The following is a 72,089-nucleotide window of genomic DNA, read 5'->3' on the forward strand; positions in this document are numbered from 1 at the left end:
TTCTCTTTCTCTTCCGTTTTTCCCTTCGGTGCCATTCTAGATCTCGGGACGAGATCCTCTCGTAGTGGTGGAGTGTTGTAACGCCCCAAGACCGATGCTCGAGAAGACTTCCATAGGTTCCGGGTTTCTCCGTGTGTTTCATTTTGCTTGCTCCTTTTATTTTTGCATGTCATCATGTCATCATGTCATAAATCTTTTACATCTCAACTAAATAATTTGTGTGGATCTTCGATCTATTTAAATCGAGGGAAGAGTGACTTCTCTTTATAACATATCCTCCTAATATTTAGGGAGCTATTATAAAATATTTCTTCAAGTCGGAATCACCCATAACACAATTGCACTACACTTCAACTCTTCCCTTACCCGACTCATCCTCCTACCCTTCCGTTTCGACCTTTTAAGTTAAATTGCAAATTGGGTTTGCAATTTTACTTTCTCCATTAATGTTCCAAATCTGCCCATAAATCACATCTATTGTGTAGGGTCACCTCCTATAATTTCAACCCATTTGGAGTTCATTTGAATGGGTTTAGAAATTAAAATCTTGCCAAGCTAAATCCAACGCGTGTGGATTTTTCTTCCTCTAAAAATCCTTAGGCAATTTTTATCAAATTCCCCGTATTTTTGCGAGTCCGGGAAATTTATTCGCGTACTCAAATTCTTTCCCTAACCTCCCTTTTTCCTTTTCTTCTCCTTATTTTGTTTTCTGATAAAAATAAGAGAGAGAGAGAGAGAGAGGAGTTCAACCCAGGCCTCTGGCCTTTTTCCTTCCCACCAATTCGGCCTAAGGCCCAGCCGCCGGCCTCTCTAGGAGCAGCCCCTCCCCCCTCTACTGGGCCGGCCTCTAAGGCCCAACCTGCCTACCTAACCCTAGGCCCGAGCGAGCTACATCCCGATCGATCCCTCTCCCTTCCCTCGTTCCCTCGCGCAGCCACACAGGGTCGAGGAGCCCCGATCCCATCCTCATCCTCCCTTCGACTCTCCTCCTGGCGCCGCCACTCACAGGGAGAGCGAGTGCAGCGCCACACCCTCGTCCCGTTTCCCCTTTGCACCCCTCCTCGTCGCCGGAGTCCAGCCACTGGACGAGCCGCAGGCCGCCGTCGCCATGAACGCCCGCGCTCATCTCCTCCACCTCGCGCCACCCACCTCCCTCCGCGGTCAAGCACCAGCTCCAGGAGCCAACAGATGCGTCGCCGCCGCCCTGGAGCTCCACCGCCGCCAAGCGCCGCCTCCAGCAGCCTCCTCCCCTCGCGTTCCTGCCTTGCCCCGCCATGGACGCCGCAAGACCTCGCCGCTGCCTCCCCGTCTCCGGCCATGGCGCCCGCGCCGGCGACCCGACCTGCCAGGGCCGCCGCACTCCTTCATCGCGCCCTCGCCTCCCTCTTCCTCCATTCGGGCCAACACCGCCGCCACCGGATCAGTCTGCACGTTCGCCGGGGTCCTCCCCTGCCGCCGGACCGGCCCTGCAGGAGCTTCTTGTCCCTCGCCGTCCGATGTTGCTCCGCCCTGCCGCCTCTTGCCGAGCTACCTGTCACCTGCGTCGTCTACGTGCTGCTTCCCTGCTGCCTTTTTGTTGTCATTGCCAAGGCCACTGAATCCAGGGATGCAAGACCGCCTCCGTGGAATTTCGCCAAGTACACCACCGACAAGACCAAACGGATGCTTAAACGAGTACCGAACAAAATGCCAAGACCTACGAGAATGACTTCGTGGACCGACGAGTACCACGACGACCATTGTTCGCCAAGTACACCTTCGGATGGCCAAGTTCCTCTTCAAATGTACGACTACACGGTGTTGCGCCAAGTACCATGATGCCCGGAGCCCTCGGACCGTCAAGTTTCACTACCGCCGACTAGCATGACTACCGTCGCAAAAACGAGACCGTCAAGACCCGATCGACAAGTACCCCGACGACCCTGAACATCTACGATTGTGTACGACTACCGCCGCTGTGGTTTTAGACAAGACGTCGTGAGCCTCTACTTCCACTACCGCTCCGATGATCGCCGATGAACGATAGGACGACTACTTCGACTACCGTCGCCTGAACCACTACTTCCCTCTATGTCCGGAGAATGTCTACTTCCACTACACCGCATCAAACTCGAACCCCTCCGATAATGCACGCTTCGAAGGTATAACCCTGAGACGACCGCCCGTGAACGAATGCATGTGTGATGTATGAGATGCTCGTGTTTGCTCCGTGCTCGATTTGTCAGTGCACGTTGCCCTCTTTTACCTTGTCACCATCATGTGGGAACCCGGTAATCGGGAGCACCCCACCTTCTATCGCATGTCACGCTCCCGTCGCACTTTCTTTGCACCGGGATTTCAATCGAGTTACTGGAACCGGAATGTTGTCGTGGTACCGTTTTGTTATCATTGTCGTGGCTCCCCTTTTCATTTCTGCCACGTTGACAAATGCTTCTTAATATGCCCTTGTCAACTTTTCTTATATTTGCATAAAACTTGCTCATGTCATCCGCATCATGTTAACAACATTAAGATGGCTTAAATTGTTGTTGCATCAAATTACTAATGCATATGGGGATTTATCGGATTTGTTGTTTGCTATATCCGGCCCAATTTAAATTGTTTAGATAGATAATCCCTTTATGTTTCACCTCTTGCCATGCTAACAACATTTAATATTGTTGGGTACATAACCGAGATCAAACTAAATAAGTCATGTGGTGTTTCGTCAATATGCAACGGAGTTGCATATTGAGCTCCACTTAATTTGTAGGATTGCTTGTGCATATTGCCATGCCATGCTTCATTAAACGAACATGCATCATGCTTGGATGTGCATCATGCCATGTTGATGTCGTGGTTGTTTACTATGTTGTTTGCTTTCTTTCCGGTGTTGCTTCTTTGGGTTAGTTCTGATAACGTCGTGTCTGTGAGGATCCGTTCGTCTACGTCCGTTTGTCTTCTTCATGGACTCGTTCTTCTTCCTTGCGGTATTTCAGGCAAGATGACCATACCCTCTGGAGCCATTCAAGAACAAAGTATTTAAGCCACGAAGACAAGACCCCGGCAAGAGGAGCTTGCCGGGAAGGCCAACCAAGGCATCTCAAGGAACTTGCCGCGACGCGCCACGCGTCCCGGCAAGGCCCGGTGAGCGGCAAGCTCCCGGACGCGACAAGACAACGATCGCGGCAAGGCGCTTGCCGCGGTAAGTCACCACTCTGTACCTGCGCTCCGGCACATCCACCAACGTGTCGCGCTGGGACCCTTTCGGGCGTACGTGGCGGGAAGCTGTGCAGCCAGCGGTGAGCGGTGGCAAGCGGCGCTGACAAGATTGCCATCGTGGCAAGCAGTGGCGTCCCTGGCGGTCCCTTTTTGCACTATTTGGGCGACGCAGACGGGCATTTAATGCCCTTGTCCCCTGCCGTCGGGGTTAGGTATGATACACTGTACAAGTAGTTGTACCAACCACCACTTTTCCATTTTTGCACTTGTCTACATTGCCACCTGTCGGTGACCCCTTGAGCATATAAAAGGAGGCCCATGCGCAACGTAGAGGGGGAGGGGGACACTCATTCACGCTCGGTCTTGCTAGCTGCTGATGTGTACTGTAGCACTCCGCGCTCCCGAGCAAGAACTCAATACAAACCACAAAGCAGGAGTAGGGTTTTACACATCCGTGCGGCCCGAACCTGGGCAAACTGCTCGTGTGTTTCGCCTCGATCTGCTCTTGCGCGATATCCGCCCCCGCCGAACCGAAAGGGGCTCGGTCCGCCGGTCCCATAGGTGTTCATGGAGTCGGTTTCCCCAGCATCTTTGGCGCGCCAGGTAGGGGGCGTCGAGGTTGTGTGAACCAGATCCGGCGTTCACACGAGCTAGATCTTCATCATCTTCATCGACATGCCGCCGAAGAAGAAGGCTTCGGAGGCGGTTGTTCTGTCCGCGCCGAACCCACCACCGCCGGAGCAAACGACTGGTGGGGTAGACGCCGGCGGAAGAACGGGCATCGACGAGGGAGTTCACGGTGCTGCCAGGTCCAAAGACAAGGCTGCGCTACTCATCGGCGGCGTCCGGCTCCCACAACGACCGGGCGCACTCCAAGACTTCGGCGTCCATACATGCACCGCGCCCATCTCAGGAGGCGCGGGACCGGCAGCGTCATGGTACTCACGGTACCATGCGTTTGCTAGGCCAAGATCAAGCTGGTGGATTTCGGAGTGCTCAAGACCAGCATGCACGCCAACATGCTGGCACGAGTGAGGCGCGGTCGCCTGGACGGGATACTGCTCCTTCTAACATAGTTAGAAGTCCGAGCATATCCCGCTCCTCGCACCGTTCGCCACCGCCACCCGCCACTTCAGCAGAAGCTTTGGCGCGAGCTCAACTGCTCCTAGACTACCCTCCAAAGGCAGACAAGATCGACGACTGGAGGGCCACCATTCAGAGTCTCATCGGCTTCGCCAACGATGACAATCCACGGCAGCCGAGCACATCGCAGCCGCGACAAGTCAGCCAGGCGCGAGCCGGTGGCAACAAGACTGGTGGGGGTGCAACCACCATGCACTCTCTGCCCCGAAGGCCAAGATCGCCGACTCGCCGGATCCACCTCGACAGCTACTCCACCGCGTCATCAGATCCACGAGTTCGTCGCGATCAGCGCCAAGTTCTTCAGGAACGACAGCAAGAAGACGCTCGTACTCGCATCGAGCGCCGAAGAGAAGCGCGGCGTCAATCAGACCAGCGCGATGGGCCCTCTGTCGACATGCATGCGCCAGGGGAACCAGGCAACTTGCCGTATGCAGTAGGATGCCCTGCGTTTACTCATGAGCTGCGGCAAGTCCAGTGGCCCAGTACGAAGAATTTCAAGCCAGACGTACCAGAGAAGTACGACGGCAAGTCGCATCCGCCGGAGTTCCTCAGCGTCTACACCATCGCGGTGCAGGCTGCCGGGGGACGGGATGACAAGATCCTTGCCAACTACTTCCCGCTGGTGCTCAAACCCAACGTCAGGTCCTGGCTCATGCACTTGCCGGACAACTCCATATCCTCCTGGGCAGACCTATGCCATCAGTTTGTCGGCGCCTTTACAGGCGGCCACAAACCTCATGGCCAAGAGAGTGACCTTCATCTGCTCACCCAGAAGGAAGGAGAGCCCCTGCGCAAGTACATTTAGAGATTCAGCCGTGTACAGCACAACATCCCAAATATCCACCCTGCTGCGGTCATCAGCGTGTTCCATCAGAACGTGCGTAACCGCAGGATGCGGGAGGAGATGGCGATGTGCAAGATTAGGGACGTTAGTGAGCTATACGCCCTGGCCGACAAGTGTGCACGTGCTGAGGAAGGGAGGAAATTCCCCAGAGAGAATACAGGAGCAGGAGGATCTGACAGCGAGGATGCTGCCCCGATAAAGAAAAACCGGCGGCGGAACAACAAGAAGAAGAAAGGCAAAGATGTGCTAGTCGTTGAGCAGTCCGGCAACGAAGGTGGCGCCAAGAAAGCCAAAGTTGGTAGCTCCGGCAAGGAGATTGCCGCATGCACCAACTGCCAGGCTGTGGCGGTCGCCGACAAGCAGGACGGCACCGACAAGCAGTACTGCAAGATCCACCGCACCAAGGGCCATGACCTCCAGAGCTGCAAGAAGGTCGAGCAGCTTGTCCAGCAGCAAAAGGCTGAATACGAGCGACGCGACAAGGAGAGGGCCCAAGGAGGCGCTGGAGAATCCGGCAAGAAGCGCGTCGGCCGGGGAGGACGCCGCGGCAAGGCCAAGCAGCGGCAAGGAGACAGACCTCCCCGCGGCCGCGACAAGGATGAAGATGACGACGATGACGAAGACATGGATGATGTCGAGACTAGTGAGCAGGAGTTCCAGAAAGCCACAGAGGTCTTGTGCGTTGACGGCGGTGCTTCTCTGCATACTTCACGCCTCCAACTCAAGCAGTGGATGCGGGAAGTCAATGCAGCAGAACCACCTGTCGAGTCACGCAAGCTTCTGAAATGGTCCAGCACGCCTATCATCTTTGATATTGAGGACCACCCTGATCGCACAACTGCGGTTGGGTGCTTGCCGATGTTGGTTTCGCCAACTATCCGCAACCTCAAGGTCACTAAGATGCTAGTTGACGGCGGGGCCAGCTTGAACCTGATCTCCTCCGCTGTACTCCAGAAACTCCAGATCCCTGACAGCGAGCTTGAAGAGACCGGCACATTCCAAGGAATCAACCCGGGAAGGAGCAAGCCGAAGGGAAAGGTCACGCTGCCGGTGACATTTGGCAGTGAGTTGAACTTCAGGACTGAGAGGGTCACTTTTGACGTTGCCGATTTTCCATTGCCTTACAATGGGATACTCGGCCGTCCAGCACTCGCCAAGTTCATGGCAGCCTCTCACTACGCATACAACTTGCTGAAGATGCCAGGCCCGATAAGTGTCATTTCTGTCCCTGGCGACAAGAAGGATGCTCTTATCTGCGCCGACAAGATCTACCGGGAAGCGGCGGCCGCAGCAGATCGCAAGTCACTTGCCGCTGAAGCTCCCGGGGGGAAGAAGAAGACCAAGTCCGGTAAGAGTTCTGATGCCCACTCCGGCAAGCGCACCTCTTCGGAGTGCTGCGCTGCCGTCGAGGACGCACCATCGAGCTCCACCGGCAAGTGTAAGAAGAAAATGGCGGCTCCGCCAGAAACCAAGAAGGTGCCCGTCAAGGAGGACGGCACTGGTGGTACCTTCACCATCAGTGCCACTCTCGACCCTAAATAGGAAAGCGCGCTCATTGCTTTCCTGCGGGCGAACGTTGACGTGTTTGCGTGGCAACCGTCTGACATCCCCGGTGTTCCCAGGAAAGTAATTGAGCACCATCTTGCCGTTTGTCCTCATGCGCGGCCCGTCAAGCAGAAGGTCAGGAAGCAAGCAGTGGAGCGTCAAGAATTCATCGCAGAAGAGATCAAGAAGTTGGAAGCAGTAGGCCTTGTCAGAGGAGTGCTCCATCCTACGTGGTTGGCCAATCCTGTAGTCGTGCGCAAGGCAAACGGGAAATGGAGGCTTTGTATCGACTTTACCGATGTTAATAAAGCTTGTCCCAAAGACCCATTTCCCTTTCCGCGCATTAACCAGATTGTTGACTCCACGGCCGGATGTGACTTGCTTTCATTTCTTGACGCATACTCAGGATACCATCAGATCTTCATGGCAGAAAAGGATGAGGAGAAAACCGCATTCATTACTCCATGTGGCACGTACTGTTTCATACGGATGCCTTTCGGTTTAAAGAATGCTGGTTCAATATTTGCAAGGGTAGTCCATGTCGCTCTTGAGCCACAAATACACAGAAATGTGGAAGCCTACATGGATGACATAGTAGTCAAGAGCAAAGACAAGGCAACTATGATTCAAGATTTAGATGAGACCTTTGCAAATCTGCGCAAAATCAACCTCAAGCTAAACCCTGAAAAGTGTGTGTTTGGAGTCCCTTCTAGCAAGCTTCTCGGGTTCTTCGTGTCTCAGCGGGGAATTGAAGCGAATCCCGACAAGATCAAGGCCATTGAGCAGATTGAAGCACCAAAGCGCGTCAAGGATGTACGAAGACTTGCCGGTTGCGTGGCTGCTCTCAGCAGGTTTATCTCTAGGTCTGCTGAGCGCGCCCTGCCGTTTTTCAAAATATTGAAAAAGGCAGGTCCAATGAAATGGACTCAGGAAGCGGAGGCTGTGCTGCAGGACTTGAAGAGATACCTGTCCTCCGCTCCAACACTTGTCGCACCTAAGCCACAAGAGAAGTTGCTGTTGTATATAGCGGCAACCAATCAAGTGGTTAGTGATGCGTTAGTTGCGGAGAGGGAGGCAGATGATGAGCCAGCAACCACGGCAAGCACATCCAGCGACAAGCAGGGGGCTTCCCCGACAAGCTCTGGTCCCGACAAAGATGGATCTGCGCAGGTGCGCGAGGAGATACAGAAGAGAATGGTGCAGCACCCAGTTTACTTTGTCAGTTCCCTTCTGCAGGGGGCTAGGTCAAGGTACTCTGGTGTGCAGAAGTTGCTTTTTGGCCTTCTCATGGCCTCGAGAAAGCTGCGCCATTACTTCCAAGCACATGAGATCATAGTTGTCACTCACTTTCCGCTGAAGAGGATACTGCAGAATCCAGAAGCGACAGGCAGGATTGTTGAGTGGGCACTGGAACTGTCAAGCTTTGGCCTCAAGTTTGAAAGCACTTCAACTATCCAAAGCAGAGCATTGGCAGAATTCATAGCAGAGTGGACGCCAACACCAGATGAGGAAATTCCAAAAACGAGCATCCCCGTCGAGGAAGCAAGCAAAGAGTGGCTGATGTACTTTGATGGTGCCTTCTCGCTGCAAGGCGTCGGTGCTGGCGTGCTGCTTGTCGCACGCACCGGAGAGCACCTCAAGTATGTAGTCCAGATGCACTTTCCCAAGGAGCAAGCAACAAACAATACTGCAGAGTATGAAGGCTTGCTTTCCGGTCTCAGGATCAAGAAGCTCATCATCAGGGGTGACTCGCAGCTTGTCGTCCACCAAGTGAACAAGAATTATTAGAGTCCGTTGATGGAAGCCTACGTTGACGAAGTGAGAAAGCTAGAAGAGCGCTTTGACGGCCTGCAGATGAAGCATATTCCAAGAGCTCAGAACGACATTGCCGATGGCCTGTCAAAGTGCGCCGCACTTAAGTTACCTGTGGAACCAGGGATCTTTGTGCTCAAGCTGACTCAACCGTCTGTAATGCCATCAACTGGATAGAGCAAGAAGAGGAAGTTGGTTTCTGGTGACTATTTTCCGGCAGAGCTTCCCGAAGCCGCCGCCAAGAAGGTCCCCAAGATCAACACCAAAAGTGCTGAGGAGCAATCTGCTCCAACAAGCCCTAGGGTTTGTTCCGTTGAAGCAGACGCTCCCGACAAGTTTTGCTCCGGCAAGCTTGCCGGGGAACATCAAGCTTCGACAGAGCCGCAGGTTCTCGCTGTAGAAGCGGATGTTCCCGCAGCAGTCCCCAAGATCAACACCAAGAGTGCTGAGGAGCAGTCTGCTCCGGCAAACCCCAAGGTTTGTTACGTTGAAGCAGAGGCTCCCGACAAGTTTTGCTCCGGCAAGCTTGCCGGGGAACGTCAAGCTCCGGTAGAGCCGCATGTTCTCGCCGTAGAAGCGGATGTTCCCGCAGCAGCAGATATGCCTTTAGTCCTTGTTGTTGAGCCACAAGCTCCAGCATGGGCACAGTAGATTGTCCGTTTCCTTCAGATAGGAGAACTTCCTAAAGAGCAAGAAGAAGCAGAAAAAGTAGCCCGGCAGTCAAGTATGTACCAGTTTGTCGACAAGATATTGTACAGAAGAAGACTCAACGGCGTGAAATTGAAGTGTATTCCCCGGGAAGATGGACAGAAGCTGTTGGCAGAGATACATGGAGGCATATGTGGTCACCACATTGGCGCAAGAGCGCTTGCCGGCAAAGCATTCCGGCAAGGTTTCTTTTGGCCGACAGCCCTCCAGGATGCAACTGCACAAGTAACCAAGTGTGAAGCGTGCCAGTTCCATTCCAAGCAGATACACCAGCCAGCTCAAGCTCTCCAGACGATCCCTTTATCCTGGCCATTTTCGGTCTGGGGGCTCGACATCCTCGGCCCCTTTCCCCGAGCTGTCGGGGGCTTTGAGTACTTGTACGTTGTAATCGACAAGTTCACAAAATGGCCGGAAGTGGAACTAGTGAGGAAGGTGACAGCACAGTCAGGATCATCACCGACAACGGTACGCAATTCACGAGCCGCACCTTCATGCAGTACGTCCAAGATCTTGGCGCCAAGGTCTGCTTCGCTTCTGTTGCTCACCCGAGAAGCAACGGTCAAGCGGAGAGGGCAAATGCTGAAGTGCTGCGTGGGCTCAAGACCAGGACTTTCGACAGGCTGCACAAGTGCAGAAGAAACTGGATTGAGGAGCTGCCGGTGGCTCTTTGGTCGATCAGGACGACGCCAAATCGAGCCACTGGCCAGACACCTTTCGCTCTAGTCTATGGAGCAGAGGCAGTTCTCCTCACGGAACTTGTATATGGGTCACTTCGAGTGCTCGCTTATGATGAGCTTGAGCAAGAGCGGCTGTGGCAAGATGACGCGCTGCTCCTTGAGGAAGACCGTCTTCAGGCTGCTGTGCGAGCTGCTCGCTACCAGCAAGCTTTGCGCCGCTACCATAGCCGCAAAGTTAACGCCAGAAGTCTCGAGGAAGGAGACCTTGTTCTTCGGCGCGTTCAGTCCACCAAGAATTCCAACAAGTTGACGCCAAAGTGGGAAGGCCCTTACCGGGTGAAACGAGTCACTAGGCCTGGCGCTGTCCGCCTTGAGACCGAAGATGGCGTTCCGGTGAGCAACTCCTGGAACATAGAGCACCTTCGTAAGTTTTACCCGTAAGGCGCGGTTGCCGGAACCCGTTCCGGCAACCACCTTTTGTACAAGTCTTGCCGCTGTTGCATGTAAACCTTTGTACAACACCGGGTGCAGACCCCGTGCATAAAGCTCATGTGCTCCGCACATCTTGTCAATTCCATGATTTCTATTTTTTGCATGTGTTATCTGACACTTTGTGCAGCACCTATCCCCGGTAAGCAATAACGAGCCGTAAGGCTCCATATCTTTATTTTCTCTTCTTGTCAAGGAAAAGAAAGATCCCTCGCACACAAGTTTGCCAGGGGGGAAGGAGAAGATAATGGTATGGACCAGGCGTCGTTCAAGGATTTCGCCTTGCCGGGAAGCAAACAATAGAAAAGATAAGTTGCCAAAGCTTGAGCAATCAGATTTTTTTAATTTTTAAGTTATCTCCCTTGAATGACCGTGCTTTGTATGGAAAACCTGTGCGCGGAGGAACCAACTCGTAGCTAGTTGCGCCCTTACGTTGTTTCGAGTCCGCTCAACAACTTAAGTGAGCTGCGACTAGTTGCTTAGCTAGTCGCACCCTTACTTTGTTTCGAGTCCGCTCAACAACTTAAGTGAGCTGCAGCTAGTTGCGACAAGGTTTCTTGTCGGTAGCGGCACCGCCAGCAGGCTGCTGACGTCCCGCACTCAGCGCTCGCGGCAAGTGTGCCTGTGCCGGCAAGTTCCCTAAAAGCGTAGGGCAAAAACATACAAAGGAAGGAATCAAGTAAAGGAGATAACATAGCAATCACTACCCAAAATAGAATTATATCACAAAATAGCTTGTCGCGGCTCTAACAGATGGTTTTCATGACATGACCAGCAGCGGCAAGAAAAGAGGCAAACAGGCGGCCTAGTCTACGCGCCCGCCTTCAATCCTCTTGATCCCGCTCACCTTGTCCACAATGGGTGCGACAAGGGCCTTGAGCGCCTCCAGATCAGCATCCGGCAGCAAGGTCTTGAGGACGTTGGAGAAGTTGAGGCCTGGGTTGCGGAAGGCCACCTTCATCAGCACCTTTTGAAGAGCTCCCGCGCAGATCTTGCGCGACTCATCGGCCAGCTGCTTTGGGATCCTTTCCCGGAGTCGCTGGAGGGCCGTCGCCACGCCTTTGAAGAACAAAGTGAGCTTGGCGCTGGGTTGGAGGTTCTCGTCAGAGGGATACCCGAGATCCTCCATCCCCAGCTGCGCCAGCTCCCTGTCAATATCTGCGGCAGCATTCACAAGACTCTCCGTCTAGTGCTCCACCGTCTCCCTAAAAGCATTCTGGGTGGCGGCAGCACTCTCCAGCAGCGCCTTGTCGGCCTTGATCTCCTTCTTCAAGGCCGCCTCCTGCTCCTTGGCGCCGTCCAGCGTCTTGGTCAAAGCAGTCAGCTTCGACTCAAGATCTGCATTGGAGTCCTTGGCGGCGCTAAGCTCCTTGCCCTTCTCGGCGAGGCTGGCCTGCAGCTCTGACTGGCTCTGGGCGTCCTTCTCCCGCTCACGCCTGAGCACAGCAAGCTCCTCGCCACTCGCCTTGAGATCGGCCTCCAGCTGCGCCACCTTCGTCTCCAGCTCCCTCTTGGCGGCCTCGGCAGCTGCGGCAGCATCTTCCGCTTGCTTGAGGGCTCCGCCAAATGTTTACTCACGCGCGGCAAGCTCCTCCTCATGACTGTCGAGGTTAACTTTCTGCTGCGCCAGCTCGCTTTCCTGCGCAGACAGATTCTCAGCGGCAAGCCGCTGTTGCTCTTCAACTTCGGCCTTCTCGAGGAAGAAGGCTTGCTGCTCTTCGGCGAGCTGCTCCCGCTCCTTTGCCAGAGACCAAAGAGCTTCCTGGTGAAAACCCCCAAGCTCCTCCGCACGCTTCTCGATGTCCACTCCCGCCTTCGCGACAAGCGCCTCGCGGGACTCCAGCTTGGCTTGCCGCGCACGGTAGAGCGACAACAGCTTCCGCAGCAGCCGCTCCTCCTCAAGCTCGCTGCTGCTGCTGCTCGGCGCGTCAACCAGCGTCAGCCCAGCGGAGGTGAGCACTTCTCCGTCCAAGCTCTCTCCCTCGACCGAAGCCCTGGAGCTTGACGCCTAGGGGAGGTTGATGAAGACGCCATCGCCGGCCTTCAAGTAGACGCTTGGCTGGGGCTCTTCGGAGCCTGGCGCTGCGGCAGCGGCGAAAGGGTTGGCGGTCGGCGTAGCGCCTGGCGCTCCTGCGGCCTCAGGGCCATCAGTACGATCGCCAGACCCCTGGCCAGCTGCTGCAGCGGCAGGTTTGGCGGCCTCGTCGGCGGCGGCAACCTCGATCTCCATCGGCTCCGCAGCAGATGGGTCTGACAGCCGAAAAGGGGAGAAGAGTCAAGCAAATATCAAGAAAAGAAGATCAAAAGAAGAAGAACCCAAGGGAAGTTTTGAAGCAAGAGGATTACCGGCACCGGGTTCTACAGTCGTGGTCTCCGCCGTCGGGGGGCCGCTGGTGCTGTCCCTTGCCGGAGACCTCTCCCTTCCCGGAGACTTCTCCCTTGCCCGAGAACTCCCCCTTTGCCGGAGAGTCCCTTGCCGGAGAACTCTCCCTTGGCGGCGTAGTCGAAGCAGATGGCATGCCGGGGGCTGCCTCCGGGTGCTCCTGGTGGGGCTGCTCTCCTCCTACACAAATCAACAAATCAGATGTCAGCAAAGAAAGAGCATCCACGCGCGCCTAATAGCGGGAAGCGAACCATATGCTTACGCTGGGGGCTGCTCTGGAGAAAAGTTGCCGGGTCCGGCAAGGTGATTTCGGGTGCGCCCTCTTCCGCGGTGGGTTCGTCATCGATGTTGATCACCGGGATCTTGGCCCTCTTCGCCGCTCTCTGGGCCAGCGTCCTGAAAAGGAATGAGTTCGGAGCAAGGCAAATGAGATACAAGACAAAACAACGAGGACTGAAGAATTACAAATATAACAAGAGAATCTTACTCTTCTTCTTCTTCCTCGTCGGAGCTGAACGCGGAGAAGTCGAAGTCCGGCTCCCGTCCGGCGCGAGGAGGCAGAGGAGTAGATTCCCTTGGCCGCTTGGTGGGAACAATGGCGGTGGTCTAAGACGACCCCGCTCCGGCTGCCGCTGCGGCGTGAGAAGCGGCAGGAGCAGAAGCGGTGGTCTGGGAAGACCCAGCTCCAGTTGCCGCAGCAACGTGAGGCGCTCCCGCGGCAACAGTGCTTGCCGCGGTGGAGCGTGTCGCGCGGCGCGGCGGCTGTTGACTCGTCTGCCGCTCCGCTATGTCCCCGGCCTTGCGGAGACGCCTCCTTGGTGGAGCTGGGGGCTCTGCTTGCGGCGAGCTGCCCGAAGACGAGGAGGAAGAGGAGTTGATCTCCAACGAGCCGCTCGTGTCCTTGGCGGGCTCGCTCGACTCGGCGTCACGCCCGGCAAGCTCTTTCTTGCCGGCGAGCTCTTCTCGCTCTGCACGACTTGCCGCCTCGGCTGCATCTGCCTCCTCCAAGGTGAATCCGAACTCGCTCGCGGCTGCGGCTGCCGCCGCCTCTTCCAGCCTGGTGGCGATGCGTTGCAACTCTTGCTCGATGGTGTCGCGGGTGAGGCCATCCTTCTCGTCGGAGCGGATCGGCACTTCTACTAGGCCGTCAAAGAACTCCTGCACGACGACGTCTTCTGGCTCTTGCCAAGTTGGCACGATTCCATGCGAATCGCACAGCGGCATCATTGCACGGATGCGGTCGAGCGAGGAGTTGTTGCACAGCGGAACGACGCCCTGCGGCAACCTGAACACTTCGGGATGCTCAGGGTCGTACTTGAACAGCTCCTGGAGCATCGCGTTGAGCTCCAGAACAGTGAAGTTATAGTTGAGGCCCGGACGCAGCCTCATGATATCCGCCGCATTCTTGAATTCCCAGGCGGGTCTCCCCCGTTCCTGCAAGGGGGCGATGCGGCGGCGAAGAAAATCTGCGCCAACAGCGCCTACAGTGAGCCCGGCAAGCCTGAGGCGTTGGATCCTGGTGACGGCAATCTTCAGCCTAGCGTCTTCGGGGCCACGTCACTCCAATCGCTGCCGCGTGCTGCTGGGGTTTGGCGCCGGGCGGTAAACGGCTGCGGGTTCTCCTTGACAATCCAGCACCAGTCTGCTCTCCACTCCTCCCACTTGCCACGGAACTCTCCCTCCAGATAAGATTCCTTTTTGCCGGCCCTCGAGATCGAGGCGATCCCGCCGGATAAAGGCTCTCCTCTCTCAACTCGGGGCATAAAGAAGTGGCGAAAAAGAGCTACGTTGGGATGGACTCCGACAAAGTTTTCGCAGAGATGTGCGAAAACTGCCATGGTTAGAACGGCATTGGGGGTGAAGTCAAGGAGGTGGAACCCGTAGGTGTTCATGATATCACAGAAGAATTCAGAGAAGGGCGGGCAGAGCCCGCAGTAGAAGAACAAGGCGAAGAAGGGGTATCCATTTGGGGCCGTTTTCCAGGCGGCGGCTGGAAGTACCTTCGTGCGCGGGTGCGCCCGCGTCTCCGTCGACCAGAAGAGGTAGTAGTTCTCCCTCGGCTCCCTCGCGGCGAGCATGGGGGGGAAGATTGCCCGCTCCTTTCGCAGTGCCGCAAGCCGCTGCGCCTCGGTCGACTTCACAGCCTTCCCCTTGTCGGCTTTCGGAGCCATGGCGGAAGTGGTGGAGGAGGTCGACGGCGTTGGTGGTGCTAGTGGTGATGGGGGACGGAGCGCTGCTCTCTTTCGGCTTTGGGAAGACGAGGGAGCGGCGAAGATTTCCGAGATTGGAGTAGCAACCGGCGAATGGGCGCACTACCCCTGTTTCCCCTGCTTATAAAGAGGGAGGGGGCGGACGTTCCGCCTTTTCCGAATAAAGACACCACCCACGATCTCTCCCACGATGCCGCATTCGACGCGTGCCGTTCGGGGAGGGCGCAGTGATACGGAGAAAGATCCGGCGTAACCTAGGCCGCGTGTGCCCGTGCCCTGTTTTGGGCCTGGCCCAACAGCGCTCGGCACCATGTATGGCCCAGGCCCGGGGGCTCCTGTCGGTGTACTAGAGTAGGGGTACCCTAGTATCCCGAACTTGTGCACGGGCAGTCGCAGCATCCCGCGGCAAGGCTTGCCGGGCGACCGCCAAGGTCCTCCGTGGTTCCTCTGGAGCCATTCAAGAACAAAGTATTTAAGCCACGGAGACAAGACCCCGGCAAGAGGAGCTTGCCGGGAAGGCCAACCAAGGCATCTCAAGGAACTTGCCATGACGCGCCACGCGTCCCGGCAAGGCCCGGTGAGCGGCAAGCTCCCGGACGCGACAAGACAACGACCGCGGCAAGGCGCTTGCCGCGGCAAGTCACCACTCTGTACCTGTGCTCCAGCACATCCACCAACGTGTCGCGCTGGGACCCTTCCGGGCATACGTGGCGGGAAGCTGTGCAGCCAGCGGTGAGCGGTGGCAAGCGGCGCTGACAAGATTGCCATCGTGGCAAGCGGTGGCGTCCCTGGCGGTCCCTTTTTGCACTATTTGGGCGACGTGGATGGGCATTTAATGCCCTTGTCCCCTGCCATCAGGTTTAGGTATGATACATTGTACAAGTAGTTGTACCAACCACCACTTTTCCATTTTTGCCCTTGTCTATGTTGCCACCTGTCGGTGACCCCTTGAGCATATAAAAGGAGGCCCATGCGCAACGTAGAGGGGGAGGGGGACACTCATTCACGCTCGGTCTTGCTAGCTGCTGATGTGTACTGTAGCACTCCGCGCTCCCGAGCAAGAACTCAATACAAACCACAAAGCAGGAGTAGGGTTTTACGCATCCGTGCGGCCCGAACCTGGGTCAACTGCTCGTGTGTTTCGCCTCGATCTGCTCTTCGCGCGATCTCCGCCCCTGCCGAACCGAAAGGGGCTCGGTCCGCCGGTCCCATAGGTGTTCGTGGAGTCAGTTTCCCCGGCACCCTTGAAATCACTACTATCTTTGCTTTTCTAGTTGCTCGCTCTTTTGCTATGCTTATGCTGCGATACCTACCACTTGCTTATCATGCCTCCCATATTGTTGAACCAAGCCTCTAACCCACTTGTCCTAGCAAACCGTTGTGTGGCTATGTTACCGCTTTGCTCAGCCCCTCTTATAGCGTTGTTAGTTGCAGGTGAAGATTGAATTTTGTTCCTCGATGGAACATGGAGATGTTGTTCCTTGTTGGAACATGTTTACTTGTTGGGATATCACAATATATATCTTATTTAATTAATGCATCTATATACTTGGTAAAGGGTGGAAGGCTCGGCCTTATGCCTGGTGTTTTGTTCCACTCTTGCCGCCCTAGTTTCCGTCATATCGGTGTTATGTTCCTCGATTTTGCGTTACTTACGCGGTTGGGCTATAATGGGAACCCCTTGACAGTTCGCCTTAAGTAAAGCTTTTCCAGTAATGCCCAACATTGGTTTTACCATTTGCCACCTAGCCTTTTCTTTTCCCTTGGGGGTCGCGCGCCCAAGGGTCATCATTATTTTACCCCCCCCCCGGGCCAGTGCTCCTCTGAGTGTTGGTACAACTTGTCAGCCGCCGGTGACCACCAGGGGCAACTCTGGGCTGGCCTACCGGAAGTTTGGACAATCCGGTGTGCCCTGAGAAAGAGATATGTGCAGCTCCTATCGGGATTTGTCGGCACATTCGGGCGGTGTTGCTGGTTTAGTTTTACCCTGTCGAAATGTCTTGTTGTACCGGGATACCGAGTCTGATCGGAATGTCTCGGGTGGAGGTCTATTCCTTCGTTGACCGTGAGAGCTTGTCATGGGCTAAGTTGGGACTCCCCTGCAGGGATTTGAACTTTCGAAAGCCGTGCCCGCAATTATGGGCAGACGGGAATTTGTTAACGTCCGGTTGTAGAAAACCTGAAGTTGACCTTAATTAAAATATATCAACAACGTGTGTAACCGTGATGGTCTCTTTCCGGCGGAGTCCGGGAAGTGAACACGGTTGTTGGAGTTATGCTTGACGTAGGTTGTTTTAGGATCACTTCTTGATCATACTTTCATCGACCGTGCTTTGCCTTCTCTTCTCGCTCTCATTTGCGTATGTTAGCCACCATATATGCTAGTCGATTGCTGCAGTTCCACCTCATACCTTTTACCCTACCCATAAGCTTAAATAGTTTTGATCGCGAGGGTGCGAGATTGCTGAGTCCCTGTGGCTCACAGATACTTCAAAAACCAGCTTGCAGGTGCCGATGAGTCCGTGCAGATGACGCAACCAAGCTCAGGAGGAGCTCGATGAAGATCTTGTCCTTTGTTTTGTTCCGTTCTAGTTGATCAGTAGTGGAGCCCAGTTGGGGTCGATCGGGGACCTTTGTCGCATTTGTGGTTCTTCTTTTATTTTGGCTCCGTAGTCGGGCCTTGATTGTATTTGGATGATGTAATGCCTTATTCATGTAATTGTGTGAAGTGGCGATTGTAAGCCAACTATGTATCTCTTTCCCTTATGTATTACATGGGTTGTGTGAAGATTACCTCACTTGCGACATATGCCTTCAATGCGATTATGTCTCTAAGTCGTGCCTCGACACGTGGGAGCTATAGTCGCATCAAGGGTGTTACAATCTCCTTGCGCGTCTCCTCCGCCATCTTCTTCATTCTGTCCATGATGCGGGATTTCTCGACGCGAGCCTTCATCATCTGTTCCACGACCGCATTACATACCTTGGCAGTAGCCGGGTGCTCGATGCGGAGCTTCGCCAACTCCTCCTTCTATTCCATGATGAGGGCCTGCAGCATATTCATCGAGGAACTACTATTCTCATGCAGCTTCTTCCAGTCGGTGTTCTTCTCCTTCAACAGGTCGATCTCATGGCAGAGCTTCGCCTTGTCCTCCTGAAGTCGCAGGATTTCGCCGGTCGCCTTCTTCTCCGAGGCAATGCTCTTCTTCAGCAGCATCACCAAGCCGGCGGTCAACTCCCCCTGCTGATTGAGCTCAGCGGGCATGTCGTCGAGGCTCACCTTCAACAACTCCATCAAGCCTTGGATGAACTCCTTCTGCTTATTGAGGTGCTTATTGAGATGATCGGGCATGCCCTAGAGGGATAACGACTCCAGCTCCGCCGACTCGGCATGTTCGCCTCCGCGGCTAGGGCGCTCCTGGGAGCCATCGCCTGCCCGTGAGAGATCTTTCGAGGTCTCTGCGTGGCGGCGAGCCCTCTTTTTTTTCGCAGCCTTGGTTGCCGCTCCCTTGTAACGAGTAGTTCTCGGCCTAGAGCTCTGCTCACCGGCCATGGCAATGACGGACGAAGAAGAAGCACTTATGAGGAGGAAAGGTAGAGTAATTTTTGGTTAGGTAGTTCCCCTTTTTATAACCTAAGTACTAGCACTAGTACTAATACCTACATAGTGGGAACACGTTCAGGTTTGGTACGTACTAGTAGGTGTGAGCAGGCTTTCGAATGTGATGGGAACAAGGTAAAGATTAATTGATGGTTTTGGTTTCGAGGCCCGAAACGGCTCCCGATGAGTTCAGCGGAACATAAATTTCAAGTACTACACTGCTCAAATGTGTAAATATTATGCTATTGTCAAAAATTGGCACAAAATACGAAGGAGACCAATGGAAGTACTACTAGCAACCCACGATTTAACTACTCGCATGCGCGCAGTGGAGTAATAATGTCTTTCTTCCGCCCTCACGTCCACTCAATTTGCATGCGCTATATTAATTGACCATCAATGAAGTGAACAACTTTACACGCGTCAAATTATCACATGGGGTGGATCTTGGTACAAAATTGCGTCCGCCCGTGTACCCACGTGTGCGTGCGAGGGAATGAGTGCGTGTGTGGCGTGTGTGCACATCTTCGTTTCGTGCATGTACCGCCAGTATGGCTCAGGGAGGAAGAGTACATTCTTCTGGAACCAGCAGCACGTCACTGTGATCAATCCATGCAAGGAGGTCGCGACAACGCCTCCACATGTGCCACGTGGCTTCATGAACTGTAAGAGAGACACTGTGTAGCGTGCCATTGGTATTCTAATTTATGTGTTTTGCACCTACTCAAAGTACTAGTAAGGTCCACGTGCATTGCACGCATCAGATTTTGCAACCAAATTATGAATAAATACCACACTATAGCATGTAAGCTCTGAGTCATATATGCCTGATGTAGCCCTTCGTTTAATTCTTATAGTTCATCTCATTCAAAATCAATTAGTTTTTATAAAAAAAGCTAAGAACGCGGGAATAGGAAAAACATGGGATTATAGTGGAATGTCGTCTTGAATCCTACAGGATTGTACGAGTGTTGGATTGTGCATAGAAAAAACGCAGAATTCTTTCAAAGAGGTTTGAGTGGATGGGATGTTTCCTATGAAATCTAATGCAAATGAATCATATGGAAAAATTCCTATGGTTTACAATCCTACGAATCAAACAACCAAGATAGGAAAAATTCCTAATGATTAGAATCCTCCAAAATTCCTTTGAGAATCCTTTGAATCAAAGAAGCCCTTAATCTATTTTATGATTCATGGAATTGTGCATCGTAAAGCATAAAGTAAAAACAAATAATGGCAATTCAACTAGAAAAAAAGTTTGGGCAGTTATGATATGGAAGATTCTAGAACAAAAGAGAACCACTGTTGTTTTGAGGTTTGTGCATTATGCTTAAGTTCAACCATGGAGTCTGCTAGATTGTACATGTGGAAAAATCCGGTGGGGGGCTAGAAGATGGTGCGAGGGGCTGAGTGGAGGGAGACTATGAAGGAATGCACAAGTGCGAGATTGATATTTTGAGAGAGGGGGCGAACACGTGCGCTGTTGCGCGCAGTGGCGGGGCCATGAAAAATAAATGAGCTAGGGGCCAAGCATTGCTAATCCTTTACGACGAGGGTCAATTCATGAACTTAAACAATTTTTAGTAGCAATTGTCTAATGATCACATTCATATTAGCCTCGATATATAGTGATGTTAGGGGGGAGGGGGCATGGCCCTTACTGCCCCCTGTCTTCGCCATTGTGCATGCATCTGAGAGATGAAGCGGAAGGCATGGATGATGATAGGGGGACGTTGGATATATAATTAATGTGGGTGCATGAGCTATATATGTTAGTCCTATATAGAGAGGTATAGATTGATCGATGTGGACGTGGGAAAGAGGGTGAGACCTCACTGGATATATCGATTGATCGGTTTGTGTGGAAAACTATGACAGACCTAGCTATATACACACATGCATAGAGGAACATCGATCATTGCACATGCATGCGTGAGAGATAAAGAATGCCCGATATGATGGAGAGGGGGATGTGTGTGGGTGTGTGCCTTCATGGGAGACCGACCTGAAGAGAAAGATTGCATGCGTGCGATGGATAATGCCGACTGGTAGTGTGTGTGCATGCATGCATGAGAGAAAGTTAGTGGTACAATTATAAAGAGAAGACTACTGTGTGGGTGTAAAAGAATAGGTGAGGTCATAATCAATGTAAAGTTGAATTCAAATATTTGAATAAGAGATCCTGATGTTTGAAACCCATGCATGCATGAATATAACGGAGATCTGTGCGGTGTGGTTTGGAAACGAGCATGTTGTAATGTATACACATTGAACAAGGTCAGACTGATTTGAATTTGAGATACCGATGGCAGACATCATTTGGCCACGTCGCATCCGTGCATGGACACACTATTCTAATTGGAGATGATGGGCGGCTTTCGCATCACATATCTATATCTATACCCCTATATATATTATATATTATATTTTTTATATTGTGTGCGGGTAACTTTAACTTTGAAAGATGGTCGTCGGATGAGGCGAATCCGATGGTCCAAAGATGGAAAATTTGAGCACTATTGGCCGTTGGATATCATCTAGATTCCACCAGATTTTGCCACATGTATAATATAGAAGACTCCATGGTTGAACTTAATCATAATGCACAAACATCAAAACACAAGCACTTCTTATTTGTTCTAGAATCTTTCGTATCAGAATTGCCCAAATGTTTTTCTACATGATTTGCCATTATTTGTTTTTACTTTATGTCTTACGACACACAATTCCATGAATCTTAAAATAGATTAGATTTCTTATAAAAACTAGATGGTTTTGAATGAAATGAACTACAAGAATTAAACGAACATCTACATCATGCATATATGACTCAAAGCTTGCATGCTATAATGTGGTATTTATTCATAAGTTGGTTGCCAAATCTCATGCGTGCAATGCACGTGTACCTTACTCTACTCTAAATGGTGTTTGTGTGTGTTGTGCGTGTTGAGGTGCAAATTGTCTTTTTTTGGTACACGTTAAGCTTGTTCTTCCGGAATTTCAAGCCGCGCCTTGTTATGCCGAAAATTCAAGCTAGCGTCTCTGTCTATCGTGATGCGAAACTCCCGCCTCTTCAACCCGCGCCTTGCTAGCCCGAAATATTTAAGATATATCTTTGTCTTGTTGTGCTCCGACAACTCCCTCCATCTCAACCCGCGCCTTGCTATTCCAAAATTACAACACGCGCGAAAACTCCCACCTCCTGTGAAATCTCGACACGCAAAATGCTCGTGGTACCCCTGAACCGAAAGAACCGCCTCAAATCGGTGGGGGTACTTTCGTAACTTACCCCACATTTCGGACAAGCCCGTCTCTAAGCCATGGTTCCCCACTGCCATCCCATCCGCCCACCCATTCGTACACCGAGGCCGCGAAAACCCGTGACGAAACCCCACACCCTGCTCCGTCCGCCTCCCAGCCGGAGCCTCTTCCCCGACGACGTCGTCCACAGCAACACCTCGACGTCCCTCATCCACCGTACCGGATGAGGATCCGTCGTCGATCTCATCGTCCCGCCGGTTCAGCCACCCCGTCCTCCACCTCCAAGGAGCTGCCCCGATGTTCCCCTCATCTTTCGCGCCACCTCCATTCCCACACCGCCGTCTTCACCTGCACCACCGGAAGAGCATCATCATCACTGTTTCCTCGGATGAAGTTGTGGCCTAATCAGCGCCACCAAAGAGGTTGTACACTAATCGCCGCATTTTCTTGTTGATTCGATCTCAAGGTGCTACCGACGCTCGGTCCTGAGCCGACACGGCGTGGCTCCATCCATGGCGGCATCGTCGGCCACTTCCTCCATGGCGTTTCTCCCTCGGCGGCGACGTCCACATCAGTAGGAGCTGCTGCTGCTTTAGCTCTCGCTCGCGCTGCTGCTCTGCTCTTGCTCTCGGTCCCCTGCCTAGTCCGCTCTTGCTATTGCTCTTGATCGCGCTGCTGCTCTCGCTCTTGCTCTTGCTTGCGATGCTGCTCCAATTTAGCTACACTTCAGTTGACTGAATCGACTTTTGGGTCAGTCGATTTTCAGGGGGGCTCGCCGGGGTGAAGGAAGAACCAGCCGCAGCGGGGAGGGGGGCTCGCTAGAGAGGTACCCCACTATCCACCTTAGGATACAGGATGGGGGCGGTGGTCACCGGCGGTGGCGGGGCGTTGGCGGGGCGGTGGCGTGGGGATTGCCGGAGAAAAAGCTTGGCACAATGGGGCCTAGAGGGATGGCCGGGGCGGCGGCGGACCGGTGGTGGGGAGTGTTTTTGGGGCGGGCGGGGCGGCGCACCGCCGGCGGCGGGCGGCGGCGGGTTGCTGTTTGGCCGGTGGTGGCTGGTGGCTCAGGGGGGTGGAGGTTGAAGGTGAACCGTAGGCCCTTGATTTCGTATCCAACGGCTGCAAAATCGACTGACCAGAGATGAAAAAGTCAGTCGACCGACGTGTAGCCTCACCTTGCTAGTGCGTTCAGTTTCGACAGCAAAATTCAGTTTCAACAGTTAAGTTCAGTTTCAACAGTTAAGTTCAGTTTTGACAGTTAAATTCAGTTTCGACAGTTAAGTTCAGAGATGAGCGGCTGATGTATTTTACATCTAGCACTTTGTGGTTATGTATTTTACATCATGTATTGGAGATGCTATTAGAATTCCACTCAGGTTAACGTTGTTCGTTGTCTCTCTTGTCCTGCTTCAGCCTCGGTGTCGTGCAACTCACCGGAGCTGCTCCAACAACGAAACCCTCCATCACAGCGGAGCAGTACCTCGGGCTCCATCTCCAGACGCCTAAAATCTTCTTCCCCTCCTCCGACAGCCAAGTCAGCCGGAGCATCCTCACCGGCTAACCCAATCATGCTGAGATCGACATGGCTTCACCAAAGAGGTTATACACTTGTTGCATCTCTTTTTTACTCTACATGTTATATATATTGTCCACTGAGCACTCATAGTAACGGGAAATACGATTATTTTATCCTACTATGTGACAAGCAGTGAGGTACCAGGAAACTTAGCTATCCATGATGGACTCTCTTGAATGCCATCATTATTTATCTCTGCGCGTTTGAGCTGTGCATTTGTCGATGGGCCTGGGAGTTGAGCTAGTATGGCAGTGGCCTGGGTCCAAAGTAATAGAAGTAGCACAAAAACATTTTTTTAGTGTAGGATTTTCCTTGCTCAAGCCTGCCTACTAGAATCGCCAATGCTTGAAAGGAAAAGTGAATGAAAAACATCGGAATTGGAAAGTTTCCTATGGTACTACTTTTCATGAATTTGGTGCAAAGGAATGGAGCAAAGGAAAACTGTAGGATTTGTTCCTTTAGTGTCTCCTTGAAAGAAAAACCATAGGAATTCTAATTTCCACTTCGCCTCCTTTTCATATTCCTATTCATCAAGCACAAGACTAAGAGATAGTAGCATAATAGCATTATAACCGTACATTTTCTTGTGGTTTGACTTAATCTCACCATGCTTTTTTCATCGTGTGATCTTCCAATTGTTGTGAATCAAACACCCAGATTGGCAGAAATCCTGTGTTTTTAAATTCTCTATTTTGCACGTGCATTCCTATCCTGTACCTGTCTATTTCCTATCCCTGCATTGTTAGAACCCTCAAATTCAAACAAGCCCTTACTCAATTACTTATGTTACAGATATGTGTCAAAGAAAACCTTGTGTGGTTTGTCCTACTCCTGCGGCGCTGTGTTCCACCCCAGCTCAGCTGCTCCAACGACGGAAGGGTTCACCACAGCAGGGATCTGCTCTCCAGACTGTCTTTCGCCACCTCAGATCTTCTTCCCCGCTGTCGGCAGCCATGGCAACTGCATTACCATCATCAACAGAGCAGATTACCTTGAGGACTACACGGGTCCGTAAGAGAGGTCGCACTCTTCCGTGTCTGCTTACGTTATGTGTCGCTTAATATGATGACATGCTACATTATCATCGTGTTCACCTATTAGACTCCGAGTCAGGTCCAAACTACTTCTGAAACTTGAGTTTTTAAATGGTTGTGGGGTACATATTGGGGCAGCAATCAATACTATCTGTCTACTATCTGGTTAATCTCCGATGTCTACTATGAGTTTCATGTTGGGTGCAAAAAAACATTAAAGGAGACATTATCTGTATTTTTTAAATAAAGCTATTATCTGCCTGCTATCATTGGTTTTGGGTCTATCCACAGTTTGCTACCATCACTCTGGATTTGTGCATGCACTCCTTACATAATCTCACTATGTTTTATCCATATGCATGCCAGTTATTGTACACAATGGAACTGATCATGTAGATAAAATTTCATGCAGACGTCGTTCCATGGTGGGCGCAAAGGCAGCCCCCCTCCACCCATTTTGGATCGTAATCAAGAGGAAGATAAATGTTCTGAGGGGGATTCAGAAGGAGAAGGCCACTCCTATTTACCCCATGAGGTCTTCGCTCTAACTTGGCATGCTGATGTTGGTAATATCATGCATATGGTGCCTTGCATTGCTTACTGTATACATTAAAGATGTCATATGCTTAGTTTAGACATGCTTTGTATCAATGCCATCTGTTTAGTTTCTTTATCGTATATGTGAATCATGCAATGCCATCTTGTCTAGCCAGGCATCATATATGTGAATTTTGCAATGCCACCCTGGTTAGCCAGTCATCTTATATGTGAATTATATCATGCCATCATTTTTTATTACATGTTGAATTTGTCAACAATTTTAGTACATTCAATTACTCTTCCTGTGCATCAGCCATTCGGCACGGTCATGGAAAAATCTGGTGTGGAAACAAGGTCTTCAGAGCAGACAATGATATCTGACGAAGCGCATGTCTTGCTGGTTACCGATAGCTCCTCAGAGGAGGATTCAGAGACAGACGACCAGTCATACCCCCCCTGAGGTGCATGCCCTAACTTGGCAGGGTTATGTTGCTCATATCGTGCGTATGGTATCTTGCATTGCTATGTCATTTGCTTAGTTTAGACATGCTTTGTGTGAATGCCACCTGTTTAGTGTCTAATTATCATATATGTGAATTATGCAATGCCATCTTGTTGCAAGACATTATATATGTGAATTGTGCAATGTTATCTTGTTGCAAGGCATTATGTATGTGAATTATGCAATGCCATGCTGTTTAGGCAAGCGTCATATATGTGAAGTATATCATGCCGTCCTTTTTTTGTATTTCTCATTGCTTTTGTCGACAATGTTTGTATATTCAACTGCTCTTCCTGTGCATTAGCCATTTGAATTGGTGATGGAAAATCTGGAGTGAAAACAAGGTCTTCAAAGCAGACAATGCTACCTGCTGAAGCGGATATCTTGCTGGTTACAGATAGCTCTTCAGAGGAGGATTCAGAGGCAGATACAGATAGCTCAAACTTGGCAGGGTTATATTACTCATATAATACATATGTTGTATTGCAATGCTTAGTTTTTACATCATATACACAATATTGAATGCCATCTCCTTAGTTGACACATCATATATGCGATTGCCCTCTGCTCACTTCCTTAGTATATAAATCATATATTTGAATTATGCCATGCCATGATGTTTACATAGACAGCATGTATCTGAATTATGGCATGCCAACCCATTTTCTAAAGACATAATATAGTTGTATCATCTCATCCTGTTTACATACTCATCATATTTTAAATTATGTCATTCTATCCGTGAATTATATCATGCCATCATGTTTCCATCGACGGCATGTTTGTGATTTATGGCATGCCAACCACTTTAATAGACACATCGTATAGTTATATCATGTCATCATGTTTACATAGTCATCATATTTTGAAGTATGTCATTCTATCCTGTTTAGTTAGCCATCATACATGTGAAATTGTGTCATGCTATCCTATTTAATTAGCCATCATATATGTGAAATTATGTCTTGCTATTCTGTTTGCTTAGACAACATAAATGTGAATTATTTCATGCCCTGTTTTCTTCCCTACTATCCATTGCACCTGTCTATCTTACAATGTCTGTACATTCAATTACTTTTCTTTTTTATCAGCCATTTCAATTGAAGGGAGTGATGGCAGTATCTATGGGAGTAAAAACACGGTCTTCAGAAAAGATCGTGCTACCTGTCGATGTAGATAGAACCACGGTTGTACTTGCCCAAGAACCAGCCCCACCACACATAACCCACACTCATGCAGATTGTACCCCTACCTAGTTGGACAGAGAACCAGCTACACCCCTTCTAACCCCAACCCCAGCAGATAGACACCCAGTTCCCGTTGACACAGCACCGTCTCCACCACAGAGCACCCAAACAGGAGCAGTTAGTAAGGCAACTGCAGTGCCCAAATCACGAGGACCACCACTCCGAACCCGAAGTCAACGCTTAAAGCAGAAGAAGAATTGTTCTCAGGTCAGGTTCCGTAGTTATGGTTCATACCACTTTGCTCTTGCATCATTGTATTTACTGATACCAACTAATTTCAAATTTGAAGGATGCAATTGAAACTCCAATGGCGCAACGAGTATGTTTTAAACCTGTTTCTTCAACGTGTTTGGTTGTTTGCTGTTGTAACTTGCTCTATGTTGATTTCAGTTTCAATTGAATAAACAGTTATGTTCTCATGCCATGCACATTACAAGTGTTGTTATTGTTGTGTAGTTTCCCACACTTATATTCTGCCTATGCTGCTTTGTCTTAAATAGATATGATTCGAACTATATAAATCTTGATTTGGCAACATAAACTAGAATGATATAGACCATACAGTGACCATACTACATAGATATATGTTTGTTTCATGTTGTTATCCTGTCCACCTTACTACTGAACTGGTTTACCAAACTGAGTTTCATATACTACATTGTAAACCTGAGATGTGTTTGTTTGTTTCTCTTTTAGAACGCGGATAAAATATTGGAGAAGAGTACCCTGTTATGCAATGGTAAAGGAAGTAATGCAGATAAGGTTCAAGATAGTGAGACATCCCTGTTGGTCTCCAAGAAAGCTGATAAAAACTTTATTGAAGACACTGAGACAACCCCAAAGTCCTGTCTTGATGTAGTGTTCGAGTTACTGGCTACCACTGCTGGCACCAGCTCTTCGAACTCGTTGCCTGAATCAGTTCGGCTTCTTGAGTCTCAACTTCAAGTTGAAAGACATCGATCAGATGTTATGCGACAGGAAGCCGAAGGACTGAGGAAGTCCTTGCAGAATTCAGATGCATACTTTCTGGTGCAACAGCAAGCGCTGGAGGACTTAAGCGCCAAACAAGAGAAAGTTAATAAGCTTGCTAAGCATCTTGCCAGCATTATGGGTACCCAGGATATTGTTTCTTGAGCTCTTCTGAAGTGGTTTCAGTTCTGGACTTGTTTTGCTGCGGCGTTTATATGCTGATGTGTTCCCTATATTTGCACTGGTGGCGAACTTTGATGCCCAGTGGATGTAATATGTGTAATAGCCGTGATAGCCTAGTGTAAGTTGCTTGCTTATTTATTTCCTTGTTGTCTTGTTTATTTGTTTGCTTGTAGTCAGTGCAGTTCTTTTTCTGTGGTTTGCTAGTGGCTGCAATAACCTATTTTTTAAAACTAGGCCACAATAACCATGGGCTAATATTTACTGCAGTGACACTGGGCCTCCTACGGGCCGTAGAAACAGTTGGCCTTCTACGGGCCGTATAAACAGTGGGCCTTCTACGGGCCATAGAAACAATGGGCCTTCTACGGGTCGTAGAAACAATGGGCCTTCTACGGGTCGTATCATCAATGGGCCTTATACGGGCCGTATGATCGATTGGCCAAACATGGGCCAAACAGACCGCATTCTGGCCGTAAACGGGCTAGAGTTGGAATCCTCCATTCATGGGCCGACCATAACGGGCCATCATTAATAGGCCGTATTTGATGACGCTATGAAAACGCCCCAACGTATTAACGGACCACAAACGGGCCGACTGTAACCACGGGCTGAATTTCGCCCACAAGTAGAAAATGACAGTAACGGGCCGTAAGTAAACGAATGCTGGAAAATAGCCCAAGAATAAACGTGCTCTGAGAAGGCCGAAAGATAACATGGGCTGGAAACGGCCCCATGAAATAACGGGCCGTTAATGGGTATAAAGTGATACACTGTTCTTTACGGGCCAGTTTCACCACGGGCCGTTAATGGGTGTAAAGTGATACACTATTCATTACGGGCCAGTTTCACCACGGGTCGTTAATAGGCCAAGAGTTACATAGGGCCTCATATGGGCCGAAAGACGTCATGGGCCATACATGAGCCAGAAGTGAAAACGGTGAGGGAGTCCTGGATTAGGGGGTGTCCGGATAGCTGGACTATACCTTCGGCCGGACTCCTGGACTATGAAGATACAAGATTGAAGACTTTGTCCTGTGTCTGGAAGGGACTTTCCTTAGCGTGGAAGGCAAGCTTGGCGATACGGATATGTAGATCTCCTACAATTGTAATCGACTCTGTGTAACCCTAGCCCTCTCCGGTGTCTATATAAACCGGAGGGTTTTAGTCCGTAGGACGAAGAACAATCATACCATAGGCTAGCTTCTAGGATTTAGCCTCTATGATCTCGTGGTAGATCTACTCTTGTACTACCCATATCATCAATATTAATCAAGCAGGACGTAGGGTTTTACCTCCATCAAGAGGGCCCGAACCTGGGTAAAACATTGTGTCCCCTGCCTCCTGTTACCATCCGCCTAGACGCATAGTTCGGGACCCCCTACCCGAGATCCGCCGGTTTTGACACCGAGATTGGTGCTTTCATTGGGAGTTCCTCTGTGTCATCACTTTTAGGCCCGATGGCCCCTCCGATCATCAACGATGATGCGATCCAGGGTGAGACTTTTCTCCCCAGACAGATCTTCGTATTTGGCGGCTTTGCACTGCGGTCCAATTCGCTTAGCCATCTGGAGCAGATCGAAAGCTACGCCCCTGGCCGTCAGGTCAGATTTGGAAGTTTAAACTACACAGCGGACCTCCATGGAGACTTGATCTTCGACGGATTCGAGCCGCAGCCAAGCGCGCCGCACCGTCACGATGGGCATGATCTAGCTCTGCCGCCGAACAGTGCCCTGGAGGCCGCACCCGCATCAGCTTCGACCCTTAATTCGGAGCCAACTACGCCAATCGAGGATGGGTGGTTGGACACCGCCTCGGGGGCTGCAATCTCTACGGCGATCGAGCCGAACACTGTCCCTATTCTCTGCGAAGCCTGTGACTCCAAGGAGCCGGACTCCTCTCCAGACTCCGAGCCCTCCGCGCCCCTACCGATCGAACCCGATTGGGCACCGATCATGGAGTTCACCACCGCGGACATCTTTCAGCACTCGCCCTTCGGCAATATTCTGAATTCACTAAAGTATCTCTCTTTAGGAGAGCCCTGGGCGGGCTATGGTTAGCAAGGTTGGGATGCGGATGATGAAGAAATTCAAAGCCCACCCACCACCCACTTCGTAGCCACTGTCGATGATTTAACCTACATGCTCGACTTCGACTCCGAAGACATCGACGGTATGGACGCCGATGCAGGAGACGATCAAGAACCAGCGCCTATAGGGCACTGGAAAGCCACCTCGTCGTATGATATATACATGGTGGACACCCCAAAAGAAGGCAATGGTGATGGAACAGCGGAGGATGGCCCCTCCAAGCAGCCTAAGCATCGGCGTCAGCGGCGCCGCTCTAAATCTCGCCAAAGCAAAAAACGGTGATTCTGGCACGGGAGATAATAACACCCCGGACAGTGCCGAAGACAACCACCTCCAGCAAGATTCAGCACAAGAGGATGGAGAAGCCAGCCCTCATGAGAGAGCGGCAGACAGAGAGGTCGAGGACGATAATTATTTGCCTCCCTTCTGAAGATGAGGCAAGCCTTGACGACGACGAATTTGTCGTGCCAGAGGATTCCGTCGAACAAGAGCGTTTCAAACGCAGGCTTATGGCCACACCGAGCAGCCTCAAGAAAAAACAGCAACAGCTTAGAGCTGATCAAGATTTGCTAGCCGACAGATGGACTGAAGTCCTTGCGGCCGAAGAGTATGAACTCGAACGCCCCTCCAAGAGCTACCCAAAGCGCAGGTTGCTACCCCGACTAGAGGAGGAAGCACCTAAACCTACATCACCAGCGCATGATGCGGCCGATCGGCCACCCCGTGGCCGCGACAGAGAAGCCTCTCGGCCCTCCACTCAAGCCGCACCCCGACGCCGCTCAAAAAATACCAAGGCATGGGAAAATCCGCCAGACCTGCGAGATATATTGGAGGACAAGGCAAGGCAAACAAGATCGATCTACGGATCGCGTGGGTGCCCCACGACATGAGACGGTAATCGTCACTCTGGATACAGTCAATCCGGCCGGGCCGAACACAGTAGATAAAGCTCATTTGAGTTGCGTCGTGATATAGCCCAATACAGAGGCGCCGCACACCCACTATGCTTCACAGATGAAGTAATGGATCATCAAATCCCTGAGGGTTTCAAACCCGTGAACATCGAATCATATGATGGCACAACAAATCCCGCGGTATGGATCGAGGACTATCTCCTTCATACCCACATGGCCCGTGGTGATGACCTACACGCCATCAAATACCTCCCACTCAAGCTTAAAGGACTAGCTCGGCATTGGCTTAACAGCTTGCCAGCAGAATCAATTGGTTGCTGGGAGGACCTAGAAGCCGCATTCCTCGATAATTTCTAGGGCACTTATGTGCGACCACCAGACGCCGATGACCTTAGCCACATAATTCAGCAGCCAGAGGAATCGGCCAGACAATTCTGGACGTGGTTCCTAACCAAGAAAAATCAAATCGTCGACTATCCGGACACAGAGGCCCTAGCAGCCTTCAAGCATAACATCCACGACGAGTGGCTTGCACGGCACCTAGGACAGGAAAAGCCGAAATCTATGGCAGCCCTCACGACACTTATGACCCACTTTTGCATGGGAGAAGACAGATGGCTAGCTCGCAGCAATAACACGACCAAGAGCCCTGGTAATTCGGATACCAAGGACAGCAGTGGCAGGTTGTGTCGCAACAAGCAAAAGCACCGCATTAACGGCGACAATGCTGAGGATACGGCAGTTAATGCCGGATTCAGAGGCTCTAAACCCGGTCAGCGGAAAAAGCCATTCAAAAGAAATACTCCGGGCCCGTCCAGTTTGGACCGAATACTCGACCGCTCATGCCAGATACATGGCTGTCAGCGTTCTGCGAACGGGGCTCCCCAGACTTGCCTGCCTGCGGCCTGCGGCGTGGCTCGAAGGAGGCCCAGCATGGCCCATCTTCATCAGCACAAGACTCAAGACCCTCGCGAGGGGCCAAGCCTCATGAGGCGTACAACACGGAGCTTCCTCAGGCACGTCCTCGTCAGGCTGGCTCGCGAGGAGGCGGAGAGATCAAGGCGGGGTACCTTGCGAGGTGCTCGTGACGCAAGCCATGACGACTCAGGGCGCCAGGCAGGCGCCAGCGCGTGCAACGTCCTTCTTTCCTCTTTGGAGCAAATGGGGCAAGCGCAGCCGCGGAGTACCGAGGCGTCAGGCAAAGGTTGCCATTTCGGTGCAACAAGACCAAGACCAGGAGGACTACGAGACGGAGGTCGGCATGGAGCCCAGGACGGCGTCATCACCAGAGCTTTGCGTAGGCAAAGACTGCTTTGGTCAGGATAGTTGATGCTTGCTGTCCCCCTTCAAATTAGCCCGCCATTGTTGGCTCCCTTCCCGCTCGATATTTGGGAAGAGGACCAGGGCCTCTATAAATAGGACTAGCCACCCACACAGGAAGGGGGTTCGGTTCGGTTAGGTTCATTCGTTCGGTTCAAGTAGAAAAAGGGAAGGAAAAAGGGAGAGAGAGAGAAGGGTAACTGAACTCCTCCTAGCAGTTCATCGCCCCAGCCAAGAACAGACCCTCGCGAGGCTGTTCTTCCTTGTATTGTTCATCATCACCAGCCCCAGGAGGCAATCCACCGACACACTGTAGTAGGGTATTACACCACAACGGTGGCCTGAACCAGTATAAATCTTGCGTCCCTTGTACAGTTCTTTTAGTAGTTTAGATCTTGGCGGGACGGGGAGGTAGAAGGCGTAATCTCCGCGTGCACCCCAGTGTTCGAACCTTAAGGGTATGCCGGAACCCGAAATCCGACATTTGGCGCGCCAGGTAGGGGTGCGCTGGAATTCGTCGTCCACCGCCCCGTTCTCCTCCGACCGTCGCATCCATGTCCGATGCACGTCGGGCTCGCGCCGAGCGCCGGGCCGCCATCGCTTCTCGCGTCGCCCAGACGGCACCCGTCGGCGGCCGTCCTCGTCGTTCCCTGTCGCCCGCCGTCAACACCGCCACCGGCCTGGCGGGGGGCGAGCAGCAAGCGTCGTCCCAGCATCCCTCCGTGCGGCAAGATGGCCACACTGCTACTCCATCGCTCGCGCCCGCTGGTTCTTCGTCCCGCGCGCTCCGCACACCCATGGAGGCTCGAGTTGCGCTCCTCGTGGCAAACTAGCTCCTGCGCTACCGTCCTGTCGACGACGTCTACGAGGAGTGGCTCGACCGCGTCGCCGAGCTTGTCCGCGCCGCAGGGGGCTCTCCCGCGCCGTCCGTTCCTCTGCGCCACACCCCGCCTCGCCTCCTCTCCAAGAAGACGCCGTAGCTCCAAGGCGCGTGGCCCCTGGGCGGAACCCGCTCCGTCAGGCGCCAACGCAGCAAGAACGAAGCTGCCAAGAGATCCCTCGCCCGGAAGGAGCCGCCCGGGCGCTCCCTGCTCCGGCGCGCCGCGACCCTGCACCAGCTCCGGCACGCCAAGACCCCGCACTGCTCCTAGCTGCAGCGCGAGGGAACCCTCAAGACCAAGCTCTCCACCAGCCGAGGCCTTTTGTGGCCACCGTAGGCTGCCGTGCCTACACCACCGAGCTGCGAAGCGTCGCGTGGCCCGGCAAGTTCAAGCCAGACCTGCCTCCACGTTACGACGACACGACTGACCCTGCGGAGTTCCTCCAGCTCTACGAGCTGGGCATCGAAGCTGCCAGCGGGGACGAAAAGGTTATGGCGAACTGGTTCCCCATGGCGCTCAAGGAAGGAGCTCGCACCTGGCTCCTGAATCTGGCTCCAGGCACAATCTCTTCCTGGGACTAGATGCGCACCCGCTTCATCGCCAACTTCCAAGGTACTCGCGACCGGCTGCCCACCATGAGCGACATGCGCTGCATCAAGCAACAACCCGGAGAGACCCTGCAAAAGTACATCCAGCGCTTCAACAGCGCGCACCTCAAGATCCCCAAGGTGTCCGAGGAGGACATCATCTCGGCCTTCTCTGATGGCGTGCATGAAGACCTGTGCACCTCCCTGGAGCTGTTCAACTTGGCGACCAAGTGCGCCAGGGATGAGGAGGGACGCCTCTCCCTCCTCGAGCTTCCTGCCGCAGACCCGGAAGAGAAGAAGCCCAAGGCCAAGGACGTGAAGCGCAAGGGGGCTGCCGTGCTCGCAGCAGAACCAGACACCAAGCGGGGCAAAGATCTGCCTGAGTCCTCCAGGGGCAGCCGGTACTGTGTGTACCACGACCTCCACACCCACAACACCAACGAATGCCAAGAACTCTGCATCGTGCGGAAAGGAAGGATCGGTCGTCGTCCCGATCGCGCCGATCGGGGCTACGGCCGAGGAGGAGGAAGAAACGCAGGACGCTGGGAAGACCGTGGCCCGCGCCAAGGGTGGCGCGATCAACCTCGCGAGGATCGCTGGCGAGACCTGCCTTGCGAGGGGGACTGGAGGGATCAGCCTCGTGAGGATCGCCCGCAAGGCAATGCAGGCCTCCCTCCACTGCTGCCTCAGCCAAGGAGGAATGAGGACCGCCATCAAGACGAGGGGGCTGGGGGCTTCTAGGAGCCACGCGCGATCGCCTGCATCTTGGGCGGAGCTCAAGCCCCAGCCTCCCAACACATCTTCAAGCAGTTTGTCCGCGAGGTGAACGCAGCCCTCCCCAGGCTCGAAGCAACGCGCCCTCTCAGGTGGTCGGCGTGCGCCATCACATTTAGCTCAGCGGATCAACTCAAGTGTGCAGCCACCGCTGGCGTCCTCCCGATGCTCTGCTCCCCAGTCATCAGCAATGTACTGGTCACCAAGACCCTCATCAATGGTGGGGCAGGACTCAACGTCCTGTCTGTGGAAACGTTCAACAATCTCCAAGTGCCCTACGACCAGCTTCAGCCAACCAAGCCCTTCTCCGGAATCACTGACGGTTCCACGATCCCGATTGGGCAGGTCCGCCTCCCTATCACCTTCGGGGGGCGCGACAACTACCGCACCGAGCTCATCGACTTTGACGTTGCCCACATCCGCCTGCCGTACAACGCCATCCTCGGGTACCCAACGCTGGCCAAGTTCATGGTCGTAACTCACCATGGCTACAACGTCCTCAAGATGCCAGGGAGTGGCGGAGTCATCACTGTGCCCTGTGAAGAGAGGGATGCAGTGTGTTCCCTGGAGCGGGCCTTTCAGGCCGCGTCGCTGGAAGACCCGGATCACGGAAGCAGGAGGCTTTCCGCGACCACCCCCAAGAAGAAGAAGACATCATCCGGACCGGCCCCTCGGGAGGCAGGCCCCTCAGGGCCCGCGTCTGCCCAGGGGGAACCCCCTTCCATCGCATAGGAAAGCGCACCCGGCGCCCTCCACAGGCAGGGCTCGGGGGCTCTCCCCTGGAGGGCCACCGACCTGGCCAGGGTCACGAGGGAGGCACTTGGGCACCACGTGGAGGCGTGTTTCGAAGCGCGTTTCCCGCAAGAAGGAGCAAGGCAAGGAGGGTCAGACCCGCAGGAGTTCGTCGGCAAAGCCATTCAAGAACTACAGGAATCAAGGATCATGAGAGGTTGCCGCCGTCTACCGGCTGCGGCTCCCCATCCAAGCGAGGATGGTGGGTTGCGCGTCTGCGTCGATGTACCAGGGCTCAACCGAGTCGCTACCGTGGAGCGCCTCTGGCCCTCACAAGTGGGGCGCTGCATGCCTTAGGGCCTGCCGAGCGCGGTTGCTGAGCGCCAGCGCCTCATGAGGGGCATCATGGAGGCGCAAGAAGACAGGTGTTCCACAACCCTGGCAGAGATGGAGATGACTCGTGAAGGGCTACCGATGCCCCCGGAGCCTCCCGAGGCCCCTGGGCCTGGGGGCTCGTGAGGATCGGCTCCCACAGCCTCCCGAGTCTGCTGCACCAACACCCCTTCGCCCTCGACACCCTCAGGTGACATCTTACAAGTTTCATTTTCAGCTGGGAGTGCCCTCCCAGGGCTGCATCGTTCCCAGGCCGCGTGGGTCCGTCCCTGCGGTATGTACCCCTTGCTATTTTTATGTCGTTAGCTTGCCTTGTTGGGGGCGCCCCTCGGCCTGCATCATCCCCAAGTCGCTCGGGCCTGACCCAGCGATGTTTACCTTCCCGACATCTGTTTGAATGAATCCCCTCCTCCACGGCTAACGTGTTTGATCTAGTTGCCTGCTCAACTGACGCCAACAGACAGAATTGCTCCGACAACGGCACAACGCTTGCGCATGGGTCCGTCCCTGCAACGCCGATAAACCTGAATGGCTGAGCTCTGGCCGCGGCAGCCCCGCACAGCGCCACCTCGTCAAGCCTCCAGTGCCTCATCTCCCCCCTCGGAAGCAACTAACACCAGGCTGACAGTTGTCATGACAACCTTTTCTTCCTTCTATGATGAGTTTACAGGATCCCCTAAGGGAGTCGCACCAGGCACAGCCCTCGCGGCGTCCTTTTCACTCTCGCCCGCGCGAACCGCTTGCACGTTAAAGGGGGGGTGCCTGAGCATCACGACTCAGGGATCCTACTGGCTCTCCAGCCCTCACCCTCTGGCCTTGACCACAGCATCGTGACCTGGCATACCAGCGACGGCTGAGACTAGCTCGAGGGTCGGGAACCGAGGACGTAGAGCAGAAAGGGGAGCAAAGGCGGGGGAGAAGGGGGCTCGCGAGGACCTTGCCGAGCGATTCCACTTTTGCCGATGCGCGGGCCCGACGGCGCGCCAGGAATAATCCCCGACTCTCGAGATAAGTCACTACCCGAAAGCACCAGCAATCGCAGCACTACCCCCGCACCTAATGCAATTCCGTGTCAGCGACACCGCTCTCCTTTCTCGCCGAACGACGGCTGCTTGGGCACCAAAGGGGACCTCCTGAGCATCGCGACTCAGGGGCTCTTACCGGACCCCGGGTCACTCACCTCCTGGCCTTGACCACGGCATCGCGACCTGGCATACCAGCGACGGCTGACGCCGCCTTGGGACTGGGACCTGTCGGCGCAGAGCACCAAGCCCTCGCGAGGTTCGAAAGGGAGAACTGAGCTAAGACGGAATCAGCAACTCACACAGCTCTGTAGCAAAGGGTATGTATTAACAAATGGGACTACAGACACCTTACAAGCCCCCACGGGGCGCGTTCTGATTCCTCGCAGGGAGCGGAACCAAAGGGATGCTAACTGCGCATGCTCTAGCAAAAGATGCCATCATCAACAGTGGGCCGTTCGGCGCCGGCGCCGACCCCATCCAGATCAGAGTCAGCGACAGCCAGACGGGCCCGCCCTGCTCCGGGAGCGGCGCAGGCTCGGGGGCTCGTAGCTGTCGTCGCTCGTCTCCGGAGTCGCGAAGGCCTCGCCAGAGTCGCTGGGTCCTCCGGCGCCTCCGCCAAGGGAGCGGTCGACGGGCCTAGTGTTGGGGAACGTAGCAGAAATTCAAAATTTTCCTACGTGTCACCAAGATCTATCTATGGAGTCATCTAGAAACGAGGGAGGAGTGGATCTACATACCCTTGTAGATCGCGTGCGGAAGCATTCAAGAGAACGGGGTTGATGGAGTCGTACTCGTCGTGATCCAAATCACCGATGATCCTAGCGCCGAACGGACGGCACCTCCGCGTTCAACACACGTACGGAGCAGCGACGTCTCCTCCTTCTTGATCCAGCAAGGGGGAAGGAGAGGTTAATGGAGATCCAGCAGCACGACGGCGTGGTGGTGGAAGTAGCGGGATTCCAACAGGGCTTCGCCAAGCGCTGCGGGCAGAGGGAGATGTGTCACGGGAGGGAGAGGGAGGCGCCAGGGCTCAGGTGCGGCTGCCCTCCTTTCCCCCCACTATATATAGGGCCAAGGTAGGGGGGTGCAGCCTTGGCCCTTCCTCCAAGGAAGGGTGCGGCTAGGGAGGAGTCCCTCCTCCCCAAGGCACCTCGGAGGTGCCTTCCCCCTTTAGGACTCTTCCTTTCCTTATCTCTTGGCGCATGGGCCTCTTGGGGCTGGTGCCCTTGGCCCATATAGGCCAAGGCGCACACCCCTACAGCCCATGTGCCCCCCGGGGCAGGTGGCCCCACCCGGTGGACCCCCGGGACCCTTCCGGTGGTCCCGGTACAATACCGGTGACCCCGAAACTTGTCCCGATGGCCGAAATAGCACTTCATATATATAATTATTTACCTCCGGACCATTCCGGAACTCCTCGTGACGTCCAGGATCTCATCCGAGACTCCGAACAACATTCGGGTTACCGCATACTAATATCTCTATAACCCTAGCGTCACCGAACCTTAACTGTGTAGACCCTACGGGTTCGGGAAGCATGCAGACATGACCGAGACGTTCTCCGGTCAATAACCAACAGCGGGATCTGGATACCCATGTTGGCTCCCACATGTTCCACGATGATCTCATCGGATGAACCATAAAGTCAAGGACTTAATCAATCCCGTATACAATTCCCTTTGTCTATCAGTACGATACTTGCCCGAGATTCGATCGTCGGTATCCCGATACCTTGTTCAATCTCGTTACCGGCAAGTCTCTTTACTCGTTTCGTAACACTTCATCCCGTGATCAACTCCTTGATCACATTGTGCACATTATGATGATGTCCTACCGAGTGGGCCCAGAGATACCTCTCCGTCACATGGAGTGACAAATCCCAGTCTCGATTCGTGCCAACCCAACAGACACTTTCGGAGATACCTGTAGTGTACCTTTATAGCCACCCAGTTACGTTGTGACGTTTGGCACACCCAAAGTATTCCTACGGTATCCGGGAGTTGCACAATCTCATGGTCTAAGGAAATGATACTTGACATTAGAAAAGCTTTAGCGAACGAACTACACGATCTTTGTGCTAGGCTTAGGATTGGGTCTTGTCCATCACATCATTCTCCCAATGATGTGATCCCGTTATCAACGACATCCAATGTCCATGGTCAGGAAACCGTAACCATCTATTGATCAACGAGCTAGTCAACTAGAGGCTTACTAGGGACATGGTGTTGTCTATCTATCCACACATGTATCTGAGTTTCCTATCAATACAATTCTAGCATGGATAATAAACGATTATCATGAACAAGGAAATATAGTAATAACTTATTTATTATTGCCTCTAGGGCATATTTCCAACAGTCTCCCACTTGCACTAGAGTCAATAATCTAGTTCACATCGCCATGTGATTAACACTCACAGGTTACATCGCCATGTGACCAACATCCAAAGAGTTTACCAGAGTCAATAATCTAGTTCACATCACTATGTGATTAGCACTCAATGAGTTCTGGGTTTGATCATGTTGCTTGTGAGAGAGGTTTTAGTCAATGGGTCTGCAACATTCAGATCCGTATGTACTCCGCAAATTTCTATGTCATCTTGTAGATGCAACTACTACGCTACATTTGGAGCCATTTCAAATAACTATTCTACTATATGAATCCAGTTTACTACTCAGAATAATCTGGATTAGTGTCAAAGTTTGCATCGGCGTAACCCTTTACGACGAACTCTTTTACCACCTCCATAATCGAGAAAATTCCTTAGTCCACTAGTTACTAAGGATAACTTTGACCGTTGTCTTGTGATCAATTCTTGGATCACTCTTGTACCCCTTGACTGACTCATGGCAAGGCACACTTCAGGTGCGGTACACAGCATAGCATACTGTAGAGCCTATGTCTTAAGCATAGGGGACGACCTTCGTCCTTTTTCTCTATTCTGCCATGGTCGAGCTTTAATTCTTAACTTCATACCTTACAACTCAGGCAAGAACTCCTTCTTTGACTGATCCATCTTGAACACCTTCAAGATCATGTCAAGGTATGTGCTCATTTGAAAGTACCATTAAGCGTTTTGATCTATCCTTATAGATCTTGACGCTCAATTGTTCAAGTAGCTTAATCCAGGCTTTCCATTGAAAAACACTTTCCAAATAACCCTATATGCTTTCCAGAAATTCTATGTCATTTATGATCAACAATATGTCAACAACATATATTCATCAGAAATTCTATAGTTCTCCCACTCACTTCTTTGGAAATACAAGTTTCTCATAAACTTTGTATAAACCCAAAATCTTTGATCATCTCATCAGAGCATACATTCCAACTTCGAGATGCTTACTCCAGTCCTTAGAAGGATTGCTGGAGCTTTGCATACTTGTTAGCATCTTTCAGGATTGACAAAACCTTCCGGTTGTATCACATACAACCTTTCTTCAAGAAAATCATCGAGGAAACAATGGTTTTTGACATCCTATCTGCAAGATTTCATAAATAATGCAGTAATCGCTAATATAATTCCAACAGACTCTTAGCATCGCTACGAGTGAGAAAGTCTCATCATAGTCAACTCCTTGAACTTGTCGGGAAACATCTTAACGACAAGTCGAGCTTTCTTAATGGTGACATTTACCATCATTGTCCATCTTCCTTTTAAAATCCATCTGTACCTAACAGCCTTACGACCATCAAGTAGTTCTTCCAAAGTCTACACTTTGTTTTCATATATGGATCCTCTCTCGGATTATATGGCCTCGAGCCATTTTGGAATCCAGGCCCACCATCGCTTCTCCATAGCTCGTAGGTTCATTTTTGTCTAGCAACATGACTTCCAAGACAGGATTACGTATCACTCTGAAGTAGTACGCATCCTTGTCATCCCACGAGGTTTGGTAGTGACTTGATCTGAAGTTTCATGATCACTATCATAAGCTTCCACTTCAATTGGTGTAGGTGCCACGGGAACAACTCCCTGTGCCCTGTCACACACTAGTTGAAGAGACGGTTCAATAACCTCATCAAGTCTCCACCATCCTCCCACTCAATTCTTTCGAGAGAAACTTTTTCTCGAGAAAGGACCCGATTCTAGAAACAATCTCTTATTGCTTTCGGATCTGAGACAGGAGGTATACCCAACTGTTTTGGGTGTCCTATGAAGATGCATTTATCCGCTTTGGGTTCGAGCTTATCAGCCTGAAACCTTTTTCACATAAGCGTCGCAGCCCCAAACTTTTAAGAAATGACAGCTTAGGTTTCTCTAAACCATAGTTCATACGTTGTCATCTCATCGGAATCACGTGGTGCCCTATTAAAGTGAATGTGGTTGTCTCTAATGCCTAACCCATAAACTATTGTGGTAATTCGATAAGAGACATCATGGTATGCATCATATCCAATAGGGTGCAGTTATGATGTTCGGACACACCATCACACTATGGTGTTCCAGGCTGTATCAGTTGTGAAACAATTTCCACAATGTCTTAATTCTGTGCCAAACTCGTAATTCAGATATTCTTCTCTATGATCATATCATAGATACTTTATCCTCTTGTCACGATGATCTTTCAACTTCACCCTGAAATTACTTGAACCTTTCAATAATTCAGACTCATGATTCATCAAGTAAATATACTCAACATCTACTCAAATCATCTGTGAAGTAAGAACATAAGGATATCCACTACATGCCTCAGCACTCATTGGACTGCACACATCAAATGTATTACTTCCAACAAGTTGCTTTCTAGTTCCATTTTACTGAAAACGAGGCTTTTCAGTCATCTTGCCCATGTGGTAAGATTTGCATATCTCAAGTGATTCAAAATCAAGTGAGTCCAAACGATCCATCTGCATGGAGTTTCTTCATGCGTATACACCAATAGACATGGTTCGCATGTCTCAAACTTTTCAAAAAACGAGTGAGTCCAAAGATCCATCAACATGGAGCTTCTTCATGCGTTTTATACCAATATGACTTACATAGCAGTGCCATAAGTAAGTGGTACTATCATTACTATCTTATAACTTTTGGCATGAAAATGTGTATCACTACGATCAAGATTCAATAAACCATTCCTTTAGGTGCAAGACCATTAAAGGTATTATTCAAATAAATAGAGTAACCATTATTCTCCTTAAATGAATAACCGCATTGCGATAGACATAATCCAATCATGTCCATGCTCAACGCAAACACCAAAAGACAATTATTCAGGTTTAATACTAATCTTGATGGTAGAGGGAGCGTGCAATGTTTGATCACATCAAATTGGAAATACTTCCAACACATATCGTCAGCTCACCTTTAGCTAGTCTCCGTTTATTCCGCAGCCTTTTATTTCGAGTTTACTAACACTTAGCAACCGAACCGGTATCTAATACCATGGTGCTAGTAGGAGTACTAGTTAAGTACACATTAACACAATGTATATCCAATATACTTCTATCGACCTTGCTAGCCTTCTCATCTACCAAGCATCTAGGGTAATTCTGCTCCAGTGGTTGTTCCTCTTATTACAGAAGCACTTAGTCTCGGGTTTGGGTTCAACCTTGGGTTTCTTCACTGGAGCAGCAGCTGAATTGCCGCTTCATGAAGTATCCCTTCTTGCCTTTGCCCTTCTTGAAACTAGTGGTTTCACCAACCATCAACAATTGATGCTCCTTCTTGATTTCTACTTTCGTGGTGTCAAACATCGCGAATATCTCAAGGATCATCATATATGTCCCTGATATATTATAGTTCATCACGAAGCTCTTGCAGCTTGGTGGTAATGACTTCGGAGAAACATCACTATCTCATCTGGAAGATCAACTCCCACTCGATTCAAATGATTGTTGTACTCAGACAATCTGAGCACAAGCTCAACAATTGAGCTTTTCTCCCTTAGTTTGCAAGCCAAGAAAGTCGTCGAAGGTCTTATACCTCGAGCCTGAAATCCCAATTTCAGCCCTTGAAACATCTCATATGTTTCGCAACGTTTCAAAAACGTCCATGGTGCCACAACTCTAAACCATTTAACTGAACTATCACGTAGTTATCAAAATATGTATGTCAGATGTTCGCAACATCCACAGACGATGTTCGAGGTTCAGCACACTGAGCGGTGCATTAAGGACATAAGCCTTCTATGAAGCAATGAGGACAATCCTCAGTTTACGGACCTAGTCCGCATAATCGCTACTATCAACTTTCAACTAAATTTTCTCTAGGAACATATCTAAACCATAGAACTAAAGCGCGAGCTACGACATAATTTGTGAAGACCTTTTGACTATGTTCAGGATAATTAAGTTCATCTTATGAACTCCCACTCAGATAGACATCCCTCTAATCATCTAAGTGATTACATGATCCGAGTCAACTAGGCCGTGTCCGATCATCACGTGAGACGGTCTGGTCAACATCGGTGAACATCTTCATGTTGATCGTATCTTCTATATGACTCATGCTCGACCTTTCGGTCTTCTGTGTTCCGAGGCCATGTCTGTACATGCTAGGCTCGTCAAGTCAACCTAAGTGTTTGCATGTGTAAATCTGTCTTACACCCGCTGTATGTGAACGTTTGAATCAAACACCCGATCATCACGTGGTGCATTGAAACAACGAACTGTCGCAACGGTGCACAGTTAGGGGGGACACTTTCTTGAAATTTTAATGAGGGATCATCTTATTTACTACCGTCGTTCTAAGCAAATAAGATGTATAAACATGATAAACATCACATGCAATCAAATAGTGACATGATATGGCCATCATCACTTTGCTCCTTTTGATCTCCATCTTCGGGGCTCCATGATCATCATCGTCACCGGCATGACACCATGATCTCCATCATCATGATCTCCATCATCGTGTCTTCATGAAGTTGTCTCGCCAACTATTACTTCTACTACTACAGCTAACGGTTAGCAATAAAGTAAAGTAACACGCGGGTCATAAATAAATAAAGACAACTCCTATGGCTCCTGCCGGTTGTCATACTCATCGACATGCAAGTCGTGATTCCTATTACAAGAACATGATCAATCTCATACATCACATATATCATTCATCACATCCTTTTGGCCATATCACATCACATAGCATACCCTGCAAAAACAAGTTAGACGTCCTCTAATTGTTGTTTGCATGTTTTACGTGGCTGCTATGGGTTTCTAGCAAGAACGTTTCTTACCTACGCAAATGACCACAACGAGATATGCCAATTGCTATTTACCCTTCATAAGGACCCTTTTCATCGAATCCGATCCGACTAAAGTGGGAGAGACAGACACCCGCCAGCCACCTTATGCAACTAGTGCATGTTAGTCGGTGGAACCGGTCTCACGTAAGCGTACGTGTAAGGTTGGTCCGGGCCGCTTCATCCCGCAATGCCGCCGATTCAAGATTGGACTAGTAACGGTAAGCATATTGAACAAAATCAACGCCCACAACTACTTTGTGTTCTACTCATGCATAGTAACTACGCATAGACCTAGCTCATGATGCCACTGTTGGGGAACATAGCAGAAATTCAAAATTTTCCTACGTGTCACCAAGATCTATCTATGGAGTCATCTAGCAACGAGGGAGGAGTGGATCTACATACCCTTGTAGATCGTGCGCGGAAGCATTCAAGAGAACGGGGTTGATGGAGTCGTACTCGTCGTGATCCAAATCACCGATGATCCTAGCGCCGAACGGACGGCACCTCCGCGTTCAACACACGTACGGAGCAGCGACATCTCCTCCTTCTTGATCCAGCAAGGGGGAAGGAGAGGTTAATGGAGATCCAGCAGCACGACGGCGTGGTGGTGGAAGTAGCGGGATTCCAACAGGGCTTCGCCAAGCGCTGCGGGAAGAGGGAGATGTGTCACGGGAGGGAGAGGTAGGCGCCAGGGCTCAGGTGCGGCTGACCTCCTTTCCCCCCACTATATATAGGGCCAAGGGACGGGGGGCGCAGCCTTGGCCCTTCCTCCAAGGAATGGTGCGGCTAGGGAGGAGTCCCTCCTCCCCAAGGCACCTCGGAGGTGCCTTCCCCCTTTAGGACTCTTCCTTTCCTTATCTCTTGGCTCATGGGCCTCTTGGGGCTGGTGCCCTTGGACCATATAGGCCAAGGCGCACACCCCTACAGCCCATGTGGCCCCCCGGGGCAGGTGGCCCCACCCGATGGACCCCCGGGACCCTTCCGGTGGTCCCAGTACAATACCGGTGACCCCGAAACTTGTCCCGATGGCCGAAATAGCACTTCCTATATATAATTCTTTACCTCCGGACCATTCCGGAACTCCTCATGACGTCCGGGATCTCATCCGGGACTCCGAACAACATTCGGGTTACCGCATACTAATATCTCTATAACCCTAGCATCACCGAACCTTAAGTGTGTAGACCCTACGGGTTCGGGAAGCATGCAGACATGACCGAGACGTTCTCCGGTCAATAACCAACAGCGGGATCTGGATACCCATGTTGGCTCCCACATGTTCCGCGATGATCTCATCGGATGAACCACGATGTCAAGGACTTAATCAATCATGTATACAATTCCCTTTGTCTATCGGTACGATACTTGCCCGAGATTCGATCGTCGGTATCCCGATACCTTGTTTAATCTCGTTACCGGCAAGTCTCTTTACTCGTTCTGTAACACATCATCCCGTGATCAACTCCTTGATCACATTGTGCACATTATGATGATGTCCTACCGAGTGGGCCCAGAGATACCTCTCCGTCACACGGAGTGACAAATCCCAGTCTCGATTCGTGCCAACCCAACAGACACTTTCGGAGATACCTGTAGTGTACCTTTATAGCCACCCAGTTACGTTGTGACGTTTGGCACACCCAAAGTATTCCTATAGTATCCGGGAGTTGCACAATCTCATGGTCTAAGGAAATGATACTTGACATTAGAAAAGCTTTAGCGAACGAACTACACGATCTTTGTGCTAGGCTTAGGATTGGGTCTTGTCCATCACATCATTCTCCCAATGATGTGATCCCGTTATCAACGACATCCAATGTCCATGGTCAGGAAACCGTAACCATCTATGGATCAACGAGCTAGTCAACTAGAGGCTTACTAGGGACATGGTGTTGTCTATCTATCCACACATGTATCTGAGTTTCCTATCAATACAATTCTAGCATGGATAATAAACGATTATCATGAACAAGGAAATATAATAATAACTTATTTATTATTGCCTCTAGGGCATATTTCCAACACCTAGCCCTCGCCAGGGCAAGGTCCTGGCCACCTCTCCCAGGGTAACACTCCAGCCGGCACCCATTCGCGTCGAAGACCTTGAAGAACATCGCAGCAGCGCCATCGTACTCCAAATGGACCGGGAAGACGCCCCTTTCCCTGCAGACCTGGGCGGTCTCTCTCCAGCCATGGGACATGTAGGCCTTGCCTGGGGCAGCGACCACGACCTCTGCCTCGGTCGCAGGGGTGCTGCAGCCGACATGCTGCAGCCAGAGCTCCAGGGGCCCTCCCGAAGGGATGATGGAGGCGAAGAAGGGAGGCGGACAGATCCTGGACTGGAGAGGAATGGCAACATGGAGCATGAACTCTTGGGAGGAGCCCTCGGCATGGACTCCAGGAGGAACGACCCACGCCTTCATGACCCGACGGCGCCGATGACGGCACTGACCGCGGGGATCGGCATCGACACCTTCGGGGACCTCGACGTGGGCATACAAGGGAAGCGGGAACCCCGGCGGAGCCCGCTCGCACCAGGGCCTCGCCACCACCTGACGGTCCTCCTCGTCCCGGCTGTAAAGGGCGAGCCGCTTCTTTGGCGGCAGTGGGTCTGGTCCCTCTCGCGGGGTCTTCCCCTTCTCCGCTGTAGAGAACCGGTGGATCAGAGCCATTGCAGGAAGACAGAGCTAGGATCGGGAAGGAGGAGAAGCAAGGAGGAATGGACTGGAAGGGGACTTGTCCAACTCGCGCGATCACCAAGGCGTCGTGGGGAAGTGGAAACACTCATGTCCCATCAACCGCCATGCGGCGCCCAAGGCCGCAGGCTGTTAGGGCCCGCGGCGCTTCGCCCTCGCCCTTTCGCCTCCCGGCACAGCCAAGTCCAGGCGCGCCTTGGGCCCGGGGGCTACTGTTGGCGTTCTGTGAACGGGGGTCCCCAGACTTGCCTACCTGCAGCCTGCGGCGTGGCTCAAAGGAGGCCCAGCATGGCCCATCTTCATCAGCACAAGACTCAAGACCCTCACGAGGGGCCAAGCCTCACGAGGCGGACGACATGGAGCTTCCTCAGGCACGACCTCGTCAGGCTGGCTCGCGAGGAGGCGGAGAGATCAAGGCGGGGTACCTCGCGAGGTGCCCGTGACGCAAGCCATGACGACTCAGGGCGCCAGGCGGGCGCCAGCACGCGCAGCGTCCTCCTTTCCTCTTTGGAGCAAAGGGGGCAAGCGCAGCCGCGGAGTATCGAGGCGTCAGGCAAAGGTTGCCATTTCGGTGCAACAAGACCAAGACCAGGAGGACTACGAGACGGAGGTCACCATGGAGCTCAGGACGGCGTCATCACCAGAGCTTTGCGCAGGCGAAGACTGCTTTGGTCAGGATAGTTGATGCTTGTTGTCCCCCTTCAAATTAGCATGCCATTGTTGTCTCCCTTCCCGCTCGATATTTGGGAAGAGTACCAGGGCCTCTATAAATAGGACCAGCCACCCACACGGCAAGGGGGTTCGGTTCGGTTAGGTTCATTTGTTCGGTTCAAGTAGAAAAAGGGAAGGAAAAAGGGAGAGAGAGAGAGAGAGAAGGGTAACTGAACTCCTCCTAGCAGTTCATCGCCCCAGCCAAGAACAAACCCTCGCGAGGTTGTTCTTCCTTGTATTGTTCATCATCACCAGCCCCAGGAGGCAATCCGCCGACCACACACTGGAGTAGGGTATTACACCACAACGGTGGCCCAGACCAGTATAAATCTTGCGTCCCTTGTGTAGTTCTTTTAGTAGTTTAGATCTTGGCGGGACGGGGAGGTAGAAGGCATAATCTCCGCACGCACCCCAGTGTTCGAACCTTAAGGGTCTGCCGGAACCCAAAATCTGACAATGGCACCCCCGAAAAACTAGCCAATCACACTAACAGGGATTGTTGGGTGTTCAAGCAGGCGGGCAAGTTAAATGCCGAAAGCAGAGACAAGGGGCTGCATAGCGATGACGAGGAGGAGCCCGGGCCGCCGAACAACAATGGAAAGAAAGGTTTTCCCCCACAAGTGCGGACGGTGAACATGATATACGCAACCCACGTCCCCAAGAGGGAGCAGAAGCGTGCGCTAAGGGACGTATACGCGATGGAGCCAGTCGCTCCAAAGTTCAACCCATGGTCTTCCTGCCTGATCACTTTTGATCGAAGGTACCACCCCACAAGCACCCGTCATGGCGGATTCGCCGCATTGGTTCTAGACCCAATTATTGACGGATGTCACCTCACTAGAGTCCTTATGGACGGCGGCAGCAGCCTGAACCTGCTTTACCAGGATACAGTGCGGAAAATGGGCATGGATCCCTCGAGGATTAAACCCACTAAAACGACCTTTAAAGGCGTCATACCAGGTGTAGAGGCCAACTGTACAGGCTCAGTTACACTTGAAGTGGTCTTCGGATCTCCGGATAATTTCCAAAGCGAGGAGTTAATCTTCGAAATAATCCCGTTCCGCAGTGGCTATCACGCACTGCTCGGGCGAACCGCATTTGCCAAGGTCAATGCGGTACCGCACTATGCATACCTCAAGCTCAAGATGCCAGGCCCTCAAGGAGTCATCACGGTCAATGGAAACACCGAACGCTCTCTCCGAACGGTGGAGCATACGGCGGCTATCGCAGCGGAAGTACAAAGCAGCCTCTCAAGGCAATTCTCCAGTCCGGCCATTAAATGTCTGGACACCGTCAAGCGCGCCCGGAGTAACCTACAACAAGACCGTTGGGCATGTTCCAAGCAAGCGTAGCAATGCGGCCCCAACCCCAGCCCTCGCGAACTTGCGAAACCAGTGTTGCGCGTACATAACTACGCTTTGGAAATACCATGGGCAAAAGGGGAGGGGCACCATCACGGCACGCCCGAAACACAGCTTAAACCGCACTAGGGGCTGCCGATTTCTTAATTTTCTCTTATTTTTAGGACTCCATTCTTCGAAAGGCTTGTCCGGCGGTACAATTGCCGCACAAACGATACAACCAGGGAAGCAGAAAACTACGCCGCACTATGGAACTCTAAGGTGGTCTCTATAACGAACAGTATACCTGCTTCACATAACATTCCGCAGCTTGCCCCTAGAAAGGACATGTTAAATAGTCCCATCTTTTGCTTATTGCAGTATTTGTATCGTTCTGCTTTGATCGCAGCTTTTTTAAATAAACAATGCATAGCTTCCGTCTATTATTGCATTACTCTTTTTTTACAAATATATGTTCATTAATGACATGTTGCACCCGTACACTTTGGTACGGCCAATACGCCAGGGGCTTAAGTACCCCACAATATGGTGTGAGAAGTCCAAACACTTTCACAAGTGCGGCACCCCGAACTTATAGCATTATATGCATCGGCTCTGAATCATGTCTTGGGTCAATAGTTGGGTTTGCCCAGCTCCTATGTTTTGGAACCTTACGTTCCGTTATATCGGCTAATGTAGCACTAGGAGAACTGCTACGATTGTGCCCCAGTTGAGCTGGGCTAAGCACCTCAGTAGAGACATCTAAAACTGACCGTCATGATGAGGCGAGAGCTGGTCGCTGTTCGAGAGGTTTTCGAGTCCCTAAAGACTTATGCCGCTTAGAGCGAGGAGTCGGCTTTGTTCGGCCTAGGCGTGGATAGCGCCCCGAACTCGGTCTTCCGAACACTAGGGGCTTCGCCGAAATTTAAAATTATAGAATTCTATGGCTAAGTGAGAGTGTTCAATCATTATAGTCCGATTGCCTTGTTCGTTGTGTTGAGCACCTCCCTCGAAGGACCCAAGAATGGGAAAAAGAGCGCTCATGTTTATCCCGAACACCCCAGCACTCGTGCCATGGGGGCAGAAGCCGACGACTCGCCATCTCTCAAATTTGATAAACGGCCGCACAGAAGGTAATATTTTAAATTCAAAAAGCATTGCTTAGCGCACATGAACAAGTTTTCAGCGCACAGGACAAAACGAGCGAGTTTACTGAAAAATTACATCCATGGAACATTCATCCGCCACAAGGCGGGCACCCTTCAAAACGCCCTCATAATACATCTCGGGCTTGTGATGCTCCTTGCCCGGCGGTGGCCCGTCCTTCAGAAGCTTCTCAGCATCTAGCTTGCCCCAGTGCACCTTCGCACGGGCAAGCGCCCTACGGGCACCCTCGATGCATACGGAGCGCTTGATGACTTCGAGCCTTGGACAGGCCTCCACCAGCCGCCTCGCCAGCCCGAAGTAGCTCCCAGGCATGGCCTCTCCAGGCCACAGCCGGACTATGAGGCCCTTCATGGCCTGTTCGGCCACCTTATGGAGCTCGACCAGCTGTTTCAGCTGGTCGCTTAAGGGCACCGGGTGTTCGGCCTCAGCATACTGAGACGAGAACACCTTCTCTGTCGAGCTCCCCTCCTCAGCTCGGTAGAAGGCGGCGGCATCCGACATGCTATGGGGCAAGTCTGCGAATGCTCCTGGAGAGCTCCGGATTCGGGTAAGTAACAAGTAATTCACTTTTACGTGCTTGCTTTGCATAAAGAATGCCTTACCCGCCGCTATCTTTTTTATTGCCTCAACCTCCTGGAGGGCCTTCTGGGCTTCGGCCTTGGCAGACTTGGCATCTTCAATGGCCGTCGCGAGCTTAGACTCTCGCGTCTTCGAGTCAAGCTCCAAACTCTCATGTTTTTTCATGAGAGCCTAGAGCTCTTGCCACACCTCGCCAACCTGCGTCTCATGCTTCTCCCGCCCGGTGTGCTCCGTGGCCGCCCTCTTCTCGGCCTCGGACAGCGCTTGCTTAAGGGTCGCCACCTCAGTTGTGGCCCCTACAATAGCCGCGTTAATCCTGTCACTTTTTGCAATTGCACCTTTCACATATTTCAATAAGGTATTTCTTACCTTCCGTCTCCTCGAGTTGCCTCTTGGCATGGCCGAGCTCGTTCTCGGACCGCTCGAGGTTCTGCTTCAACGTGCCCACCTCCGCAGTCAGTGCGGCGGATGCTAGCAGCGAAGCCTGCATACGCATATTGACTTACTTTTGTTAGACTCCTGCGAACGTTATTAGATCCTCTATTCGGCTTTCTTTTCGAACGCCGAACAGAGCATCAGGGGCTACTGTCTATGCGGTAATATTTCTACATATTCTTTACTTACCTCAAAGCCTATTAGAAGGCTGGCACGGGCTTTAATCAGTCTGCTCTTGGCGGACTGAACCTTCTGGATCACCGCACTCATAATAGTGTGGTGCCCCTCGTCGATGGAGGCGCCGTTAAGCACCTCCAGCAAATTGTCTGGTGCCTCCAGTTGGACGGAGGTCACCGGCTCGGTAGGCTTGCTCCCCTTGGAAGGAGGCTGCCTACCGGAGTCCGGAACCGTTGAAGGTTCCAGCGCGGTGTTCGGCTCAAAGCCGGACTTGGAACCCTTGGGGGTTCTATCCCCTACGCCTGGAGTCCGGGAGGTCGCCTTGCGGTGCCCCCAGGACCACCTCCTCCTGGCTCGGAACCTGTTGGGACGCCGCCTCGGCGTCGTCCGTAGGATGGGGGGAGGTAGCCGTCGGAAGCGAATTCACATCCGACGAATCCAGGGAACCGCTCGACGACACGTCAAGCCAGTCTTTGGGTGGACTGCATAAACATGTTTGACGTAAGGAAACGCTGTGCAATGAGGGAATACTATGAATCACTCTGGTATCTGGATACTTACGATCTCGCCAGGGGCTTGGCCCTGTGCGGCCACTCCTCTTCGCCGTTGTCGGTGTTGGTGGAGTAGTCTGGAGGAGGGGTCTTCCTCTTCTTGGACCCTTCGGCCTCCCCAGTTGGGGCGGCCTTCCTTTTCTTCCCTCCCCCCGCTGGAGGGGGAGAGGTCTCTTCTTCCTCCTCCTCGTCTTCATGGGAGGAGTGCGCCTTGGAGTCGTCGGATGATGAATACGACACCTCCTGGCACCGGGCACTCTTTCGAGTCCCCGTGGCCTTCTTCTTGGCCTTCTTCTCCGGCACCACATAGGGTGTCGGAACCAGCAGCTAAACGAGCGTCCTTTGGTCCTTCAAGTAAAGGAGCCGGACAGTTGATTTGTCCAGACGTCTCCTGCCAATCCTGTCAAAGGTAAGAGAGCTTAGATCTCGCATGGAGTCAAACTACGAAAAACTAAATACCCTATAAAAGGTAAAAACAGCTTACCGCGCGAGCGTGACGCTGCGTGCTGAATCCGCGATCCTCGGTAGCGGATGTGGGGGCCTCGGCACCCTTGAAAAGCACCTTCCAGGCATCTTCGTATGTCGTGTCGAAGAGCCTGCTTAGAGTTCGGTGCCGCGCCGGGTCGAACTCCCACAGGTTGAAGGCCCGTTGTTGACACGGGAGGATCCGGCGGATGAGCATAACCTGGACTATGTTGACAAGTTTGAGCTTCTTGTCCACCAGGGTTTGGACGCATGTTTGGAGTCCGGTCAACTCTCCTTTTTTACCCCACGACAGGCCCGTCTCTTTCCAGGAGGCGAGCCACGTAGGGGGTCCAGATCGGAACTCGGGGGCTACGACCCATTCAGGGTCGCGCGGCTCGGTGATGTAAAACCACCCCAATTGCCACCCCTTTAGGGACTCCACGGAGGAGCCCTCGAGCCATAGGATGTTGGGCATCTTGCCCACCATGGCGCCTCCGCACTCCGCCTGGGTGCCGTGCACCACCTTCGGCTTGACATTGAAAGTCTTGAGCCATAGGCCGAAATGGGGGCGGATGCGGAAGAAAGCCTCGCACACGATGATGAACGCCGAGATGTTGAGGACAAAGTTCGGGGCCAGATCGTGGAAATCCAGGCCATAGTAGAACATGAGCCCTCGGACAAATGGGTGGAGAGGGAAGCCCAGTCCACGGAGGAAATGAGGGAGGAACACCACCCTCTCATGGGGCCTAGGGGTGGGGATGAGCTGCCCCTCTTCGGGAAGCCGGTGCGCAATGTCGTTAGACAAGTATCCGGCCTTCCTCGGTCTTTTGATGTGTCCCTCCGTGACGGAGGAGACCATCCACTTGCCTCCCGCTCCGGACATGGCTGGAGAAGGTTGAGGTGGGGTGTGCGGACTTGGGCGCTGGATCTCGAGTGCACGGAAATGGATAGGCAGAGGAGGAAGAAGGCATGGATGAAAATGTGGATCCTTATCCCCTTATATGGGTGGACGCGACTATGCGTCCCCACCGGCTTGGTAAAACTCGCTTATCTTCCAAGCGCTATAATCAATGGCGCGGTTGGGTTACCCACGCCCGTATTGATGAGAATCTCGGAATAAGGGGACACGATCTCTGCTTTGACAAGACGTGCCAAGGAAACCGCCTCGCTAAACATGCTGAGGAGGAACAGTAAAATGATTCGAATAAAGACTTGGTTGTGGCGTGATGTCATGCTACGGAATACGTCAGCAGATTAGATTTGTGTAAATATCATTCTCTCTATGGCAATATGTGGAAACTTATTTTGCAGAGCCGGACACTACCTTTGTGTTCAAAATCTTCTATGAAGTACTTGGAGGAGGAACCCGCCTTGCAATGCCAAAGACAATCTGCGCACCGGACTCGTCGTCATTGAAGCCTGGTTCAGGGGCTACTGAGGGAGTCCTGGATTAGGGGGTGTCCGGATAGCCGGACTATACCTTCGGCTGGACTCCTGTACTATGAAGATACAAGATTGAAGACTTCGTCCCGTGTCCGGAAGGGACTTTCCTTGGCGTGGAAGGCAAGCTTGGCGATACGGATATGTAGATCTCCTACCATTGTAACCGACTCTGTGTAACCCTAGCCCTCTCGGGTGTCTATATAAACCGGAGGGTTTTAGTCCGTAGGACGAAGAGCAATCATACCATAGGCTAGCTTCTAGGGTTTAGCCTCTCTGATCTCGTGGTAGATCTACTCTTGTACTACCCATATCATCAATATTAATCAAGTAGGACGTAGGGTTTTACCTCCATCAAGAGGGCCCGAACCTGGGTAAAACATTGTGTCCCCTGCCTCCTGTTACCATCCACCTAGACGCACAGTTCGGGACCCCCTACCCGAGATCCGCCGGTTTTGACACCGACAAACGGGCTGGAATCATGTTGGATGGCCCAGATGACGCTAATGGGCCTAATTTGAATAGGGCGTAACGGGCCTTGGGTTAGCAGGCTGTAAATGGGCTATATGCATACAGGCCGTTAACAGGCTTTCCATGGGCCGGCCCGCCACCTTTTGACCAAGTCAAACGGGCCGGCCTTTTCACAGGAATGGGCCTTTGTTGGGTCGTGCCATGTGTCGACGTATCATAGGCGCCTTCTGTCCAATGAGTGGATGACATATGTCCCAGCGATGAGCTGACACATGTTTCCTCCAGCCAATGATGATTTTACACGTGGAAAATCCCCATTGGTTGGGGCAATTAATGGGTTATCGGATCCAAAACCCGACCCGATATCTTAACGGCGTTCCGTTACGATGGATGCCATGTGCCGGTCACCCTTGACGAAAGCACTTCTGTGACGCATGATTTACCGTCATGGAAGTGGACACTTCCGTGATGATAATTTTGGTAATGTCATGGAGCACTTCTACGACAGCACATGTATGACTATCTTGATTCTGTCATAAAATCGTCATGGATGTACATGCAAGACAGAAAACGCGACCTACTGTGACAAACACGTATCATCACGGAAGTGTATTTTTTTTGTAGTGCTATAAGCCTTGCAAGCAATGTGACTAATGAGTTAGTTACGGGATGATGCACTACGGAACGAGTAAAAATACTTGCCGGTAATGAGATTAAACTAGGTATGATGATACCGACGATCGAATCTTGGGCAAGTAACATACCGATGACAAAGGGAATAACGTATGTTGTTATGCGATTTGACCGATAAAGATCTTCGTAGAATATGTAGGAACAAATATGAGCATCTAGGTTCCGCTATTGGTTATTGACCAAAGATGTATCTCGGTCATGTCTACATAGTTCTCGAACCCATAGGGTCCGCACGCTTAACGTTCGATGACAATTTGTATAATGAGTTATGTGTTTTGGTGACCGAAGTTTGTTCGGAGTCGCGTATGAGATCACGGACATGACGAGGAGTCTCGAAATGGTCGAGAGGTAAATATTCATATATTGGAAGGTTGTATACGGACACCAGAATGGTTCCAAATAAGTTCAGGGGTTTATCGGAGTACCGGGAGGCTATCGGAACCCCCGGGAAAGTTAATGGGCCTCATGGTCCATAGTGGAGAGGAGGAGGCAGCCACGGGAGGTGGCGCCCCCCTGCCCAAATCCCAATCCAAATTGGACAAGGGGTGGGGGCGCGGCCCCCTTTCCTTCTCCTTCTCCCCCTCTTTCCCCTTTCCCCTCTCCGTTGGAAGGAAAGGGGGAGCCGACTAGGACTAGGAGTCCTAGTGGGACACCCCCCACTTGGCGTGCCCCTAGGGGTCGGCCGGCCTCCCCTCCCCTCCTTTATATACATGGGCAGGGGGCACCCCAAAGACACAACAATTATTCTCTTAGCCGTGTGTAGTGCCCCCCTCCACAGTTTACTCCTCCGGTCATAGCATCGTAGTGCTTAGGCGAAGCCCTGTGAGAATCACATCACCATCACCGTCGCCATGCCTTCGTGCTGACGGGACTCTCCCTCGACCCTCTACTGGATCAAGAGTTCGAGGGACGTCATCAAGCTGAACGTGTGGATCGGTTGGATCGTGAAGGCGTTCGACTACATCAACCGTGTTAACCTAACGCTTCCGCTTTCGGTCTACGAGGGTACGTGGACACACTCTCCCCGTCTCGTTGCTATGCATCGCCTAGATAGATCTTGCGTGATCATAGGAATTTTTTTGAAATTGCATGCTGCGTTCCCCAACAGTGGCATCCGATCCAGGTCTATGCGTAAATGATATGCACGAGTAGAACACAAAGAGTTGTGGGTGATAATAGTCATATTGCTTACCACCAACATCTTATTTTGATTTGGCGATACTGTTGGATGAAGCGGCCCGGACCAACCTTACATGACCACGTTCATGAGACCGGTTCTACCGACGTGCTTCGCACACAAGTGGCTTGCGGGTGTCAGTTTCTCAAACTTTAGTTGAATCGAATTTGACTACGGCCGGTCCTTGTTGAAGGTTAAAACATCACACTAGATGAAAACTCGTTGTGGTTTTCATGCGTGGGTAAGAACGGTTCTTGCTAAAAGCTTGTAGCAGCCACGTAAAACTTGCAACAACAAAGTAGAGGATGTCTAACTTGTTTTTGCAGGGCATGTTGTGATGTGATATGGTCAAGACATGATGAAATATAAATTGTTGTATGAGATGATCATGTTTTGTAAAAAGTTATCGGCAACTGGCAAGAGCCTTATGGTTGTTGCTTTATTGTATGAAATGCAATCGCCATGTAATTGCTTTACTTTATCACTATGCGGTAGCGATAGTTGTAGAAGCAATAGTTGGCAAGACGACAACGACGCTACGATAGAGATCAAGGTGTCAAGCCGGTGACGATGGAGATCATGATGGTGCTTTGGAGATGGAGATCAAAGGCACATGATGATGATGGCCATATCATGTCACATATTTTGATTGCATGAGATGTTTATCCTTTATGCATCTTATTTTGCTTAGTACGGCGGTAGCATTATAAGATGATCCCTCACTTAATTTCAAGGTATAAGTGTTCTCCCTGAGTATGCACCGTTGCTACAGTTCGTCGTGCCGAGACACCACGTGATGATCGGGTGTGATAAGCTCTACATTCACATACAACGGGTGCAAGCCAGTTTTGCACGTGTAGAATACTCGGGCTAAACTTGACGAGCCTAGCATATGTAGATATGGCCTCGGAACACTGAGACCAAAAGGTCGAACGTGAATTATATAGTAGATATGATCAACATAGTGATGTTCACCATTGAAAACTACTCCATCTCACATGATGATCGGACATGGTTTAGTTGATATGGATCACGTGATCATTTAGATGATTAGAGGGATGTGATACGTCTCCAACGTATCTATAATTTTTGATAGTTCCATGCTATTATATTATCCGTTTTGGATGTTTAATGGGCTTTATTATACACTTTTATATTATTTTTGGGACTAACCTACTAACCCAAGGCCCAGTGCAAATTGCTTTTTTGACTATTTCAGTGTTTCTCCGAAAAGGAATATCAAACGGAATGAAACCTTCGGGGGAGTTATTTTTGGAACAAACGTGATCCAGGGGGCATGGAGTAGACGTCAAGAAAGGGGCGAGGAGGCCACGAGGCAGGGAGGCACGCCTGCCCCCCTGGGCGTGCCCTGCACCCTCGTGGGCCCCTCGCAGCTCCACCGACCTACTTCTTCCTCCTATATATATCCATATACCCCAAAAACATCCAGGAGCACCACGAAACCCTATTTCCACCGTCGCAACCTTATATACCCGTGACATCCCATCTTGGGTCCTTTTCTGGAGCTCCGCCGGAGGGGGAATCGATAACGGAGGGCTTCTACATCAACACCATAGCCTCTCCGATGATGTGTGAGTAGTTTACCACAGGCCTTCGGGTCCATAGTTATTAGCTAGATGGCTTCTTCTCTCTATTTGGATCTCAATACAAAGTTCCCCTCGATCTTCTTGGAGATCTATTCGATGTAATTCTTTTTGTGGTGTGTTTGTCGAGATCCGATGAATTGTGGATGTATGGTCAAGATTATCTATGAACAATATTTGATTCTTCTCCGAAATCTTTTATGTATGATATGTTATCTTTGTAAGTCTCTTCGAATTATCAGTTTGGTTTGGACTACTAGATTGATCTTTCTTGCAATGGGAGAAGTGCTTAGCTTTGGGTTGAATCTTTAGGTGTCCTTTCCCAGTGACAGCAGGGGCAAGAAGGCACGTATTGTATTGTTGCCATAGAGGATAAAAAGATGGGGTTTATATCATATTGCTTGAGTTTATGTAACGCCCTCGATGCGGCTATATCTCCCACGTGTTGAAGCACGACTTAGAGGCATAACCGCATTGAAAGCAATGTCGCAAGTGGGGTAATCTTCACACAACCCATGTAATACATAAGGGAAAGAGATACATAGTTGGCTTACAATCGCCACTTCACCCAATTACATGAATAAAGCATTACAACAACCAAATACAATCAAGGTCTGACTATGGAACCAAAATAAAAGAAGAACCCCAAAAGCGACAAGGTCCCCGATCGACCCCAACTCGGCTCCACTACTGATCAACTAGAACGAAACAACACAAAGGAAAAGATCTTCAGAGAGCTCCTCCTTGAGCTTGGTGGCGTCTTCTGCTCGGTAACATCGGCACCTGCAAACTGGTTTTGGAAGTATCTATGAGTCACGGGGACTCAGCAATCTCACACCCTCGCGATCAAGACTATTTAAGCTTATGGGTAAGGTAAAGGTATGAGGTGGAGCTGCAACAAGCGACTAGCATATATGGTGGCTAACATACGCAAATGAGAGCGAGAAGAGAAGGCAAAGCACGATCGAGAAACTATGATCACGAAGTGATCCTAGAACAACCTACGTCAAGCATAACTCCAACACCATGTTCACTTCTCGGACCCCGCCGGAAAGAGACCATCACGGTTACACACACGGTTGATGCATTTTAATTAAGGTCAACTTCAGGTTTTCTACAACCGGACGTTAACAAATTCCCATCTTCCCATAACCGCGGGCACGGCTTTCAAAAGTTCAAATCCCTGCAGGGGTGTCCCAACTTAGCCCATCACAAGCTCTCACAGTCAACGAAGGATATTCCTTCTAGCGGGAAGACCCGATCAGACTCGGAATCCCGGTTACAAGACATTTTGACAATGATAAAACAAATCCAGCAACACCGCTCGAATGTGCCGACAAATCCCGATAGGAGTTGCACATATCTCGTTCTCAGGGCACACTCAGATGAGCACTACGTACAACTAAAACCAGCCCTCGAGTTTCCCCGAGGTGGCGCTGCAAGTGGCTCTGTTTGGACCAACACTCAGAGGAGCACTGGCCCGAGGGGGTAAAATAATGATGACCCTCAGGAGCGCGACTCCCAAGGGAAAAGAAAAGGCTAGGTGGCGAATGGTAAAACCAATGTTGGGCATTGCTGGAGGAGTTTTATTCAAGGCGAACTGTCAAGGGGTTCCAATTATTACCCAACCGCGTAAGGAACGCAAAATCCGGGAACATAACACCGATATGACGGAAACTAGGGCGGCAAGAGTGGAACAAAACACCAGGCATAAGGTCGATCCTTCCACCCTTTACCAAGTATATAGATGCATTACTTAAATAAGATATATTGTGATATCCCAACAAGTAACCAATGTTCCAACAAGGAATGAACTCCATGTTTCAACAAGGAACAAACTTCAATCTTCACCTGCAACTAACAACGCTATAAGAGGGGCTGACCAAAGCGGTAACATAGACAAACAACGGTTTGCTAGGACAAGGTGGGTTAGAGGCTTGGCTTAACAATATGGGAGGCATGATAAGCAAGTGGTAGGTATCGCATCATAGGCATAGCAAAAGAGCAAGCAACTAGCAAGAAAAGATAGAAGTGATTTCGAGGGTATGATCATCTTGCCTGAAATCCCGCAAGGAAGAAGAACGAGTCCATGAAGAAGACAAACGGACGTAGTCGAATGAAACCTCACAACACGGCGTTATTGGAACCAACCCGAAGAAGCAACACCGGAAAGAAGCAAACAACATAGTAAACAACCATGACATAAGCATGGCATGATGCACAACCAAGTATGATGCATGTCCAGTTTAATGAAGCATGACATGGCAAAGAGCACAAACAATCCTACAAATTAAGTGGAGCTCATTATGCAACGGAGTTGCGTATTGAAGAAAACACCACATGACTTATTTAGTTCTCTCTCGTTTATGTACCCAACAAGATTAAATGTTGTTAGCATGGCAAGAGGTGAAACATGAAGAAACTATCTAATCTAGGCAAGTTTAAATGAGGCCGGAGGCAACGAACAACAATTCCGGTAAATCCCCATATGCATATATTAGGTTTGGTACTGTTCTGCCCTAAACACAATTTTATGGTTGTTAAACATGCAAAGCAAGTACACCATGATAAACTAGACATTTTTCTACCCCATTTACATATAAAGTTTATTAAATTCAGAGTTGCGGTTATTTAGTTATGAAATAAATCATTTTAACATGGCATAGGGGCAAATTTAATCAAACCGCATTTTAAGCATTTCAAACATGGATGAAAAAGACATATTATGAAACTAGATGAAAAACTAAGCATATTTCATATATAAATCATTTTAAACCGATGCATGGCTGTTAAGTTATTATATGCATGAAGCACAAGGGGTTTTCTGTAAAACAGGCAAACTCTGGATGAATAGACAAATTCACAGATCCTGAAAAAACATCCACGGGCTGAATCTGGGCGGACTGGGCTGCTCACATTGGGCTTGAGGAGGCGCTGGGCATCTGGGCTGCGAGCGAAGCAGAGGAGCTGGGCCTTGGTGCCTGTCGATGGAGGCGGCCCAGTTTGGTGGATCTCGAAGCCGACTCGCTTGGCGCTGGGCCTTGGCGCGATTGAACCAGGAGGCAAGGCGTGGTTAACGCGTCCACGACCCGCGTATGGCGACGGTCGACTTGTCTCAGCCCGCACGAAGCAGAGGCACGGCGAGGCGGGACTTGAGCGGCCGGAGCGACCGGAACGGGAGGCGGAGCTTGCCGGGGATGGAGGGGTCCGGGCACGGGTCCATGCAAATGGGGCGGCGTGCTCCGGTGGAAGGGGCGCAGGGCTTGCGGAGACGGCGACGAACGGAGCAGGGCGGCGGAGGAGCTGCAAGGACATGCAGGGGAACAAGTTCAGAGAAGCAGCGGTGAGGGAGGAAGGAAAAATGAGAAGGAGAGGGACGGGTAGAGGGAGGTGGACCAGGATCCCGTCGCAGGAGGTCGCCGGTGTGCCCATTCCCTGCTGGATCAACACGGCGGCGGGCTGGCGGACTTGGAACTCCAAGCTTCGAAGGGCGCGGCCATGGCGTGGTGCTTCTGTGGGGAAAACACAGAGAGGGGCGAACGTGAGAGGAGGGAGACGGGGAGGAATAACTGCCGGAGGAGGAAGGAGAAGAAAGGGAAGGCACCGGGCACAGGGAACCTCGGGAGGTTGCTGCTTGGTGGTCCAGCGAGGTCCTGTGGGGGCGCTCGAGGCAGCAGGGGGTCGGGGAGGCCATGGCAGTTCCTGCCAACGGCAAGAGGTCAGGCCACACGGAGAGGCAGGGGCGACAAGAAGAAACAGGGGGAGAAAAGGAGGGCGGTGACTCATCTGCTAGCTGATTCGGGCACTCGGGAGGAGCTCGTCTCCCTGGGTCGACGAGGAGACAGAGGAGGGAGAGGATCAATGGGCTTGGGTGGATCGAGGGGAAGCAGAGGCTGGTTGGTTCGGTGGTGAAATCGAGGAAGGGAAGGAGACGGCGCTGGTTGGGCAGGTGGATCGGGGTGGATCCCGATGGGGATTTGGAGGAATGGCGGCGGCGGCTGGGAGGATGGGACATCTCTCCTCAAATTTAGGGTTGGACTATATATATAGCAAAAGGATTTTTGGGTAGGGGCTAATTCGTCCCTCCGATCGTAATCGGATGGTCGGAAAAAGTAGGTAGGGAGCCCAAATAAGAAAACGGAGACATTTTGTAGATGTTTGGGGATGATCCGGACACAACGGTGGCGACAGTCCGGGTCGGGTTCGGGACAACTTTCGGACGCACATGTGAGGAGGGCCGCGAGCTGACGAGAGAGGTTAGGTTGGGCCTGGCGGTAAGCAGTGGGCTGTGTAGACGGTCTCGAGCTGAGAGAAGGGAAGAGAGAGAGAGAGAGAGAGAGAGAGAGAGAGAGAGACCGGGTGACTGTTTCCGGAGACCGAAAACGTCCGATGTTAGACCGGCTATAATACCGCTATAGTTTAACGGTTGGGCTATCAAACGAACTCCGAATGTGATGAAACTTGACAGGCGGTCTATCTACACTATAATAAGACCGCACGCCAAATTTCAACCCAATCCGAGAACATTTTCCGGCCACTTATAAAATAATATTTCGGACGTGCCGCGGGCGCGTGCAAGTGTGTCTGGGTTCAGAACGGACAACGGAAAGAACGAGGAGACCGGGACGGATGCAAGTTTTGAAAACAGGATGATGCAATGCACATGATGGCATGGTATGCAATGCATGACACACAAGCACATGACAAGGCAACAACAACGAATAACTGGAGGACACCTAGCACATCGGTCTCGGGGCGTCACAGTTTATCCCTCTACATCATGTCATCTTGCCTAATGCGTTACTCTGTTCTTATGAACTTAATACTCTAGATGCATGCTGGATAGCGGTCGATGTGTGGAGTAATAGTAGTAGATGCAGAATCGTTTCGCTCTACTTCTCGCGGACGTGATGCCTATATACATGATCATGACTAGATATTCTCATAATTATGCACTTTTCTATCAATTGCTCGACAATAATTTGTTTACCCACCATAATACTTATGCTATCTTGAGAGAAGCCACTAGTAAAACCTATGGCCCCTAGGTCTATCTTCCATCATATAAGTTTCCAATCTATTTTATTTTGAAATCTTTATTTTCCTATCTATATAATAAAAATACAAAAAATATTTATCTTATTATCTCTATCAGATCTCACTCTCGTAAGTGACCGTGAAGGGATTGACAACCCCTTTATCGCGTTGGTTGCGAGGTTCTTATTTGTTTGTGTAGGTGCGAGATGACTTGCATGTAGTCTCCTACTGGATTGATACCTTGGTTCTCAAAAACTGAGGGAAATACTTATGCTACTTTGCTGCATCACCCTTTCCTCTTCAAGGGAAAAACCAACATAGTGCTCAAGAGGTATGAAAGGGATCGAGAAGAGGTGTCTAGAGGGGGGGTGAATAGACACTTAGCAAAGAAAAGTGGCAGTTTTCAATTTCTTCAAGTTGAGGTGGAGTATTAGCACATGTTTAAACAATCACAATACATATCAAGCAAGCATGACAAGAGTATATAGGCAGCAGAAAGTAAAGCATGCAACTTTGCAAGAATGTAAAGGGATGGGATTGGAGTTTGCAAACGCAATTGGAGACACGAAGATTTTTGGCGTGGTTCCGATAGGTGGTGCTATCGTACATCCACGTTGATGGAGACTTCAACCCATGAAGGGTAACGGTTGCGCGAGTCCACGGAGGGCTCCACCCACGAAGGGTCCACGAAGAAGCAACCTTGTCTATCCCACCATGGCCATCACCCACGAAGGACTTGCCTCACTAGGGTAGATATTCACGAAGTAGGAGATCTCCTTGCCCGTACAAACTCCTTGGTTCAACTCCACAATCTTGACGGAGGCTCTCAAGTGACACCTAACCAATCTAGGAGACACCACTCTCCAAAAGGTAATAGACGGTGTGTTGATGATGAACTCCTTGCTCTTGTGCTTCAAATGATAGTCTCCCCAACACTCAACTCTCTCCCATAGGATTGGATTTGGTAGAAAGATGATTTGAGTGGAAAGCAACTTGGGAAGGGCTAGAGATCCAGATTTATGTGTTTGGAATGGAATATATTAACCTCAACACAAGTGTAGGTGGTTCTCTCTCAGAAAATGTATGATGGAAGTGTAGGCATGTTCTGATGGCTCTCTTTTTGAATGAAGAGTGGCTGGAGGGGTATATATAGCCTCCACACAAAATCTAACCGTTACACATAACTTGCCAAACTCGGTGGGACCGAATCAGAAAACTCGGTCAGACCAATTTAGTTCATAATGTGACCGTTAGGAGTTTCGGTGGGACCGATATGATCAACTCAGTAGGACCAATGTGCTAGGGTTAGGGTAAAGCCTCATCTCGGTTTGGCCGATTACACAAACTCGGTGGGACCGATTAGGGTATTAAGTGAAACAGAGAGTTGGCCAAGCAAACTCGATGAGACCGGTTGCATATTTCGGTGGGACCAAAATTATTGTAATAGGCAACAGAGAGTTTGCAAGCCCATCTCGGTGAGACCGAGATCCCATCGGTGAAACCGAATTGGCTAGGGTTTCTGGCAATGGCTATGTCAACAGAACTCGGTGGCGCCGGATAGAAAGATTCGATAGGGCTTAGTTTGTCTTTTGGTTTGGGACAAATGTGGATGTGAGAAAGTGGTTGAGGGCTTTGGAGCATATCACTAAGCACTTTGAGCAAGCAAGCCATTAAGCAACACCTCATCCCCTTTTAATAGTATTGGCTTTCCTATGGACTCAATGTGATCTTGGATCACTAAAATAGAAAATGTAGAGTCCAAAGCTTTGATCTTGAGCCAATCCTTTGTCCTCATCATCTTGATGGGGGTCCACATCCTCTAGTCCATGCCACTCCACTGTTGAACTTATCTAAAACATACTAGATGAAAACATTAGTCCAACAAGAGATATGTTATCATTAATTACCAAAATCACCCAGGGAGCACTTGTGCTTTCAGTCTCCCCCTTTTTGGTAATTGATGACAACATACATTGAAGCTTTAGATAAAGATATGAAGAATGACGAGTAAAGCTTTGGAACGATATGTAACATGCATAGGCTCCCCCTACATGTATGCAATCATGTAAATATGGAATATAGGAGCATGTGAATGCATAAGCATGACAGAGTAAGCCATGAGTTACATGTATCTTGGCTATATGCATTAGAGTAAATGGTGTGAGTATGGGAAATGTACCTACATGCTCATGAGTCTTTCTTGCAAACATTATGTACATCAGCAAGAAATCCTCATGCACATGAATGTGATACATATACTTACCTTGTGGTCTTGAGCTGGCATTGAGAGAGATGAACCTGGGTAAACAAGGTTAGATAACACAGAAACTTCTACTAAGCAAAGCAAACAATAAACCACAAGAGTACCAAGATTGGGATGACATGTAGAGAGTGAATACTAGGTACTCTATTGTATATAGACATGTCCCCGAAAGGTAAAGATATGCAATGAATTCAATGAATTCCTTCCCTAGCGGTCTTTCTCCCCCTGAATCTTGCATTGGATAGTGGGAGACCATACGGAAGCAAAATCAGAGTAAAACAGATCATAAACATAAACATGACATAGACATGTCTTTTCCCCTCTTAAAGACATGTGACTTCTCTCCTCTTGTACGCCAAGCATCTGGGATCTTTGATGTGATTACCTCCCTCTCCCTTTTTATCTCTCTCCCCCTTTGAAGAGAATAAGCTTTGATGTGATCTCTCTCCCCCTTTGACATCAATTTCCAAGAAGGGATCTTCTGGAGTGTGAGTCAAAATAGGTTTGGTCCTTGAGTCACAGAGCAAAGCAGCGTATGTAATCTGATGCTGGTAGAGGACAAGAATCATTGAGTGGAGCTGGAATAAAACTATAGGAACATATGGCAAATTGTCTTCTCTACAGTGAAATCGATGATATCGAGTTGTAGTCTTCGGTGGTACCGAATTGGTTCGGTTTGACCGAAAGCAATAGATCGGTATGGCCGAGTTCAACACAGAGAGAACACTTGTCACCTCAGCTCACTAGGCAAATAAGATCTCTCAGGGATTTGCAAGGAATTAAATGAAGGATTTGCAATGAATTGGATGCAGAAAATGTAGAACAAAACAGATAAAGGAAAATCTAGATGAAGTTGGGAACACCATGCAAAGGACAAATAAAAAAACTCAGAAAAACACTAGAGAACTTCATCTAGAAATGGGCGGTGACAAAGTCACCTATGTTAGAGTATATTGACTGGGGGGTCAAGTGAAAACACTTGATCGTAGCTCATACTCATCGTTTAAGCTCAAAATGGGGTTACCATTTTTCGTTTAAGCATTTGATGTATTCACATCTTGTTGAGCTGCTTTGACCCATATCTTGGGGTAAAGCTTCTCTAAGATGGAATGGCATACCTTGGGTGGTGGTGTTGATCTTAGTCATGTATTTGAACTTGTGTGGGTTGCTCAAGGTTGATGTAGCTCATCAAGAGTTGGGAGCACCACTTGGAAGTGAGTTCATCTACCTACATGGGTTAGTTTTGCAAGGAAGAGCACTTGTGTATCCAAAATGACAATCATGAAATTTGATACCAAATGAAATTTGATATATAGAATTTGTCAAAGGATATGTTGAAGGGTTTCATGCTTCCTTGTCTTCAACCACCATTGTATAGAGACTTGGTGATGTAGAGATTTCTCAAGATCTGAGTGAGTTGCAATCTCATAGATTCAGATTCATCCAAGTATCTACAAGGGTTAGATAGCATGCAAGGGTACAAATATATCCAAATGATTATCATCATAAGAGAAGAGTCAAGGGTTAGTCATAGTCTCATGCCTTGCATGTATCCAAATGGAGTTCATACTCCAAGTTTGAAGCATCAATGATGTCCAATTCACCTCTCAAACGGCAAAAGACTTTTTCATCAAGTGGTTTGGTGAATATATCCGACAATTGCTTATCGGTACGAACATGTTTAAGATCAATGTCCCCTTTAGCAACATGATCTCGAATGAAATAATGACGAACTTCAATATGCTTAGTTCGGGAATGTTGCACGGGATTGTGAGCAATATTAATAGCACTCTCATTGTCACAAAGCAATGGAACATGTTTCACATTGATCCCATAATCTTTAAGAGTTTGGGTCATCCAAAGTAATTGAGCACAACATGAACTGGCGGCAATGTATTCCGCTTTGGCGGTGGATAAGGATACCGAGTTTTTTTATTGGAGGACCAAGACACAAGAGATCTACCAAGAAATTGACAAGTACCGGAAGTGGACTTTCTATCAACCTTGTCTCCGGCATAGTCCGAGTTGGAATAGCCAACAAGATCAAAAGAGGACCTCTTAGGATACCAAATGCCAAAAATTGTTGTATGTATTAAGTATCTCACTATCCTTTTCACAGCCTTAAGATGACATTCTTTGGGGGGCGCTTGATATCGTGCGCACATGCACACACTTAGCATAATATCGGGACGGGAGGCACATAGATGTAATAATGAACCCATCATAGAGCGATAAACCTTTTGGTCAACCAGTTTTCCATCCTTGGTCAAGTCAAGATGTCCACTGGTAGGCATGGGAGTTTTCAAGCCTTTGCATTCTTGCATATTGAACTTCTTGAATAATTCCTTGGTGTACTTTGTTTGAGAAACGAAGGTGCCTTCCTTAGTTGCTTGATTTCCAAACCAAGAAAGAACTTGAGTTCACTCATCATATACATCTCAAACTTCTATGACATTAGCTTCCCAAACTTTTCACTAAAATGAGGGTTAGTCGAACCAAATATTATATCATCAACATAAATTTGGCACACAAATAATTCACCGTTAACCCTTTTAGTAAAAAGAGTAGAATCTATTTTTCCAATCTCAAAGCCTTTTTCAACAAGGAACTTGGTCAAGCATTTATACCATGCTCTAGGAGCTTGTTTAAGACCAAAGAGCTTTGTGAAGTTTGTATACATGATCGGGTTTCTAAGGATTGACAAAGCCGGGAGGTTGTTTAACATAAACTTCCTCCTCAATTTCACCATTTAGAAAAGCACTTTTAATGTCCATTTGGTAGAAGGTGATATCATGGTGATTAGCATAGGCAAGTAAGATGCGTATGGACTCAAGTCTAGCAACGGGGGCATATGTCTCACCGTAGTCCATACCTTCGACTTGAGTGTAGCCTTGGGCGACGAGACATGCTTTGTTGCGAACGACTTGACCATCTTCGTCTTGCTTGTTGCGAAACACCCATTTGGTGCCAATGATGTTGTGGTTGTTGTCGGGCTTCTCGACCAATGTCCACACTTGATTTCTCTCGAAGTTGTGTAGCTCTTCATGCATGGCATTTATCCAATCCGTATCTTCCAATGCTTCTTCAACCTTCATAGGTTCAATGCTAGAGATGAATGAATAATGTTCACAAAAGTTATCCAAATGAGTTTTAGAGCGAGTGATTCTCCCGGTTTGAATATCATTGAAAATTTGTTTGGCGGGATGGTCTCTTGAGACTCTTGCTCGAACTCGTGAAAGCTTTTGCTTGGGTCAGGGTGGAACATCTTCTTCATCGTCTTGTCCTTCTTCTTAGCCTTCTTCATTATTGGCATCGTTGTTCTCTTGTCTTGCTGGAGAAGAAGGTTGATGAGGTTCATCTTGGTGTACTTCCTCGTTTTCTTCATTTTGGTGCGTCCCACTTGTGGATGCTTCCATATCAACTCTTGGTTCACCTTGTCGTGAGGTAGAAGCTTCCACTTGGACGAATGAGGTACTCTCCTTCACCTCCATTGGACGAATCTTGCCAATAGACAAGTCTTGGATTGCTTCTGAAGGATCCTTATCTCCTACATCAATTGGCAATTGCTCTACTTGCGAGCCGTTAGATTCATCAAACTTCACATCTACCGTCTCTTCAACCTTTCGGGTGAAATTTTTGTAGACACGGTAAGTGTGAGAGTTTGACCCATAACCAAGTAGGAAACCTTCATGATATTTAGGAGCAAATTTAAAACGACGATGCTTATTAAGAATGTAGCACTTTGAGCCAAATACTCGAAAGTATCCAACTTGGGGTTTGTTACCAGTGAGAAGCTCGTATGCCATCTTGCCGAGCAGCTTGTGAAGATACAAGCGATTTTTTGCATGACAGGCTGTCTCAACCGCTTCCGCCCAAAAGTGTTTTGGTGTCTTGTACTCATCAAGCATCGTTCTTGCCATCTCAATAAGGGTTTGGTTCTTCCTCTCAAAAACTCCATTTTGTTGAGGCGTGTACATAGCCGAGAACTCATGTGAAATCCCTTCTTCATCAAGAAAGGTATCCACATTTGTGTTCTTGAACTCCGTTCCGTTGTCGCTGTTAACCTTCTTGATCTTCACTTCAAATTGATTTTGGGCCTTCCTGGCGAAGTTCTTGAAGATCTTTTGGACCTGGGATTTATCATCAAGAAAGAACAGCCACGTAAATCTTGAAAAATCATCAACTATAACTAGACCAAATGAGTTACCACCGAGACTCTTGTAGGCATTGGGACCAAAGAGATCCATATGATGTAGCTCGAGCGGTCTTCTCGTGGTCATAATGTTCTTCACGGGGTGACTTCCCCCAACTTGTTTTCCTACTTGACAAGCACTACAAAGTCTATCCTTGTCAAATATAACATCTTTTACTCCAAGGATATGATCACCTTTAATGAGCTTATCAAGATTTCGCATGCCCACATGGCCTAACCTTCTATGCCACAACCAACCTTTCGAGGATTTAGCAATTAGGAAAGTTCTAGGTTGAGCCTTTCTAGTGAAATCAACAATACATAGATCACCTCTACGTGTATTGGTAAAGACCATTTTATGATTATCTCTACGAAACACTTGGCAATCTACTTTAGTAAATAGGACATTGAAACCAAAGTCAGTAAGTCTAGATACGGAAAGCAAATTGTAACCAAGAGATTCAACGAGCATAACATTTTGTATAGAGCTATCGTGTGAGATGGCCACCTTACCAAGGCCAACCACCTTACCCTTTGAGTTATCACCAAAGGTGACATACTTTCGAGGGTTGTTGTTTTCAGCAAGCTCATGAAACATATCTTTGTCTCCGGTCATATGATCGGTACACCCACTATTAAGAACCCATTCCTTTCCTCCAGCCATGTAGCCGCAAAGATTAGCCATAATACCAAAGTGTCTCATTGCATCATCAAGATCATGGTCACTATCATCATCCTCATCATAGTATCCATTGTCATGTGGTGGATCAATTCCTAGAGAGAGTTATTCATTAGAACTATGACCGTAACAATGTTCATCTCTACGAATTCTAATGACTTCGGAAATGATATTGCTAATGATTCCAACATCTCCTTTGGCACTCGTAAGATTAGTAAGCTCAAATAAACAATCGCCAAATTTGGGATCATTGGAACTCATCTTACTCAAGGCAATAGACTTATCAAGAATCTCATCTAAGTTTTTCAAGGAATAGTTTGGAAATCGTTCCTCAAGAAATCTCCATATGGTGTAGGCACAATCAAGAGCAGGCAAGCTAGCAAGCAAGTTTCTAGGCAAACCTCTAGTGATTAAATTTATTGTTCTAAGATTACGGATCATGTCACTAGACTCATCAAGGGTAGAATGCAAAGGATGAACATGAGGTGCACAAGGGCTAGTAATGTACTTGTTCAAATGATATTCATTGAAAATCTCAAGCATCTCAATTTTCCACTCGTGAAAGTACTCTCCATCAAGAATAGGCACTCTATGTCTAAGACTCCCGAACATAGACTCATCCATCTTCCTCCAATGGTAATTAAACCAAAGCAATGGAGACCAATGCTCTGATGCCAATTGAAAGGGATCGAGAAGAGGTGTCTAGAGGGGGGTGAATAGACACTTAGCAAAGAAAAGTGGCAGTTTTTAATTTCTTCAAGTTGAGGTGGAGTATTAGCACATGTTTAAACATTCACAATACATATCAAGCAAGCATGACAAGAGTATATGGGCAGCAGAAAGTAAAGCATGCAACTTTGCAAGAATGTAAAGGGATGGGATTGGAGTTTGCAAATGCAATTGGAGACACTGAGATTTTTGGCGTGGTTCCGATAGGTGGTGCTATCGTACATCCATGTTGATGGAGACTTCAACCCATGAAGGGTAACTGTTGCGCGAGTCCATGGAGGGCACCACCCATGAAGGGTCCACGAAGAAGCAACCTTATATATCCCACCATGGCCATCGCCCACGAAGGACTTGCCTCACTAGGGTAGATCTTCACGAAGTAGGTGATCTCCTTGCCCGTACAAACTCCTTGGTTCAACTCCACAATCTTGACGGAGTCTCCCAAGTGACACCTAACCAATCTAGGTGAAGGAAATATGCCCTAGAGGCAATAATAAAGTTGTTGTTTATATTTCCTTATATCATGGTAAATCTTTATTATTCATGCTAGAATTGTATTAACTGAAAACTTAGTGCATGTGTGAATACATAAACAAACATAGTGTCACTAGTTTGCCTCTACTTGACTAGCTCGTTGAATCAATGATGGTTATGTTTCCTAACCATAGACATGAGTTGTCATTTGATTAACGGGATCACATCATTAGAGAATGATGTGATTGACTTGACCCATCTGTTAGCTTAGCACGATGATCGTTTAGTTTGTTGCTATTGCTTTCTTCATGACTTATACACGTTCCTATGACTATGATATTATGCAACTCCCGAGTACCGGAGGAACACTTTGTGTGCTACCAAATGTAACAACGTAATTGGGTGATTATAAAGGTGCTCTACAGGTGTCTCCGATGGTACTTGTTTCTACGATCTGATCGCAGAGGCGAATATTTGAGTTGTGAGTTTGGTCTTCATTGAAACAATGTGTAATAGTTTCGCAACTCACGCCACCCGGAACACCACAGCGTAATGGTGTGTCCGAACGTCGTAATCATACTGTACTAGATATGGTGTGATCTATGATGTCTCTTACTGATTTACCGCTATCTTTTGCGGTTATGCTTTAGAGACGGCTGCATTCACGTTAAATAGGGCATCATCTAAATCCGTTGAGACGACGCCTTATGAACTGTGGTTTGGCAAGAAACCAAAGTTGTCGTTTCTTAAATTTTGGGGCTGCGATGCTTATGTGAAAAAGCTTCAACCTGATAAGCTCGAACACAAATCGGAGAAATGTGTCTTCATAGGATACCCAAAGGAGACTATTGGGTACACCTTCTATCACAGATCCGAAGGCAAGACATTCGTTGCTAAGAATGGATCCTTTCTAGAGAAGGAGTTTCTCTCGAAAGAAGTGAGTGGGAGGAAAGTAGAACTTGATGAGGTAACTGTACCTGATCCCATATTGGAAAGTAGTTCATCACAGAAATCTGTTCCTGTGACTCCTACACCAATTAGTGAGGAAGCTAATGATGAAGATCATGTAACTTCAGATCAAGTTACTACCAAACCTCGTAGGTCAACCAGAGTAAGACCCGCACTAGAGTGGCATGGTAATCCTGTTCTGGAAGTCATGTTACTTGACCATGACGAACCTACGAACTATGAGGAAGCGATGATGAGCCCAGATTCAGCAAAATGGCTTGAGGCCATGAAATCTGAGATGGGATCCATGTATGAGAACAAAGTGTGGACTTTGGTTGACTTGCCCGATGATCGGCAAGCCATCGAGAATAAATGGATCTTCAAGAAGAAGACCGACGCTGGCGGTAATGTTACTGTCTACAAAGCTCGA

This window comes from Triticum dicoccoides, chromosome 3A (genome assembly GCF_002162155.2).
Source record: "Triticum dicoccoides isolate Atlit2015 ecotype Zavitan chromosome 3A, WEW_v2.0, whole genome shotgun sequence".
Classification (NCBI taxonomy): domain Eukaryota; kingdom Viridiplantae; phylum Streptophyta; class Magnoliopsida; order Poales; family Poaceae; genus Triticum; species Triticum dicoccoides.